The following is a 72089-nucleotide window of genomic DNA, read 5'->3' as shown; positions in this document are numbered from 1 at the left end:
GTGCTGCTGGATCACATCGAGAGGGATGGAAGGGCAATTTTCACACCATCATTTTCTGAATTGTGTCTTTCTGTGCCTCTTTTTCTTTGCCGAGTTATAAGAAATAATGAAACTCGATTGGTCTAGTCTGCTTTTTTGACACCATATAGTGTTCACTGAGGCAAATGGAAGGGAAAATCTCAGGAGTGGTGAATTTTCAAAAATACAATGTGGGAGGCTCTCGGCCTATCTTTGCTTTACTTAGAGATCCTCCACCTTTTAAAACTCAGCCTTGTGTCACTCATACTAAAGCTTAAAAAGACATTCTGCATATTCACCATTGAAACCTACATTATTGTTAAAACAATTATTAGTCACAACATGTTAGTGACTCAATATCGGAGCTGTAGCTACATTAGCTTCTGATGAATTTTTTAAAAGGCTAATACCAATATTAAGTTTATTTTATTTAAACATTTTTTTGTAAATTTCCAGGCCAACAAAATGTAAAGAAAATGTCATTCAAGTCAGCAAATTTTCTCACTTGAATTGATGTGGAAATAAGCTCTCGGTCACCATAACATAATCTCAATCATAGGATTGTTTTTAAATGAAAAATATATATTTAAATGCTAAAGATATGAGTAAAGTTGAATTTCTTGCACAATCAATTGATGCAGGTTCAAATAATTTTTGACCAGTATTGGCATTAAAATGCAAAAACGAGCTGACAGATCCACAGACGCAACTTACAGATTTTGAAGATGTTTTTGCGAGTTGTTAGCAAACTATTTTCTTCTTTTACACTTTGGAGTTGTTTGTGGTCACCGGACAAATGTAACTGACTTTATTTTGGACCAGTTCATGAAGAAAACATCTAGCTTTAACTGCTTTGAGCTGCTGAATGCTTGAGTGTTAGCGGCTAACTTGTGTCTGGTTTGGTGCCGTACGTAGCATAGGAATATAGTTGGTTAATCAGTACTTGTTCCTTGAAAACAGATGTGAGTTGATGAAAGCAGTAAGAATGGATCATAAAGAGAACGTAGACCAATAAACCATAACAACAAGCTAAAAGATCCTGTAGAGTTGATTATTAGCCTAATTTGAACTTTTATTTTCAGCCCAATAATAAGAACCCACTGGCCTATATATGATAAATAACACTGAAGCATCCAGGGTGATGGAAAAGACAAACTATAAAACCAAATTGTTGTAATATGTTTGGCCTTTGACAATCTGAGACCGTCTCTCCCATGTGTTCTTGCTGTCAGTAGTTCTGTTCTCCCTGGAGAACCATCTGTGGCAGGTTGACATTATGTAGTTATTACAATCCTCCTGTTTGACATATTTTGTTCCTTTGTCACCCGTGTTCCAACATACTTTTTATAGTTTTGCCTGCAGCAGTATGACGTACACGAGTATACTTGACAGCACAAGTGTGGTGGCTGAATTATAGGAATGACAAGCTAGATATTTCTTTTTCCCAGCAGGTTTTGATGGATTAGCCTCATTATACTCTTCACATAGACTTCTATTAAAAACCTCCTGACAGACACTCGCATTATAATCTATGATGGTGACATCTTTAGGTACTTTAGAGTATTTCCATCTGGATGGTGACGATATTTCTAAGCTAGAACAACAGCGATTGCCTCTGTGGTTATTATTCCTCTCCTTAGCACCAACATTGTTACCGATGCTATTCTAAGATCTATTTGCATTAATCAGGATTTGAGCAAAGATTGCATGGTGCTCATTACACGCGGGGCATTGCAGACAAACAGCAAGCGCACCCTGAACCAAACCCTGAAATAAACACGATGAAACAGACTGGAAATATGCATAAGTCAAGTGTGTACTTGCACACAGAGAATGAAATACCAAAAGATGTTACAGAAAAAAAACCCTGAAGTGCTGTAATGAAAGCCTGCCCGACCATTTATGCTCGCCCCTCATCATTTTGAACAAAGGTGTCGGAAATGGACCATCACCTGCTTGTATCCATCATTCATAAATTAGATAACCTTTATACCTCCTGCATTTCTATTGCTCAACTGTGTGAAACGCTGCAGCCAAGGAGTGGTTTTTTTAATCAGAATTGTTTCAGCTCAATTAGAAACACTGGAAATCTAATTCAGAATAAGCTCCTAATCTTTTAAATTTCATTTTCTTGCAGTAATGTGTTAATGCCTGCCTTCGTGTTATGGAAACAATGAGTGTGGAAAAGTGATTTTAATGAAAGAAAGTACCCTGCCTTGGTCTGATAAATGAGCTCATTCCTAATCCTAATTGTGTCAAAGGCAGGATTTACCATTTCATTCTCTAAACAAGCACTGGGGCGTCACTCCATGTTGTGGTTCGTTATCAATCTGTCGTGAATATCTCCAGTTTGGGCTAATTTTGCACTGTGTACTATAGCGGGGGGGGGGGGGGGGGGGGCATGTACCTTTCTCTTCAGGAAATAATTGGCTTTAGCTGTCAGTAAATACGTGGTTTAAATCATAACCCGCCTAATCAGCTGCTCGCCAGTCCTGCCTCGTGTGAGGGAGGGGGGGGAGCATGTAAACACTAAAGGTTTCTTCCACATTCACAATTCTCATGTTTCATATTAAACTAAACCAGTTTAAGAAATTAATCTTGGCAATAATAAGCCCATTTTCCAGACAGTGCTTTCTCCTTTTTCAACCTTCTTAAATTGTGTTTTTTTTTTGTTCATATAATTCAAATTGCCTTGTGCTTTCAGCTCCCATAATGAGAGCAGATTTCTCAGGTGGCAAACAAAGCACAGTAATACCGGGTGGAGATGTTTCCATCCAGCCACTCATGCATTATTGTGTTGATTTCATAATCCTGTATTACAGGCAAAGGCAAAACCGACACGAAGATTATATTCGGTCTTTGCACAGCACACTGCATTGTCGTTTTTCTTTCGACACTAAACATTATAATAGTGTACAACAACTTCACTCAGTGAAATAATGTTTCAAACTAATATGTTCCTGTTATGTTAAAGTAGTATTTATCTGTATTCTCCCAATGCTTTCTAAGCACACAACACATCTCTAAGTTCCATGTTGATGGAAACAATATGAAGAGCAAGTGTGCATTATGCTTGAAGTTACAAATTAAATCGATCTTATTAAAAAATGAAGCACAACAGTAATGTGTATATTCTAATGTTCTTGGTATGTACCCTCGGGGTTGAATGCACTTATTGTAAGTCGCTTTGGATAAAAGCGTCAGCTAAATGAAATGTAATATAATGACGTTTACTCTTCTGTTGGAAGAAGCAGTTGATGGCCCATCTATAGCTGATGTTCTGGAGCTTTCTGTCATATATGGTCCCAAATTTTCCTTTTCAGGGACTTTATGGACATCTCACGCATTTAGGCTTGACGATTGAAAATTGAAAGCTAATTCTTGACCATGAAAACATAGAATATTGAAAAAGCATTTTAAAGGCAAATAATGAAATGTGACATTTTGAGCTGGGTTGCCATAACTCAACATGTGATCAACTTCAAATCAGTTCTGAACAAAGTTAGCTTCTTTTATACATTAGGCATATATAAGATTAGGAAATGTATAAGGTAAGGTTGCTCTTTATTTGTCCCACTAAGGGAAAATTCACTGTTGTAAACAGACATATATAGAATATATTGTACATATATGAAATAACATGGAATAAAATTAGCTGATTATGTATATGTGCATATACCCACAAACTGCGTGTCTTTATCTTCCTTATTACGTAAGTAAGTACACAAGACATTTAAAATATTGCAAACTATCTTAAATTTGTATCTACAATTGTTGAATGCATACAATTCCAAAAATATGTTAAAAATCACAGTAGACATTATAGATATGAGTTGGACACATAGTACCATGGATACAGTCTGCAGTGCTGGGAAAAAATGAATGGGCAACCGTGAAATCCCGTGCGACTTGTGAGGGACCTGCGGGTGCGCGCTGAAGGTGCACACTGCAAAAAATATCCAACCCCGCGAGTCATTCAGTCAAATACCCAGAGTGCAAATGTCTTTATCTTTCAGATGAGAAGAAACCATCGACTACTGGTTGAGATAACACATTTTTTTCCTCTTGCAAAGCAGGTTTTTCTTTCTTTTATATCCTGCAATAATTCTCATTTATCCAAACATGCGATTTGCCTTTATTGCAGCCCTGTTGCGCGCACGCTCTCTTCAACAGGCATTCCTTTAATAAAGACTCCCCGGTGAAACAAAGCAAGTGAGACCATGTCGCAGCATCGATAGGGGGAGGTGGGGGGGACTGATCTGAACATCGAGACTCAACAGCTTGTCGAGAGGGAGAGGGGCGCATTTTTTGCAGCGTGGCTCCTGCTGAAGTCTCCGTCTCATACAACAGCAGCCAAGGACAAGAGAGCATCACAGAGAGAGAGAGAGGGAGAGGGAGAGGGAGGGAGAGAGAGAGAGCATATCAGAGAGAGAGAGAGAGAGAGTGAGTGAGAGAGAGAGAGAGAGAGAGAGAGAGAGAGAGAGAGAGAGAGAGAGAGAGAGAGAGAGAGAGAGAGAGAGAGAGAGAGAGAGAGGAAGGTGCACCTCCTCTCACTCGCCATTGCCATAATTGTCTCGGCGCGTTGGATCGATGTCGGTGTAAACGCAGCCTGATCGGAGGCAGCCCGGAGGATTTAACTTCACACTCTCACACACACAAGCGGAAAAAAAACAACCTATGCTCGGATTTCGGCTCTTCTCCCCTTCGCCAATGCAAACGGAAATATGCAGCGAAGCCTCACCATCCTCTACACCAGTTTACTGGGGGTGTGCTTGGGTTCAAGCTCAAGTTTCCCAAGTAACATCAATATAGGTGAGAATTACGCACACGCAGCGCATCGCCCATTGTCTCCTTCTACTTCTTCTCTACCTCGTCTTTGTCTTGTTTGCAATGTGCGTGTTATTTTTGTGTCTTCTTCTCCTGACTTATCCTCTGCTGCTCAACAGGAGGATTGTTCCCCATCGAATCGCACGAATATGAGGTGTTCCGCTTCGCCCTCTCGCACCACCAGGACATCCCCAAACTGGTGCCGCAGGTGGACATGGTCCGGATGGGGAATAGCTTCTCCATGACATATGCCTGTAAGTGTCCTCTCACTGGAAACGCGTGATTTTGGTCTGTCTCATTCAGTCTGTTTCAGCCTGTGTCTCCCCACTGGTCTCATGTCTTTGTGGATCGACTTGTTCCGGAGTGCGTGCAACTCCACGAGTGTAATCCTGTGCAGGTGTAATCGCGTATAGACATCATAGGCCTGCGAGTGCAAAGACGTGCGTGTGTTATTGTGTTGGTTTAATAACTGTTGCGTGGGACTTATGTTCTCTGCCGTCCTCTGCGTGAGTGCTGCGTTGTTTTTTTGTTGCGCTCCGGGCACAGGGATGAAGATCCAGCCTCAGCAGCATCGTCAGACAGTCATGTAACATCTTCTTTTTTTTTCAAAACATCTGTAAGAATTGTAAGGAAAAAAAAACAACTGCTGCCACTGATCCACAGTGCGTCTTTGCTTCTTTTAAAACCGAGGTGTGAAAACAGAGGAGGAAGAGCAGCGCAGGAGCATGGCACCGCGAACAAAGAAGGAGGAAACGACTCTAAATGCATTTCTAATTAGTCCACGGATCACAATCCGATTAATCTTTTCCTGCAAGAACACGCGCTATTAAACCCTCCCACTATGATCATCTTTGCAGAGGCACGCGCACACGCACGCACATTGTATATTTCAACTTTCAGGACGCGCAGGGTTATCCTCCCTGTATGTTTGAGTTAGTAATAATCCGAGTTAGGAGGTAAGCAAGGGGCCAGTGGGATGTGGGATTTATGGTGAAGAAGTTTTAAGATTAAGAGTCACTGGTCTGAGCTGTGGTGACGCCATTCTCCTGTGGGTGATAATGTGTGCCATTATGCCAGCCACACAATCACTCTGAGCTTTAGATGACAGTGTAACTTGTTCCTGCCACCTTACCCTGCACTTATCCCCGACGATATTTGGATGCCCTCGAGGTTGTCCAGGCGTGTGTTCTCCCCCGTTCCATCCTCCTATCCTCTCACCATGTCCGTGGTTGCACTCACACTGGAAATTTACCCTCTGAGAGCGTGGCCTTCCTGTCTGTCTGTCTCCCATAATGTGTGACATTGCCTCAGTGACGGGCATTTGGTTACTTCCCTCAGCCGCCGATTGTTGTGCTTTCCACTTTCAAACCTGCCTGGAATTCAAAAACTGGCTCCCATACATTCACAGATTTCATTCGTGGCTCAGGGATTAAACAAAGAAATGGGAAAAATACGACGCAGTTTTATTGAGACATAGCGTACGGGCGTAATGACATTTTGCCTCCGAGGTTTAATGTAATTTGGTACTCAGTAGGTGCCACCGAAGGTTGAACACCATCACTAGAAGGGAATTTACTCTCATCTGTCACTGATTTCCCTGCGCTTTTCTATTATGTACCACCATCTTCCTACTTGTTCATAAAACCAGGCTTAATGAACTCCATCCTGTCCAGATTTGGCTTTGTAGTGTGCGTTATCCTACAGAGAGGCGGCTTTAGGAACATAAGAGCTTTGTAAATTATTTACAAACCTGGACATCTATACTAACCACCACCCCCCTCAGCTATTTAGGCGAGGAGCCAGGCAGGAGCGGTGTAATGAAATGTAAACACACCCGAGATACCCTCGTTAATGAGATGGTCCTCCGCTCAGAAGGGAATATGACGTGCAAGCGAGGGTCCAGCTGCTGTCGAGCTTTTTCCAGGGACTTCGCCAGTTGTCCAAATGTGAGACCACAGTGGGGGGGTTGCAGGGAGGTGGGGGCACTAATGTCTTTGTCACACTGTGCAACCAGTGGAGAGACAGCAGTACGAACAGTGGGCTGTTAAAGAACAATATGGATGCGATGGCTGACCTTCTGTTCACTGCTTTTTTCTTAAATTTTGATTTGATTGGTGTTATCAGTTTAAATCTCCGTTAAAATATCAGGTGAAAATGTGAAAGCAGGTGTTTTTTAAATGGGATACACTAAATATCTACAAAGAGCCATTATCCCAAACGGACAGAGTTCGGGGGTTGCTGCCTGAAAACGGATGATTTGACCAAGTAGAACCGCCGGTATTGAGGTTTTACTAGATCCAGTCGCTGCCATCTCTCTGGTGCAACTTTGTCAGAAGGATTCACAGTGTAGGAGAAGATGACACCTCATTCCGCCATGTGTCACTTGTTCCGAAAGAGTATTTAGTCGTAAAGCCTATAGAGACGTATTTGTGAAGGCTCCAGGGCTTGTTTATAATGAGTCAGACGAGAAAAGCTGCCTTGGCTTCCTCCTTCTCGGCTTTTTTTTGAATTTAGTAAGCCTATATGGAGGAGTGATGTGCGCGTGCGTGTGTGTGTGTATCTGCATCTGTGTAGGATGTCTTGAGTGAGTGACAGTTCACCTCTGTAAGTGCGCGTGAGTGTGGCCCTCGGGGTACACGAGTGTGAAAAAAGCGGGGGGTGAATGGCCCCTTGTGCACAGGGATGAATGGAGCTCCGGATGAGGGTGATACTCATCAGCTGGCTCTTATGACTAGCCACTTCCTCTCAGAAGCAAGTCCTTCCAACGCACACACAGACACACACACACACAAACACACGTACACACACACACACACACGTAACACATACATGCTCACACACTTACTGGCACCTGCCTAAGGAGTAGGAGTGTAAGGGCTGAGGGTGGGGAGGCCAGGGTGAGTAGGGCAAGATGAAAGAAGACACAAAGAGGAAAAGATAAAAAAAAAGAAAAATCACTAAATAGTTAATGGTGAAGTGATTCCTTTTACTTCCCGCATGTGGAGTCAACGGGGTTGTAATGACGATGGCAACGCCGCCGGCATGCTGTGAGACAGGGTGGAGGAAATCATTTGCATATCTGTCTTCTTTCCTTCCTCTCAACGTATACAAACCAAGTCATAACGTGATATTTTTAACGGATGATGCCTTTTTTTATATATATATATATATATGTGCCTGTTTTGTCACATCTTCAGAGGAAGCACTTTGTGGACTGGCTCATTTCACGTTTCCAGTGGTTAAAAATAACCGTCAGGGATGCTGTGTGTACATGGAGGATATTAGTCACTGTTCCCCTCAGTTAGATATCACATTACCATAATCTGCTATTGACTTGGTTTATAATAAGGACGTCAGTGAATCGCTAGCGTTGTGTCAAATCCCCTGCAGGCTCCCGCCTACAATATCTTCTTCTCTCTTTGATATCCTACACATGTGTGATGAGATTAAGTCTAAACTTTGGCTCTTCTCTGTGCAGGATATTGCACCTGGAAACACAACCGAGCAACATAATTTAACATCTGACTTTCACTTGGGAATTTGACGTCGGATTGAAGTTTAACTCTTTTTTTTTTCGAGTCACTAACTCACTTATTTGATTTTGTGTCCAGTTCAGCCGTTGTGATAATAAACCTTTCATTGGGACTAATTAGTGTTCATGGAAAAGACGATTTGTGCTGTCGGCGTGATGCAGGCTGCAGTATTTCCTCGGGTCTCTGAGGGTCAGTTAAACAGGACTGGAGGAGGATCTATGAGGCAGCCATGATCAATGAACTGAGCACCGCATGGAGGCCTGCCCAGCCCGATCAATGCGGCACAGATGAGAGGAGGACGGGGGCTGGGGGGGGGGGGGGGGGGACACTTCCCACTGTGCTGGCCTGGAGGAAAGATATGAATTATTGCCGGATGTTGGGACGTACGTTGGTCTATGTGACAGAGGGAGTGAACAGGTAGAGGTCAAGTCCAGGGGTGGTCCAATGTCGATCGTAAATCAAATCCTGCATTGTTGGATACAAGTTGTAGCATCAATGGTGCCAATGGGATTCCCCAAAAATAACATGTCAAACAATATGTATATATTTGTCAGGTATTGGATGTATTTATTAATTTTCACATCAAATTGAAAGGCTGCAACCAGAATTTTCTTGAGAGCACAAAACTGATCCACTTTTAAATTAGGATTTGATACAACAGATGGATAATTAGAAAATATTGAGCACAGACACACTGATATTCTAGTAACTTACCGTTGTGACAGTTGTCACTAGAGTCATAAAGAATGAGGGTAAACGGAAAGTTTGGTTGTAAGACAGTAAGGTGTGTGGATGCTTTGACTTGTCTCTCATACATTTTTCTTGATGCTTGGACTTTGTGTATCAACCGATACCGAGTACAAACGGATACCAGAATAAAAAATACAAAAATTGAACTACTAGAACATATTTTAACAGCTTTATGTTACTAACTCTGTATGTCAGTGATGATTTCTATCCCTGTTGTTTGGTCTGTCTCAGGTTTAACCCTTTGAAAAACAAACACATATAGAAAAGGAATGCTATTTAACTACTTATCTAGTTTTGACAGTCATAACTGAAAAAGAACGTAAATAAATTATCGCGGTTACGACAATTACTTCCTAAATATAGTTCGAAACTGAAGTCTTGGCTGATACACATCTCTGTTTTTATGACTTGTCGGACTTTCCAGCGTGAAGAAGTGCCAAATTACTAACATTTTAGCTAGTTGTGGCTAACGCTACACAACTGGAAATCGCTTCTTCACTGCTAAAAATACAATACTGGCCAGTGGCCATATAACACAACTGCTATTTTGGAGCAGTAAAGAAGATCTCTGGGAAAATAGAATTGCAGTTTTATCTGGGTGGTGCACGGATTCATGTACAGATCTGGCATTTCCGATGCTGGTATCTTTAATAGAACATCTTTACCATGTACCAAGTCCTATACATCTTTGAATTCTTCACTAACAGCAGCTTCCATGGTGAATGAGAGGCACATTGCTGAATTGTTTCAGAGAGTGGTATGACTCAACATGGAAATGTTACTTTCGGTTGTTACAGCTTATTACCTCTATCAAAGAGTCTATGTTTTCCTCTGTGTGTTTGTTTGTTTACTTGATTATGCAAAAAAAAGTACTGAACCAATAAACACCAAATTCAGTGCAGGGATAGGTCATGGGCTAAGACCCCTTGTCCAGATTCTGTAAAAACTCTGGCAATTATGGTGCAGAGATCTGTGAGTTTGCACATTTTGGTGCAGATTCAGATAATAATCCAGATCTGAGAGACATGTGAGATTGCTAAACCCTGGCATATGTAGCTGCTTCACTTCTTGGCATCGTAGTTTTATTCAGTAATAACATTGTAGTCATGAAGATTGTTGTTGAGATTTGGGGTTGCTGTGATCCACCTCAAGAGAACTGACAGTTCAAGAGACACGGCGGTCAGGCCGGTTTTAAACATTTCACCAGGTTAACCAAAGCTATATTTGAAAGAGAAAATGGAGAAAAATGGAAAAGTTATAACTCAATCAGGTTTCGTCACTTTCAGTTGGGCACCAAAATAAGTCCAGACCAGTGGTTCCCAGACTTTTTGGCTTATGACCCCTCACAAAACAATGAATGTGTTCTAATGTGAATCATCACTGCTTATGTGTGACAGACATTTATTGCCTCATCAACCAAACATGGCAATTTGTTCCTTAATTTAAAAAACAGTAATGGACATATGAAAAGCTTTGAATATCAGTGCATTGACATAAATAAATTCATTCTGTATATAAGTGTATATTATTCTATTTTCCTATCTCCTCTTTGGTCGTCACCCTCGGGTTTGGAACCACTGTTTACAAATTCCAGGAGACTCTGCAGTCTTGTTCTGATGCTACCTTATAGTCAACCCTTTGCTGTCATGTTCCCACAGCTCAGCAATTACTTTAATGAGTTCATTTAACATGCATGAAAAATCTGTTGTTTTCTGCATCTGTACTCTGGAACCCCCCCTTCCCTCATCAGCTCAGCATCATGCCGTCACTACACACGACTAAATGTACTAAATGTACGAAAGATGTCTCCATGAGATTCAGTGGTCGCACCATTGCACACACACACACACAGCAGTAACATGAGACAGAGTTGGAGCAGATGCATTTAATGTATTATTCAATGCAAAGCATCCCAAGCGATCACTCTATTCACTTATAGGCATAAATATGTAATAATAATCCGGCAGGGGGAAAAGGGAGGATCGAGTAATGCTTCAAAGTTTTCAGCTCACTGTAGGACCTTCCTGGAGAAACCCAAAAAAATAAATGTCTCTCTGCCTGTTTGTTTATCCCTTTCTTTCTATACACCTCTTTTGCTCCACTCTCAACCCCGACAACACCCCGGAAAGTAGAGTCTCTGCTGGGGTTCAGGTGTTAAGAGGAAGAGGAAGGGGGTGGTGATGGCGGGAGGCGGAGGTGGTTAAGCTCCAATATCAAGACCCGGTGGCTGGTGTCGGTGATGCTCTGGGGTGTTGTGTTTTATTGTGTAGCCGCTGTGTCACCCCGGCTGCACCTCGGTGACTGACTTCCACAATGCGTGTTCAGAGGGATTACTGTGTGTTCAGCGTGTTATTGAAAAAGGCGGCCGGATAGCAGATCACCACTCCCTCCTGACTGGTTGGGACATGACAGTTATTTGTCAAGGAGAAAAACAAAGAGCCTGGTGTAAGATATAGGAAAAAAAGAAAGAGAAGAAAACGCGCGGCAGTTCTCTTGGGCTACTGTCTGGCAGGTGCTGGTTTGATGAATGAGCGAGAGCACTGAATTGTTTTATTTTCTTCCCTGTGCCAGTGATAGAGAATGGCCCATAGCAATCAATGCAGATCAGCCGGAGCCGCTCCCCCGGCAGCAGGGTGACAGAGTGTGGCGATTGTCTCTGTGTGTTGCAAAAGAAAGGCAGAGGTGACCGATTCACACGGAGCAAGGTCAACACAAGAGACAAAAGAAAGACATGGAAGGAGAAAATAGGCAACCTGTCATTTAATCTCCTCACCCTCTGATCGGCTTTTTCTCTATGACGCACTTCAATGGAACCCTGTAGCCATCCAGCACCTGATGTTTGAGAAATCAGACCCTGTTCACACTAATGTGAATATTTTGTGAAACTAAGTTTTTCCTCTACGTTTGAGCCTCCGGTCACTATTACAAAGATTTTTTAAAACTCAGTTTCTGTGTATTTGTATGAGCAAGTAAAATGGAGCATTTACAAAACAATGACAAGGCAGTTTACCTGCACTTGCCCACAGTTGCTTTGTCTAATGGGCGTTTGGCACAAACAATGGCGACTATTTACCTGTTTCTCTACGTTTGGGTAGAACTGCTAAGTCTAGTCACAGCTAAATGTAGCTTTACTACACCTCATTGCAGATATTTACAGGCGTCTGCCTTTCCCAGTTTATAAGCAAATCTGTGAGGAAAAATAACGAGCAACTACAGGGCTTAACAGCGTGGTTCCAGAAGTAAAAATCTCATTATTTTCTGAATAGAGATTTTGATAATCAGCCATAATACTTCTATTACTTAGCATAGAAATTAGAAAACACATGATTTCCATTTCTAACATGCTGCAGTTATTCAAAGAGGAGGAAAAGAAAGTCTAAGGTGGAGAAATTCATTGCAACAATGTTTAATCTTCTTCATCCTTAAAGAAGAAGTGCACTGGAAGGGATCATTTGCAATAGTTATAGGATGTGCAGGTCCTTCACTCTTATATTAATAACATACATGGTCTCGTATCTTTGCCTTCTTTTCCAATTTCTAATATTTTTTTGGTCTGAATCCAATGTTTTATGGGCCCTATTCATCTGGTAGCTGCTTGCCTTCATTCCAGGCTTAAAACTCTTCTGATAAGGATTTTCTGAATGGCGAAAAAGGACTGGAGAAATTCTAAAAGTGGGCATCACTGTTTAAGCCCTTATGTTGTTGTTTTGAAGTTTGTCCCGCAAAAGGAGATTTGAGCATTTTTGTGTTCTCATCTAGACGGAGATATTTTTTTAAAACAGAGGTGCAAGTATCCATTTAAAATGATATCCACAATAGTGGACACAAAACCTTTATCACACACGCACCTGCAGTTCTCCAAATAATGTCCACTCCATTTCCATTTCTTCTCCTCCTATTTTTTTCAAAATCTGCTCCGAATCCATCTCTGTATTCATACAAGCTCACAAAGTATTTAAACCAAATCTGTCATCTCTGGAGGTCTGAGTTGAGACGTGTGGGGCAGGCAATTAGAAAACAATGTGTTTGGCGCTGAGGACCAGGCTTCATGCTGCGGGTGGGGGGTGGGGGGTGAGGGAGGCACGAGCGCCGGATGATGGCAGCTGTCATGTTTTCGTGGCGAAGACAGAAGCGGAGTCCCTCTTTTGTCATACAGAACATCTCAGGAGCTTCGTGTACTTTAATGAGGGACACAGCCTACAAGCATATTAAACAATGTGACATAGTGCAGTTGCTTTTACAGTGACAACAAAGACTGCTGTTGTCATCCACGCAGCCGCACAGATGTTCACAGCACTAAAAGCTTCGCCATGACAATAGGCCTGCAACAGAAAGTCGGAGACGCAAATAAGACGAAGCAAACAAATTGAAATAGACGGCAAAAGACAAACACGTAAATTTGTGTGGTATACGTTAATTGGTTACTTCAAGTGCTAACCTCGTCGTCATGCCAAATACACCACTTGTGGTATTACATATATTCCTTATTCTTTACATGTTATTTGGCAGACGCTTTTATCCAAAGCGATTTACATTTAGTGCTCTAAATTAGCTGAAGTTATTGTATTAGGGCAAGTATTTATTTTGTAACTGCTAGTGATGCTGCTTTTGTATGTGTAGTATTTATGTGTTTAAACAACACCTGTACAACTTTTTCCAATATGTATATAGAAAGACCAAAGAAAAAGTGTTAGGCCGGATCAGCATATTAACCATTTAAATCAAACGTACGTTAATCACATACATCTGAATTAACTACAAAATATAGTGTTAGGTGTTTTTGGGCGATGGACATAGTTTGCAAGTGACAGAGTTTAACATTTGACAAGTTCAAATTAAAAGCTGCTATTAAGAGCTTATTATTTTTATTTCCAGTGATGATCCATGAGAGTATATTAATGTACTGCTTCAAATAGATTTCACTTGTAGGGTTTTTTTAAGAAGATGGAAGTTTTGCAGGTTCCAGCTCCTCAAATGAGACGATTTTCTGCTTTACCATTTTTTTAATTGAGTATCTTTGACTTTTGGACACTTTTTTTTACAAAAACATTGTATGTAAGGACATCATTGGGCTCTTTGTAATTTTGATGGTCATATTCCTCTTTCTCTTAATAGCCTTTTTGCATTTACTCTTCTGGTCTATTAAGAATACTTTATTTACCAGCGGCTTGGCTGGAATTTGTTGAAGACAGTTGTTACTTTCTACAGTGGGGCCTAATGAATTGGCATGCAGGCTGTGCGTCCGCCTCTTCTTGCTCCGCATATCAACCTCCATCACTTCCCCTGTCAGAGAAATTAAAGTGAGCGAGTGGAACCGTCCCTCTGCACCTGTCCACGCTGGGACGCAGATGGGGAGATAATTGGGAAGGGATGATTGTTAAGGAGATAATTGAAGTTTCCGTGCCCCCCCGAAAGGAGCTGGTCTTGGCTAGGTTTCTGACCCTCTGCCCAGGTAAGCATTTATCCAGCATGCTCCGCGGCAAACCAGATTGGAAGTGTGGCGAAGAAACAGCGAGGGGGGGAGACAATGGCCTGGCATGGGAGGGTTAGAGAGTGAGACACAGGACGAGGGAGCAAGAGAGATGTTCCGGGCCGAGGGGAGCACTCTCACACCCTCGATTACCCATTTAATGAGGCGATGCAGTGCCATTGTTTTATTACTTAGAGGAAATAGGAGAAATCTAGATTTCACCGTGTGGCCCTGTTTCCCACTGCTCGGCTGGCATCTGTTCCCTTTGTTCTCAGCAGTCTCCCTATCATCTCCTCTCCCTGACACTAATGCCTCTGTTTCTGCTCCTCTCCGGCAAACAGCCTCGCCTTCTGTCTGCCCTCTTCTACATTTTCAAGACACGCTTGCTTTTTTGGCTCATCCCTATTAACCTTCCATTACCCCCCCGTTTCAGCTAATGTAATCTCTCATGAGTATCCGTCGCTCTCCAACATTAATCTAGGAACTGTTTGGCTGGTCATCTGCTCGGATCACTGCTGTTCCCAGCGGTGCGAAGCTTAAGAGTTTAGTGTCTTCCCTGTCGGCCTCCTTCCTCTGTTTTCTCATTTGTTATCACTTTTCCATCTTTTGTCTCAACTCTTACTTTTTTATCTGTCTTTTCCTCCACTTTCTCTATTATTGTCTCTCGGTTTTATTTGCCGCACACACTGGTAGCAGCAGTGACATAAACACAGTTTTATTGCTCTTCCACAGGCTCTAAATCTCCCTGGAGCTCGAGGAGCTAAAGCTGTTTGTGCTGGGGAACAGCGAGTGCACCTCTCTGGAGCGTAGCACTCCACGGGGCATATGGGTCCTCCAGAGAGATGGGAACCCAGTGAAGCGAAGCCCGCTAACTTCTAAAAGCCTGTTTCGTATTCCTTATAGAATCCATACGGTTGAAATAACCTCTTTGCTGTATGCTGACCTGCTATCACTGAGCGGGTTGGTTGGATCATTTCAAGTAGTTGTGGCAGATGCCAGTAAAAAAAAAAACTCTCTCGGTATACAGAGTCCTCCTACCCGGTCATGTGTGGAGACACTCATGCAGATCCACGTAGGTGCTGCGTCTCGGTCCCCCGGGCCCCCGGCCCCCCTGTCCCTGGCACGGGAGATTGATTGCACTGTGTGAGTCATGCTGTGTTGGAGGGCTCACAGCGAAAGGCCTCCCCCACCCGTCACCTGAGGGAATCTTCACAAGCACAAGCTGTGTGTGAGACTCGCTCTTGTCAAAATCAGTGAGACTTTTTTTTTTTCCAGTGGGTTGTCGGGGGAGGGTGTGAGTGCGAGAGTCGGGCATCAACTTCTTCTTCTGGTCCTCTCATTAACATTGCTGATTAGCCCTCTGGAAGATGGATGGCACCAGTGGGGCCACAACATGCTCTCTGTTTTTATTACACACATCATCTGACAGTTATTAGCCATGGGTGGCTGAGTGGAGGATGATTGTGTGTGTCTGCAGTGTCTGGTGTCAGATGTTGTATTTCTCCCCTCAAAGTGCGCTGCGGCTGATTGAGTGACCCCTCCCCCTTACGGAGGTGCTGTATATTACGGCCTGATGTGACAGCGGCGGCGCTGCTCCTGTCATCCCTCTCGTCTTAAACTAAACATGCAGGTGATACACGGCATTGTGATGTATTGTCAATTTGTAACAAGGATTTGAATGCCGGCCAAAATGAACCGGCTTTCATATCGAATGAGGGGCGGGTCAGAAGGAGGATGGCGTTAAACAGTTCCTGGTCAGATGTTCTTGGGATGTTCTTCTTCATGAGCTGATGCCCGTGACTGCAACAATTGATTTAATCACCCACACAGGTTTGGATGGAAACCGACAAGTGGGTTTTATGGTGAAATCCTATCACACTGTAAGATTTTGGACAATAGATGATGGAATGGTTAATGGACTCTTTTTATATAGTGAAAAAAATGAATGATTTATGAAAACTTAATTAAAAATTATAAAATGCTTTTCAGTCAGACTTTACTCAGAGAGAAAAAACATTTGACAGATTTGTCTGGCATCAGTGGGGAAGCTGTGGTCTTGTGTTGGAAGGGGGACAGTGGATTGACGTGATAAGCACTGAGGCTCAGTGCATGAAAGTGGTTGTTTTACTCTTGAAACATATTTGTCGGTGTTATGAAGAAGAGCTCGGCTGGATTTAATATCTTACTGCTCCTTTGCTAAAGGGATAGTTCGCCTAAAGATAACAATTCACTCATTATCTACTCTCTTGTGAAGTGTTTGAGTCCACAACACACTTTGAGAGTTTGAGGGGTAAACAGTGAAGCAGCCAAATCCAATGCAATTGAAGTAGCTGGGGACAACTTCTTTAAACGTAAAGAAACAACAGAAAAAAAACACAACACCCCTCCATACTGCTCGTGTGGTGTCATCCAAGTGTCCGTAGGCCCTGATGTTCAAATTTAACTCAAAACTGCATAATTTACACCATGTTTTTACACTAAAAACATGGTGTAAACACCCTCCATCGGCATAGTGGTGAGTACATAAAATGAGTGAATTAAAATTTCTGGGTGAACTTCATCCAGAAATGTCTAAAACAAAAACAGATCTATTTGGAGCTTGAGGGTAAAAAATACAGAGGATTGTATATAATATATCAGTGGGTAAAATACTCTCTGTTTTGTGGAGTCAGTGGACATGTCAGTCCACAGTAGTGGGGCACAATTTTAAAAAAGACCTTTATGGATGGCTGAGCAAGACCCCTCCAATCAGTGCGCTCCCTCCAGCTGAAGCCAGCTTCCTGCTGCTCTGAAATTCCCTGTGTACGGCTGACCTTAATGTTGCTCAGGATAATAGCATGCAAGTCCCAGGGGAGAGGAATAGTAGAAAAACTCGGTTCCCTGTGTGTGTGTGTGGGAGGTGGGGGGGTTATATTTTCTGTATAATGTCCTTGTCAGAATATGTGGTTTTCATGCTGCCACAGTAAACCCATGAGTCTGGACTGCATGTGTTTACTGAGCCACTGTGCTCAGAAGACCTTCCTCATATTGATTCTTGCAAACCTGGTTGTGTGTTCCCCCAAATGTACATTGAAACAATTGTTTTGCGATTGCTCTCCGTACAATTCAGGCCAACTCAATCGATTTCTTCTCTTTATCTTTGTTTTTGACACATCAAGCAACGAAGAGCAATTGAATAAAAAAAAAACACATTCACATAAAGGAGCTGCTCTGTAATATTCAGTCCCACACACAGGTTAGCGAGCGGCTCCAGGGGAGCAGCAGGGAGGCACCAGGCTCAAGGGCACCTTGAAGCCTCTGACTTACACATCCATATATATCTGGCTAATATTGACATTTCATTTATCATGACCAGTCACATAGTCTCACTTTGAAAGGAGGATATCTCCTACCTGTCCACAAGTAAATAAAATCTATCGCTATATCTTTTACTTCTTGCATCAGATTTTACAGCTTCATTGTAAATGCATATGATCAAGTCACACTCAGACTTTTTTGGAGGAGTGAACCGGTGATGTTTCAGAGGCAGTGAGTGTGATTTAGTGCTGGGCTTTTTAAACATTCATAGCTTGTATGAAGGATGCAGTGTTGCCTTACGCCCTCCCATCATCCTCAACTTCAGATTCGGGAGCAACTGTCATAAACACGCCCTCTTTGCAGCCGGCACAGACACGTCTGTCGTTTGATATTTGGCTCATGCTAAGCAGAGGAACAGCTGCAGGGCACAGGAAACAGAGCACAGGGAAGACAGTAACTGCGTGAGTTGTTTCTGACAGCTCCTCCTGTCGTGCTACTATCTGTCCCTTCAGGCCTTGAGTTTCCTTCCTCTCTTTTCCTGCTGACCAAAAACTCTTCAGCCACACCGAATGCAAATCGACTCATTGTTCATTCATAGGAAAAGTTTACAGCAAGTGAACACTTCGACTCAGGGGACCGTACCACTGGAGCGCCCGCACATCTGTACGCATATGCTGAAGGTTTTTGTTGACTCTTGGAAATTGGTATGGGTTGTTGGGAGTGTAAATAAGAATGCCGTGCTGAGAAACCCAGCTGCAAATCTCCCCATTATTTCAGATATTATCTAAGGATTTTGCAAAGTAGAGTGAGTTTTGCAAATTTGCCAATTCCTCAAGGGGCAAGGCTAATTATGACAAAATGTCCAAACACTCAGAATTATTCCCACTCCATCTTTCAAAAGTCCTTTAGCTGCTCTGAGCTACTGTAATCCCTTGCTGTTGCCCCGGCAACCTCAGCCCTGCCGCCATGGCAGCTGTGGCTTGTGGACGAGGAGACACGGAGTGCCATGGTGGACAGGTGTTGCCGGGGTCTTCAAGATAATTTTCGGTGCCTCTACCCTGCTTCAAATGTCATTACCCAGGTGGAGCTTCGGTTATAAGCCGGTGTACAACGCAAACACAACGCCCGCCACGCTGCTCCGGTTATTCTGCTATCTGAAGTGAGGCCGCTGAGTTACACTAATGGTCTGTGTCTCGTCGTGTCGAATCGGACGAGCACATGGTTCTCTTGCCAACTCGGAGCAGGAGGTCCGTGCCACATGGCTGCATGTTGGTTTTTTCCTGTTTTCGTCAGACATACTGTAGGTATGAGAAATGACTCATATTCACTGAAACGTGGTAACCTGCTGCAGGGCAGAGTAATGGGACACTGCACAAAAAGTCAAACAAGCTCTCATTACCTTTTATCCAAGCAGAACATGGGATCACCTCCGAAATTGGTCCTAGAAAATGGTGAGGGGAAATATGATGTGTGCTGGTGGAAGGCAATAGCTGAGAGAGGGTCCATTTACCAGCAGCAGGGTGTGCAGACCATGGAGGAGAGATAGGTCTGTTACTGAGTCAGTGTGGCGAGGCGCAAAATGTCTATTTCAGGTCCTTTTTTTAAGCAGGGTGAGTCACCAGGCTTTTGGAGCACTAGTGTCTGCATATGTGTGTGTGCACATGTATTTTTATGTGATACCGCTCTCCCTCTGTCTCCGTCACCCGTGCCTGCATGCAGGTCTGTGACAGGTTAGGCGTTTTGGGTGCGGGCCATCTTCTCTCCGTTTTTCCCCTGGCGCCTAGCAGCGAGCTGGCCCTCGCACGAGGGACAGGCAGAGACTTCAATCTGTTTGGTAAATACTGAGTCGAGTAAGGCCCACCCATCACCACAGCACAGGAACTAGCCCAGGGCAGACCTACGCGTGAATAGGTAGGATGCTGCTTTGAAACCACGTAGAGGATACACCTCTGTCAATGTAAATGAGCTATTTTGAGATATTAGAGGGTGAGAGGGAAGTGTGAGTGTGAGCACTGACAGGCAGACAATGAGAGAAAGAGAAATGGACAGAACGAGGGAGAAAAGCAAATGAGAGACGGGAGCCGCCTCCTGCTGCCAGTAAAATGTCAATGGAACCCTGGGGATGCATTGATTAACCTCTCTACGCCTAATCTACCTTCGCCTCCACCACCTCTCACTGAAGGCAACCAAACAGACTGGTGGTACACAGCTGGACCCATGGGCCAACTTTGCATAAACATGTCACAGAGCGGCAAAAGCTAAGGAAAGTTCAGCTGAAGATTGTTGAAAATGTCTGTACTTCTTTTAGTTAAATTAAAGCTACATCCATACAGGTGAATTTTTGATCTCTGTTAAGTATTTTGGGTTCTGTATCACTTTTAATCACCGTCCATGCAAACACACCTTAAAACGCTGTTTGTCTCATACACACGTAAGCAGTTGTATCATTGTGAAATGCAGATTTTAACTCCACAACATCCGTTAGATTGTTGTGAGAGATCCATGTTGTGTTCTACACTGGAAGCTGAGGCTAATGCCAGTGGTTTTCTTCTGGGATAGGATCATGGGATTGGAGCCTGAAGAATCAGCAAAGGCTACATCTTGACAGAAAGAACCAGTCAGCAAGTGGTTATGAGCATCTTTGTTCCCATACATCTGTTTCTGTCCATCCAGACTAAAATGCAGCGTTTGTATTTTTCAAACTACAATGGGTTCGGCAGCTTTTTCTATATTCTCCATTTTAGCAGCTCTAAAACTCTGTAGCCGAGATGAAGAGGTAGTGTGGATGTAGCCTCAGTTCATTCAATTCAATATAAGTTGTGACTTACACTTACGCGATTCATTTGTCACTTATTTTCCCCTTTAATCGCTTTGTCTGTAAAACAATCATCATAATTTTTAAAGCCAAAGTTTTTATACTAATATTTTTTTTAAAACTTTTTGTTGATATTATATTATCAATATTATAACCCCAAAAACATTTAATATGAGGCAGAAACAAATATACACATTGATGTAGGTGGAATTAACCAACTACCAGATTTAGCTCTGACTCATTTCAGCTTAAATTTGATACCAATTGACAATCAGATAAAAAAATGTATGACACAGTGTGATATGTCTCTATTTACTCAACTAAAATTACCATTATCAGTACCAAACAATGTTGTGTTTTATGGTTGTGTCTTACTAGCAGAAACGGTGTGGGTGTGCAATGCTGCAAATGCCTACTTGAAGGAAAGAGGTTCTTTTCATTTTGCTGTGTCTCACTATAATTGCCTCGGCGTTCACTTTCGGTTTAACCAGCGTATTTCTCAGTTCAATGCAAATATTCCATAATCCTCCACTCTGGAACGTCTTGAGTATAACCGACCTCTTGTTTCCTCTCCCCTCTTTTCTCTCCTCTCGCTACAGTTTGCTCTCAGTTTTCCAAAGGTGTGTATGCCATCATCGGCCTGTATGACAGGAAGACAGTCAACATGCTCATGTCCTTCTGCGGAGCGCTGCACGTCTGCTTCGTCACGCCGTCCTTCCCCATCGAGACGGCCAACCAGTTCGTCATCCAGCTGAGGCCCGAGCTGCAGGACGCTCTGGTGGGTGTAATCGACCACTACGGCTGGACCAAGTTTGTCTACATGTACAGCTCGGATTCAGGTAAGATTATATTTATCCAGGACTTATTTCTAATTCATGAATCTTTTTTTTTTTATAACTTAATTTTTATTTAGTTTTCAACAAAACAATATACATTTTCAGACAGTTACTTTCTTTGTCCATTTTTCAACTGTATACAATATTACAGTGTGCAATGCATAGAAAGAACAACAAACAGTGCTCACTCCAAGAGAAAAAGAGGGGGGGATAAGAATAAGAATAAATGGTTGACTACATACATAATTTATTAAATAAAAAGAAGAAATAAAAAATAAAAAACAAGTAAAATGAAAATAAAACCAGGGATACAGAAATAGTAATTGTCCACTCCAGAATGTAGTATCATAGGTGCTATATGCTTTTCAGAGAGTATGGTGTATAATGTATGTGAATATGGAGAGTTGACAGATAACTGATGAATCACTTTTTTGAAGTGGATGTTTTTACTTTTACAATTTTATTAAAGTCATATCCTTGTTTGTCTTTCAACATCAAAATTCCATGTGTTAGAATTTATTCGATTTAAGTCAAATGTGCAGTTGTACTCCACGCACACAAAGAGAGTCAGAGCCTGCACCAGCCTGTAAACCAACCCCCATTAGTCGTCTTCAGATTGCCATGGCGACAGCAATGGGGTCAATCGTAGCCATTGTGCAGACACGCGCAGCCATCGGAACATTTCTTTTCGACCATCAGCCTTGTACAGATAACAAACACATAAAAGAAGTATTGACCCGCAGTGATAATCTTACAATGGAACAAAAGATGAGCAGCCCTCCGTAGTGACCAGTGCCGCAGCAGTCAGTAATGTCAGAAAAAAGAGAAACACAAAAAGTGCTGCAGACTGTTAATAACACTTCTGCAGAGGAAGGCAGAAATAAAGTAGCACACCTGTCAGCCCCCGGCATCTTCCTTGTTCGCTCCTCTCTAACCAATCAGCTGTACCCTTCCCATAATGCCATGCCATCTGCACCAGGTGTTGTGAGTTTTGGAGCTTGACCGCGCTGGGTTTGTGTGCACCCAAAAGCATGCCCACTTTCAATATGTGTGTACTTCTTCCAGACGCATATTTGCATGCTGCAGCTCGAGGGCTTTGTGGAACTTTTATCCACTGATGTGTTTGACTTGAGTGAGATAAATAAAGCAAGCTTAAGTCAGCTTTAAAAGACAGATGCCATCATGTCACTCCTCACAGCGCACAGTGTTGACGAGGGAGATTTCACAGTGGCCTCCAGCCCTATTGATGTGTGACGGCTGTGGCGTCACACACGTCCCACAGATATTTTTAATCTTCTGTGATCCCTTCATTATCCACTCACAAACTGTTTGGGTGTTGTTTATCTGTATATATGTGTGTGTGTGTGTGTGTGTGTGTGTGTGTGTGTGTGTGTGTAGGGTCACCCCTGTGTGATTGAGTGGTGGGATGAAGCCAGTGGAATCCATATAAGTAGTCTTCTGTTGCCTGGATACTACGCTGCAGTCACCTTTCCTACAGGGTTATTTTAAGCCTTTAAAGAAAAATCATATTGACTTGTGATGAATTTGTCGTGTGTGTCTGTGTGTGTGTGTGTGTGTGTGTGTGTGTGTGTGGCTGTCTGTTCTACCTAGTAAGAGTTCCTATGAACAGGCCGCAATGTTCTTTGATTTCTGCTCTTACATATTTCTATTAGATACATATTCATATTCTTAATGTTCTCTGTGTTTTTGTCAATTATCTGATGTAGACAAGGACGTGCACATACCGCTTTACTGCCATCTCCAGAGCTTTAGCATCTTCCTATTTCCTTCTTTTCTTCTTCTAACATCTGTCTTGCTGTCTTACCGTGCAGCATCAGTTAATAAAAGTGCCTCTTGTTTTTATTTTCAAAAGCCAACAACAGGAAAGCAAATTTGATAGGCCATTAAACCTATCATAAACAATATTCAGGTTATGGTTTGCGAAAGTGTTATTTTCTCCCCCCTCGACTGCCCGGTTCCCAGGTCTCTGTGTAGTGCTTCCGGCCAAAAGGGTGCTTATGACAGCCAGATTCCATTATGATATAATTCTCTTCCAGGATGCCTTTGGAGGACCATTTTCTCCATGGCTTGTCCTACGAGCCTTTCTGTCAACCGGGCTCTGATTTATAGGGGAGCGTCAGCACATAGCTACATTTAAAGAGAAGAGAGAATGTTCAATGCAAACACAGCCGGCAGGAAAGGGGGAAGGAGGGAAAGGAGGAATAAATAAATAAATAACCAGATGGAAGATTTGGAGAGAAATTAATTGTTTCAGTTCAGCCACAGTGGTAACATTGAAGGAAAGTGGACTCCAGCTCTGTCTGTAATACATTTCAGCACAGAACATGTTCAGCACAAAGCGTTAATGAGATTCAAACACTAATTTTAGCTCATCTTGACTGCTGCCTAGCTGTATGCTCAGGTGCTGGGACATAATTTACATAGTGAAGAACCAGTTTCACAAACAAATGAAAGTGTAAAGATGAGAGGAGAGATTGAAGATGATTAAAATGGAGGCAACAAAGGGATAAAAGAATAGAATGAAGTGAACCGCTTTAGACACGGCCTCCTTTTGGAAACGGAGCTGTCCATGGTGCTGAAACCTCCTACTAAATGCCGGCAGCACTGAAGAGGATTATTTAAATTTTTAAAACACAGACATAAAAGATGCAACAATCTCAATTTTGACAATGCACCCACGAGATGACTCAGTCGCGTTGCAGAACAAATCATTTGGCGTCCAAACCACCGATTTTGAAGTGACAGAAACATGCGTGATCACACGTGACTTCAGAATAAAGACAAACATGGAGGCAGACTGCCGGCGTCATCAGCAGGTTGTGCGTTAGTTTGTCTAATGTTTTGCACAGACAGCAGAACACGTTGAATAAGCAGCTAACTCTCATTTGTTTTAATTTACTTTAGTTTGGTGTTTTCTTTCTTTTTCCTTATTGTTTTGCGAAACATCCTCTGTGTTTCTAGAGTTGCTCCTCATGGCTGTCTTTGTTTAAAAAAACAAATTCAATGTTAAACATAAAAAAACAAGCAAATATTTGCCACATTCCAATCACTGCTCCTTTCATACTACATTGGTCTACGATTTCAGATAATAAATATGAAACATCTTTGATATTTATGATTCAAAATCAGGTAGGCTCGGATTCAATCGATGACATTAAGATTATGTCTGTAAACTTATCACAATATGTGATAATTTGACCAAATTAGCGTTTCACATTAGCGTTTAATCCAGGTCGTCAGGAGAGCTCTATCGGACCCCAAATCAGCCCAATGATCCTCCAGTGTGCATCCGACATTAAATCAGGACTCGGCTCCATTCAAAGACATTTGTCCATTCTCCTCAGCGCCAAATGACCTTATTCACGGCAATGATTAACTGCCTCCTATTTTCCCACGTCCATCATCGGTTTCACAGCTACTATTAAACCTGTCAGCACCAAGGGTCACAACTATTTACTCATGAGCAACAGTGAATGGAAAGAAACACTGACAGGTGCCATATGTCGCGATGCACCTTTCCACTTAGGCTTTACAACACCGCCGCATATTTTTTAGTTTTCTCCAATTTATTTACATATTCTGGTCATATGTGGAGGTGAAACACCATCCATCTTTCTATGTCTTAATGACCTGGTTTCAAACAGGCAGCATGGATTGCCTGGAGAGCAGCTGGTGTGCATTCTAATAAAGCCCGGCAATCATCTTTCAGAGGTGGTGACTGCATCTCTCATTCTTCTTCTGACAGCCTCTATGCTGTGTTTGTTGTTGTGGATGAGCCATTTTTACATTTGCTCAATATGCATAAAAAGCCTGTATGAATGTGAACAAACAAGCATGGAGGATATGCAAAACACACCGCGTATAGGCCCACAGTGGCTCCAGCAGTGTTTGCCAGCTTAGTGTAAATAAAAAACAAATGTGGCTACATCGTGTATTAGTTTACATTTCTAAATTGTGTAATTGCTATAATTCATTTGGGTAATGGCTGCCAGTCTGCTGCGGGTGAAATATTTTATTTATTTATTTATCTGTGGAAGAACAGCGGCTGCCAGCTCGGGAAGAATCTGATTGGTCTGCTGCCAAAACCAAAGGAGTACAACAGTGAGTCAGATTGTAAATCAGAGCTCAAGATCAATGTGTTCTCTAATCGCCTTTTATTTCCTGACTTAGCATGAGCCCCTAGCTCATTGGCTGCTCTTCCTCGTTCTCCGCCATGTTTGGCGGTCTCAGCAGCGTATCAGTGACAGTGTAATTGAGTAGCAGCACCTGTAATGGTGCTTGGAGGGCGTAATGCGTGCTGTGAGTGTGTAGCCTGCGATGATGCGCTGGCTGAATAGTTGTTAGTGTGAAAGTGGTGATTATTTAGCCCGGCGCTGTATGAGTTGGAAAAGCACACCTGTACATGTCGGGGTGTTTAATGGACTGTCGTACACGTAAGATTATATCACTGAAGCTACAGGGAAGATGCTGATGGATAAGCAAGCCACAAACGCTTAGCTTTTCTGCACAGCTTCTGTTTCATCCTGCACTTAATCTAATTTATCTTTTGGCTCACATTATAACGACATAGAGTATTACATTAACCCGATCTATTTGTTTCACGCTCAGTTTCGCTTTTAGGGTTGGATGTTATTTGCGTTTTTTCTGATACCGATGCAAATTGATACTTGACAAAAAAACTGTCACTTCGAGTGAAATACAGCCACATTTGGATCGTTTCGCTTTAGAGATATTGTCATTGTGTTGACTTGAGTTTGAGGTAGCTACTGGCTAACTGCAGCCTAACGCTGCATGCTGCCAGAGCCATAGAGAGATTGTGTTTCCACCAGAGTTGAGTGTTTAATGAAAAAAAGCCCAGAGCAGTGATGTTTGTTGCCAATAAGCAAATATTTCACTGCTGAGGGCAGGTACCGGAATCTGCATTATGATTCGGTCCATGCTGGATTCGGCCATGTTGGAACCCAGCCCTTATTGCTTTAAGTGAGTTAATGAGTCATTCATCACTTCATCATCTTTGCAGAACTTTCCGTGCAAATACCCTGACATGTGGCTCCTTAAGTTCCTCTTCAGTGCAATTTTAGATCCGTTTAAATGTTTGCCATTGAGTTACAGCTCTTCTCATTCTTCTCACCAGGCCTGTCGGTGCTGCAGAAGGTTCTGGACACAGCAGCGGAGAGGAACTGGCTGGTGACCTCGGTGAACGTGGAGACCATGACGGAGGCGTCCTTCTTGAAAGTGTTTCAGGATCTGGACAAGAGGAAGGAGGGCCAGATCATCATCGACTGTGAGACGGAGAGGCTCACTGGCATCCTCAGGAAGGTAAAGAGCATTTCTCTGCACTGTTTCTGCAATGATACGGAAAAAATGCAATCATGACTATAATGACATTTTATTCATTTTCAGCCTGCACATTAAGCCTAAGAGACTTCCTCAGAAATAATATTTTGAAGACAAATAAAAAGCTCACAGTTAAAAAGCGAGGTTTGCGCATGTTTGAATCTGATGGAAAAAGGAGAGAGATGCAGTTGGGAAAGAAAGACAGGGGGTAAATGGGAAGTGGGGGCTGGTTGGCGGTCTGCTCTTGTGTTTGGTCTCCTGGAGAATTAAGGACAGGAGCGATAAATAACACAGCATTGGCATTTGGAGTCGGCAGTTCTTCTTTGATAGCATCATCACTCACTCACCACTGTACTATTGAAAGGAAAAAGGATCTTGGTGTCCTCCCATGAATAGAGATCCAATCATAGCTTAGCAACCGTAACTAGGCATGGCAGGTCTGGCTTTGGATTTCACAGCATGTGGAAGAGGTAGACTCAGCAGCGGATTGTATTTGTAACTTGAAGCATCACTTCTGTATGTAAACAAGCTAACCAAGGAGTTCTGAAAGCTTACGGGTACAGGCAAGACGGTCAAGCTAATCTTATTTGATCAAAAGCCAATTTGTACAGACTTGCAATTTGTTGAGGGTTAAGGACAGAGGATGTCTCACAATGTTAAAGCCCTATGAGACAACTTCTGATTTGTGAATATGAGCTTTACAAATAAAATTTGATTGATTGATTGATTGAATTTGGTAAGAAACTAAATCTTTGTAATGACAAACAGCCGCCTCTATCTAGTACATTATCATAGCCTCCGACAGCCATGTTTGTAGCTTTCAGAAACACTTGCCTCTGTGCTGCCCTTTAGTGGATGTATCGCTTAACAACCATGCCAATGTAAAGAATGCATCTGTCAGCGGTCACATTTATTTTTGCAGGAAAAGGAAAAATAAATGATGTGCATGACACACACACTGACTTTCAACCATAGCCTTACCTTCTTCCCCCGTAAGAGAGACAAGACCCCAAAATGTGACTGTTTAAACCGATTTAGGCCACACAGACACAAACACACAAACACACACACACACACACACACACACACACACACACACACACAGTCCCCATCTGTATGTGTAGGCTACGTCTGCTCTCCGTGAGCGTTATTGATGGCCCAGTGTCTACAGTTAAGATTATTGCATGAGTTCTCACCAGTTTACAGGAGCGGCGCCTGAGACGCTCTCCGTTCAGACGGCCGCCATCAATCACCCACGTCTGCCTCACTCTCACTTCTGCCTCTTTTGCCCTTTAGACTCACTCCTGTGCTCATCTCATACCGTACACAGATCCTCACACGATAGAGTCGCCGACAGTATCCTGAGGGTGACCTCTCATGTAACCCGAATGTTGATGTCGTCTCCTCGGAGAGCATCGATTGTGACAGAAGAGCCACCTCAGAGTGGGTTTTTCTGAAGAGAGTCAGAAAGAAAATGACCCGTTCTCTCGGGGGCTGAACTCTGAATGACTCCTTAAATCTTTATGAATAATTAAAATGCTACTCCCTTCCAAAACATTTCCATTTGACAGTCCACTGTGGCAGTAATGTGTGCATATCCCCACGGTGTCGGGTGTATGTCTCTTTCCCACAATGTTCCTGGCCCGGGGCTCAGCCGCGAGGCCCGCCTTGTGCTAGGGTCACCATTAATAACAAATGCCACCTTCTGTCATGACCTGCAGCATCATTTGACACACACACACACAAAAGACTACACTCGACAAAGTAATCACCCGGGCGAAACACTAACGGAGAGAAGAGGAGACGCTCGAATTCTTTATCCTCCGTGATAATTGGATAGTGCATGGCTTTACATCAGTGCTGCCCACTCGGCCTTATTTCATGTGACGGCCCAGTATGCTGTGGTGACACATATACAGCGGGCTCAGACTCAGCCGAGAGTGCCACCAGCTCCCCCCCCCCCCCCCCCCCTTCTGTATCTACATGTAAATGTCAGTCAGAGTGAATAAATCAGCCCTGGCACCACACACCTCAGTGTGTTGTTTTAACTGCCCTGACCTGTAGGTGGTCAGCTGACCTGCGTCGCCCGCAGTTGGAGAGTGACAGCGGTTGCAGGCGGCGGAGAGATGGAGTGTACAGTAGGTGGGAGGCGGGGGCTTGTGTACAGTTCAGCCCTGACAGACTGAATTATTCGATGATATTGTTAGACCACGAGCCGTTCCAGGGAAGTAGAGTATTGTGTGTTTTTTAAACATTAGATCAGAGATCAAACCAGAGCTCTCAGGGGAACCACAGTGAACACAGAGTGGGAGGGGGAGGGAAGCAAATACAGTGTGAACAGTTTGCTGTTTACAAATAAGATCACTAATTGCACATTTTCTGACAGGTTTACTTGTATTAACGGTTAATTTATTCATTAATTTCCAAGTACTTTTCTTGAGTCCATTGATGCTACTGCTATTTTTGTTCCCTTTCAAGCCTGGGTCTTTAAAGGGCCTGACTAAACGTTATATGTTGACACATTGTAGTTCAAATATTTAAGGGATATAATTAATTTAGTGGCTATTTTAATATATGAATAAGTGATCTGGCCAAAGGCAACACAGTTGTAAGAAATTACTCCTCACAGTAATACCTTTCATCACTGAGGAGAGAGAAGGAACGGCAGAGGAGATGAGAGGAGGAACGGGAGAGGAGAGAAAACGAGAGAGACAGGAGGAAACAGCAGAGGTGACGGAGGATAGGAAAGGTTTCTAACTGACTCCAGAGCTGTCATTCTCTTTAAGCTACTTTGTCTGTATGGAGCTGGTAATCTGTTAATATGCCACCGCACAGATTTACACTGACATTTGTGAAGTTCCTCGCCCTTTTATACAGCAGATTGTTCCATTTTCCCTCTCTCTGCTCCGATTTCTTTCTGTCTGTTTTGCACAAGGTCAAATTCTGTACACTGTAGCAGGCTGGTTGCTGAGACACTGTCAAACACCTCCCCTGGCTCTCTTACTTACACTTATTCTTTATTTCTCTTCCACCTTTATCTTCCAGATTGTCGAGCAGGGCAAGAATGCCAAGAGCTATCACTACATCCTGGCTAACCTGGTAAGGAAATATCATATCACTGCATTTTATCTTTTTCTTTAGATTTCTTTGGATATTCTCTATACTTACCTTCAGATGGATTTCTGTTAAATGTGGCTTTTACCAGGATTCCAGATTTTCTATTGCTACCTGTTCAAACGAGTTGCACGTACCTAATGTTTCATGCTTAAAGTGAATGGTCTCAAGTCTTTTATGCTACTTTATTCCATTTTCCTCTTCAGCTCCACTGTATATTCTTTCCCCTGCGCTGTCAAACCTGCATACATAACACTAGTAGACTTCCAGTGAAGCACAAGTGGGAACACTGTGACAGCCAGGCACAGAAATCTATGCAGACTCACCGTGACAGAAAAAGGTCTGGGAGCCAATCTGTGCAAGTTTATAAACATTAGCCCCCTTTGTCTGCTGCCATTTTCTCAGTGCACGTGTTACGCAGACCCCTGCAGCAATGTTCACTCTCACTAAATGCAACCAAATGAAGAGAAAATTGACATCAACAGAAGCTTTAGTAATAACAGCATTAATATGCAGCTGCTGGCCTGAACAATTTCTCACTGCTGGGCTTTTAGATTAGCTCAATCTCTCTTGTCTGGCCAGTTTGCCAGATTTAATTTGAAATGATAAGACTTGCAGGGTAATAACAGCTGATAGGCAAAGTGGCTACCGTCATTTATAATGGGCCCATTAAAAGGTTTGTGCAAAATAAGGTCCTTTATTTTTTTATGTCCCTGCACCTTTTCATAATTTTTCTAATTTACTTACTGGTGCGTCTATCTGCAGCTTGGAGTGTGTGTATGAAAAACAGAGCATAGTGTGATAGGGAAAACACGATGTCATTTAAGGTTGTATACAAAAGTCTCTAATGTGGAACCAGCACCAGCATCTCAGAACCAAAAGGACTCCTCGGGGGCCATACATCAACCCGCTCTCTGTGTTGTAGATCAGCTGTTGGCTCTTCTCTCTAAGTTCTGTGAAGCCCAGAGAAACCAGCTGTAAACACACCTAAATATCCACTTTACTTGTAGCTTTGATCGTCTCTGCTTCCTGGGCAAAACTTGTATAGCAAATTGAAAACACGCCACCATGTCACAAGCGACTACTAGATCAGAAAAGGATGCTATGACTGCACTATTTCTTTACATAGAACATACGCGTAGGCTGGTGTTTTAAAGGTTAAAACTGTATATATATAATCTTTAAATGTGGCTGCAATAGCTGTATGAAAAGCTGTGCTCCATGTCCAGTGTGGGAAAGCCTAGTTTCTATAGTAACCTCTCCCGCTGACTGCACTACATCAGCTCATACATGGAGCAGGAAAAAAGACGACTCTGTGTGTTCAGCTGAGAAATATGGACACCTTGCAACAGACAGGTACATTAGGGAGACAGCGGTGGGAGGGGGATGGGGGGTACTAAGGCTCAATCCAGTTTCACCCCTTCTCCCTACCCGTTGTTTTCAAAGGTTATCTTGCACCTTTGAATTGAATTGAATTATGTCAAAATACGGGATTATTGTGCATAAATCAGCAATAACGATGTATCGTTAGCATGCTATCTACCGAGAAATCGGCAGGTGTAACGGTAGCAATTTAAAAAAAATGTTGTTTTCGATAAAGATATCCATAATACATTGAAACAATATTAAAAAAAGATATTACAATTCTAATCATCATTTTTAGATCCCTTTTAATGGACAAATGTTACATTTCAGGGTCTCTCGAGTTGTTTTTTTGCAGCCATCTTGCCCATGATTCGCAGGGCATTCTTTTAAATTTTCATAGCCCACACTTTGAAGTGCTGGTCTGAAAAATCTCTGTTTCGAGGGATGTGAAGCCCTAACACAGTTGCCCCTAACCCTTCATCCCAAAAAGAATTGGGACACCTTCTTCTTCTTTTCCATTTGCACACTCGTGAGGAGCATGGACCAATTTTGTACCCGTTAACAGGCGACCACCTCCACTTGACTTCTTTTCCCTTTCTGTGAGGAGTTCAGAGGAAGTAAACAAGTAAGGCTTTGCAAAAAGTAGCATTTTCAAGAGAGAGCCGCAGCTTCGACTGACATGAAACAAATATCCTCAGAAAAGAGAGGGAAGGAGAGGATGGAGGTTTGTGCTGTCAGACAGATGCCAGTCGAGCGGGAGACGATCCTGTGAGGCACCTTCTCTTCCCGTCTGTCAAAACTTTCTCTTAAATCTTGACAAATCTTCTCTCCCTCTGCTCCCGCCCGTCCCCACTTGTCTGCCTCTTCTTCCCCCCCATGCTAACAGGCAGCCCGCTGAGACATCGAAACCACCTCTCCCACTCCGCTGCCGCTCTAAAAAAACTGTCTCCTCCACGCAATAGTCAGAGGGAAAAACAGAAGATCCCATTACAGCGAATCGCTCTTTTTTCCATTCCACTTTGCCTGAGGTGTCCCTTATATTGTTCACAGTGCCCCATAAGGGTTTGATCCCGCCATTGATAACAGTGGCCAATGAGGACTCGGAGTCTATCATAGATTGGCGGTGGACTGCTCCCGCCATTAAATTAGGTTTCCTATTTTCTTTTCTCACTACTCTCGTCCCTCAGGAAAAGACAGGGATGGAATCTGTTCAATGGGATAAACTCTCTGTGTGAAAAAGGGGGATTTGTCATTTTCATTACGCAATCAACCGTCGCACTTTAGATGGAGGAGTATTAAACGTTTACCACAAAGTATACTTTCGAATGACCCACTGGTTTCCAACATTGTCAGCTTGTGAAACCAGAAACAAAGCAATGCCGACTTGTGACCCCTGATCAGCAGCTTTAGTGGTTTAGACTTATTCTACTAAAACACAAAGCTGGGACCCCGAAGTCAAGACAAATAATTGAATAAGAAAGTAAAACAGATTTGCAGGGTCTTTTTGAATCTGTTTATTGATAGGTTTTGTTTAAACATGTGTACAAATCACATGTTGAATATTTCACATAGCAAATCCCCCTTACTCCTCTCACTTCACAGTAAAATAAATGAATACAAAAATGAATACATTGATAGATAAATAAAGAAAAAACTAAAATACTGTTGGTGCCACACCCTAAAAAAAAAGCTTCAACAATGTTCATCATATATACATATTGAAACAGTCATTCTACAGCTGATACAGTCAGACTCTAATAAAAAGATAAATAGTGGTTAGACTATCAAAGTAGATGAGAAAAGGCATCCAGACCTATGTCAACTTACCCTTGCTCCACTTTAAAGGGATTTTTATCCTTTCAATTTCAGATGAAACGTAATAAACATAATGATCCACCTGACATGGGATGGAGATTTTTAGCTCTTCCAATTTAAATGTATATTAAATGTTGATTGCCAATCACAGTTTTCAGCCCTGACTCCAAATATAGAAATTAAAGGATCTGGGTCAGTAGTTGTAGTGAAAATTTTACTCAAAGCTTTCATAAGATGGCCATGGTGAAGCACGTTAAATCGTATGAGCCCGTATCTGTTGCTGATATGCAGGTTTCTTTTTGGGCTGAAGTACTGGATACTTTGAGAAAATCCCAATCAAAAAAATGAACGAGGAAATGATCTCTCTTTGGACTTTGGAACTGCTCACATTTAAAGTCCACTTCACAACCTGTGCTCAGTGGTAGCAAATGAACATTGATTTATTTTCAGGGGTCACAAGCCATTTAGCACGATGGTCACTCCAGATAAAACGCAATTAGCAGTCGTGAATCTGCTTGAATGGTCTGTCTCTTGTTTTTCTCTTTGTTGTAAGCATGGTTAATTGCCCTCTGCCAGGCATTTTGAAGAAGAACACGCTTTATTCATTGTAATCATGCACTGTGCACATTAATTAACATTGTCCTTGCCTGTCCTCCTCGGTGTCTTCAGGGCTTCCTGGACATCGACCTGACAGATCTGAGGAAAGGTGGAGCGAACATCACCGGCTTCCAGCTCGTCAACAACTCTGAGCCCGGCGTCAGCCGCGTTGTCCAGCAGTGGCTGGACTTTGACAATAAAGACTCCAAAGTGCTCAAGAGTGGACTCAAGGTGTTTGCCCTTCATTCACTCAACTGTGGAGATGTGATCACTGATTATTTGTTCGAGGTCACGGTTACCTTGATCGAGAGAGTTGCTTTTTTTCCCTGTTCAGTGGATTTGAGTGGCATATTGGGAAAAGTTATGAAAGGGTTTTCATTTAATTTAGTTGGCAGATAACCCTTCAACCTTTCAGAGTTTGTTGGTTCAGATGAGGGATTTTTGCTGTTAAATGATTATTGATTTTTATCCCTAACAACCGGCCACCCAGCTGAGATAGAGGATTAATTCCAAATCCAAACATTTGTGTTTAGAAAGTCAAAAAACCAGCTCAAATCCCCCCTGTTCAGCTTAGACCTTTATCGGTTGTTAATAGTGTCGCTGTTGTTTGAACTGACTGCTCTCTCTTTGCAGTACACTGGTGCTCTAACATACGACGGGGTGAAAGTCATGTCCACGGCCTTCCAGAACTTAAGGAAACAGAGGATAGACATTTCTCGCAGGGGCAACGCTGGCGAGTGTCTCGCCAACCCACCAGCCCCCTGGGGACAGGGCATAGACATCCAGAGAGCCTTGCAGCAGGTCTGCAGCCATGCATGGAAACACACTCATATATGGACACACATACACACACACAACACATGCACATACATGGGCGGAGGCTCACATTTGCACAAATTCTTGAGTGACACATCGGCTAACGGCTCCTGAGTCGGGGCTAGCTGAACAAATTAGGTCTCATTCTGTCGTGTAAAGTTCACATTAAGTCGTTGGAGAGCTCTCCAGTATCAAATGTGACATCATGGCTAGTAAACAAAACCTGCGGGCAGTAACACTCTGCTGTGATCATCATGGAATATGACATCAGCAATTGAGTTTAGAGACGTAATATTTGGGAATGAAAATGCAGGACCGGCTACGAGACTCCTTGATCTCATGCACACACACACATACACACAGACACACACACACACACACACACACACACACACACACACACACACACACGCACACACACACGCAGACACACACACGCACACACACACACACACACACACACACACACACATACACACACACACACGCACACGCACACACACACACACACGCACAAATCTAAGGAGTAAGCACCATTATTATATTTTTTTCAACTCTATCATTGCAAAGGCACAGTCCTGAGTAAACAGCCAAATCTCATATCATATATTTTTATTCTGGAACCTTATGTACTTTGACTATGAATAGTGTATAATAAATGCAATATGTTTTCAAGGGTGTGTGTTTGTTTGCGTGTGTGCACTGTGCACGCGCACAGCCTGAGGCCCTGTCTGCACAGTGGCTGTGCAGAGTCCTCTTCATAGTCATCTCACCATCTGCCTGCAGATAGACTCAAGATTGAAGCCGTGTTCGCTCAATTAACCCCATCGCACAGCCAAGACAAACACACCGCACTGTACACATACACGCACGCCATCTGTCATTCACCTCAGCAGGGACCTGGGCACTGGAATTTTCACAAATGAATACACAAACGTACAACAAAACTATGCTAGACATGCATCGCATGTGAGCGTGACATGCAAACGCTTGTTGCGAGTGCAGACATTCAGAAAATGGCGTGTATGAAAATGCTTGGCGGTAGCCACTATCTACCCATCTGCCTAGGTGAGTCCAAGCCTGCATGTTGGTAATTCTATATCTGTGACTCCATTACAGGTGCGTATAGACGGATTGACGGGTCACATTCAGTTCAATGAGAAAGGACGAAGAACAAACTTCACTGTCAGCGTCATGGAACTGGCCCCATCCGGCCCCAAGAAGGTAAGTCTGGATCCCGGGGTGTTAAAAACCAACATTTATTACTGCCGTATACAACACTGTGGCTGCATGCTCATTATCATTATTGTTATTTGCTTGTTAAACAGGAATTAAAATTTTCAAGAAATACCTGGGCCTGTATTATCAGATTTATAAGAATTACAATAATAATGCTGTGAAAACGACATTAACGAGAGATTTTCTGCTACTTAGAGTGAAGTGTTAAATGAACCTTTTATCACAGCTCTCAAGTGTTTTCATGATTATTTAGGTGCAGACAAGGAAATTGACACAGTGGTTTATTCTTAGAAAAATATTAACTCAATTAAATTGTTTTCTCCTTATTATTAATATTTTATTTTCTGTATGAAATCCTCCAGTCGTAATGAAGAAGTATAATTCCATATCAGTGCATAAACTGGGATTAGATGATTGAAACCATGAAATCAGAAGGACAAAAATCCTGCTGCAGTGAATTTAGTACCACATTGAAAAGTACAAACATTTTAAAGTGATAAATAAATGTGTGTCAGCTTCATTTGTGTTCTTTGCTCAGCTGATAAATAAAGAAAGTGAAATATTTAATGTGGCTTAATTACCCTTTTCTGATTTGATTGTATATACACCAATGATAAGATTATCATCATGACTCATGATATTTTGTAAAAGCGATGTACACAGGGTGCATCCTTACTTCTGTTTCTTAAGAGGCAGTAGCGGTGACAGTTTAATAAAATACAGGTCCTTGATTGTGACTTGTTCTTCTTGACTTATAGGTCGGCTACTGGAACGAAGATGAGAAGTACGTGACCACGGCGAGCTTCATGCGAGGCAGCAACGAGACGTACGGCCTGCAGAACAGAACCTACATCGTCACCACTATCTTGGTGAGTCAAACAGAGACGGATATCTAGGAGGCAGGTGAGATGAGGGAGAGAAAGGCAGGGATAATATTTATTTATTTTCTTTTTATGATAGAGTTCCCTAAGTTCAGGGCCCCTGAACGAATTCAGCAGACACATGTGATTGTATCTCCATCCCCTTCTTCCACTCTTAACTCTGTTCTGCTAACTTCTCTCCGTCCTGTCGGGAGCCTGCTCGGAATGAGAACGCCTTTATTTGGCAGGTACGGGGCAGAGGTGCAGAAATGTGTGCGGGGTTTCACTTGCTTACTGGCATAGTAATACTGTACATTTAAAAGACAACACAAGGGCAATACAACCTTGAAATTCAATGTCAAGAAAACACAGGTAGAGTTGAAGGCTCCGGGGGTCGTACAGTCCTAAACAGCACTGTTATAAAATACATTCTGAGCGGACTCCTGAGGCTGTGAAGTGTCAATGTGTCCTTCATCCCTCTCCGCTGCCATGTTCTCTATTCAGTTCCCATGTCGCCAGGCTGTTGAACGCGACGTGGCCAGGTTATGTGAAGTGTTCTGGCCTATATTTCGGAAGGGAAGTTAGAAGGGACTGGGATTTGGGAACAGGGATGAAAAAAAATTCAATCTGACCAACTCTCATGACGGATAGCTTATCCTGACATTTTCTGAAAAAGAGAGGACATATAGTGGCAGGCAATACGTGGCTGATACACATCCGAGGATAACACAGATGGTATTGTGCACGTCTCTGCAGGGACAGGATGTTCTCAGTGTCTGCGTCTTGTTGAAAATTTAATATCAGGGATTGATCCATGCCTGCGGACCCCTAGAGCCCAGCGTTGGCTCTTCAGGTGTTTGTTTTTTTCTTCAAATGGGAATGTCTTTTATCTCTGGGTATTACTTCCGCCGTATTATTTCATTGGTATAAGAAAAGGCGCAGCTATTCGAGGTGTGGATGAAATGTGTGTCAAAGAATAAAGCAATGCACTTGCTGATTTTTAGTTATTCTGTCAGAGGCTTCAGGTCTGGCAGGGCAGCGCATGAGTAGCTGATCTCCGCTGTGAGAGGTTAATTGGGCAAAGGGGTTTCACTTAAGAGAAATCCACTGCGCGCCAGATAAAAGCTTGACAGACAACACAGAATAACAGGAAGACGCAGCGACACACTCCAACCTGTGCCATCTTATTTTATAGATGCAAGGCTTTTAGCCGGAGATCTTGCTGCATCAGCAGGAAAAAGGCGAACATAACAATGTAGAGCATCATTACCAATGAGAATCATCTGGTTATGGTGGTTTCCTATTGAAGATATACAGGCACCTGAATGGGAAAACCGCTCACGTCAGCCTCTTAGTTTGAATTAAGATATGAGGAAACTCTGGCTATAACTGTATCCCCAGCATGGAGGAAAGGTTTGGTGTCAACAAAACAAAACTTTTACCAAAATTGTTGTAAGTTGAATCTAAATGAATCTCAGCACTAACATTATGACAATCAATTTAACTCAGTAAAGAATAAGCTGTGCAGAGTTTTTTTATACCTGATTTAACTTATTAATAGGAGGATAGAAATATGTGAGACAAAACAGCATTTGTAAAAATCTCAGCTTGAGTAAAATGACCTAAATCACCATTTGCCTGTGGGAGAGAGGCCCAGACGCAGAGGGAACGGTTTGTTTTGCAAAATATGAGCATTTGTGTGGACAAGGTATTTGGCTACTTTTAGATTAACTGGTGTCTACGTGCATAGCAACTGCCTAATTACAAAGACATTTTCGCACTATTCCAATTTTGACATTGTGCATATATCCTGTGCAGTTGGAAAATACACCAAGGGGAAGACTGAGTAGCTCAATTAATTAAAAATAATTAAACTATAATTTCATATATAAGTCAAGCCTGCTGTAATAAGTGAAAATGTTGCAACTGAGGTTGTGTGCAAACTAGTTGGTAGAGAAACTCGTTATAAGTCATGGACAAACAGACCTCCACTCCCAGTGGTAGTAGAACGATTTTATCTAAGCAACATAAAGAGACTCTGGAATAACATTTGACAAATAAACTGTCGTGAGCTTAGGCATAGTGTCATCTATTGGCTACTAATTAAAAAACCTGAAAATCCTCATTTAAACCCAAAGGTTGCAGTGTCCCAAGAGAACGGATCTAAAAAAAGTCTCTCTGACATAATCTCCTATCAGTGTCCCCTTTTCTAGGAAGATAAATTGGTTTTCTGTCTTGGAACCTAAGAGTGGAGATAAGGTGTGAACAGTTATTGGGCTGCAGGGGAGCAGTGGAGTGGAGTTTTCTTCATGCACCTTATAACTTTTGTCCCCACTGATTCGTCGCCTGAGGGAACATGTTGTTTTGCCAGTGTGTCGGTATCACTTCACCTCCATACGCGCGTACACACACACACACACACGCACACACATACACACACACACTGACACACACACACACACACACTATCCCTGTTGTCCCTTCCTGTGCACACAGTCCAAGCCTTGGTTCACCCAAACTCTGGAGGAGTGAAGCGGAACATATTTAATTGAGCGCTTGAGGTTTGGGTCTCCACCATCGTGGCTTTACAGTAAAACCAGGCTATGACTGGGATTGTTGGGTTTAGTTTTGCTTGATGGGAGTTGGTTATTAATGGCATTCACTGTTTATGAGGCTTTCAGCGAGAAACTGTGGCTTTTTTAAATCAAATTGTGTTTTACGCTGCAGAGGTCTAATTAAAAAAACTGGTTATGGAACGTACTGAATACCTCAGTCATGTTGATGGTCAGAGTGTGTGCAGATCGAAATAAAAATCTCAATATAGTTAATTTAACTGTGGTTTCATAAAGGGAATCCATGGCAGAAGTGTAAGCTAGTGCCCGTCTTGTTTCCATGCATTCTGTTTCATTCAGTTTACTTTTAATGTGTTTGTTTACATTTGTACACATTATGTGTGTTTAAAACGTGTTCTCGTGTGTATGTGTGTGTCTGAGGCATATTTATCATGGCTGAGTAACGGCGGATCTCAGTGGAACAGTTTGAGGTCAATGAGACTGAGTCCTGGAGGACCCTTTGTATGTCATACCATATCTCTATGTGTGTATGTGTGCGTGTGTGTGTGTCTGTGTATGTGTGCGTAAGGGCAGACTTGCATGCTCATATATGTGTGTGTGTATGTGTATGTGTGTCTGTCTGTCTTTTTGTGTTGTGGCTCTAAGTGCAAGTGCATAGCCTGTGGAAGCGCTGCCTACCAGCCCCCACTCTCTCTCTCTCTTTCTCTCACTCCGTCTCTCGACCGTCTCCCTGGGGTGCTGTATCTCCACCAGCGGGCCTCGGGCTTCCATGTGTAACAATGATTACCTTCACCTCAGCCATAAAGAGCAGGAGAACCCAGATAACCGTAACACACGGAGGAAACCCCCAGCACCCCCGCCTCGTCTCCAGACCCGGATGAAATACGGTGGCAGGATTTGCCCAGCTCAGCACGGCCTTAGCTTAAAGCAGCCACATAACATCTTGTGGGATTTGAGGCTTTGCTGTAGCAAAGGTGGACAATGCAATGGAATTCTGTATGAAATGCATTTTTCTGAAAGTGGAAGTGAGGCCCCAGAAGTCATGTCTGCTGTAATTCCTCAAGACACCCAATCAGTGTGGCATGTACAAATGCCAGTGTGATACAACAAGAACAGAGTGGCCCCGGTGCAGAGGTCAGCAGTGTCTGCTCCCCCGTCGACATGGCTTTAACATGCACACGCGTGCACACACACACACGCACACACGCACGCTCCTTCCTCTCTAAGTGTCTTCTCAGCTTTAAAAACCCTCCTCCTATTCCTCCGTTTCCTCGCAGCCCGTTCTAATGTGACAACGCTGCTGTAATGATCATACTTAGACACCTTTTGTAGTTGAATTACACACCATATACCTTCAAGGAATAAATCCAAAATAATACCTTGTAATTTCATAGAATTATCTTTTCTTCCGAACCTTTCACACCAACAATTATATTTTGGGCCGAGTAAGATTTTTTTTTAAGTCTGTCGCTTTGATCAGGGTCGGTGGGTTTGCACTGAGGAACTAACTGTATCCATGTCTTCCAAAATGTTCACATAGTATTATTAAACTTAACTGCATACTTAAATTTTATCATCAGCCATAATGCTGTCTTTGACTTAATTATCTTTACAAATTGTTGCTGTAAATGTTATGTGTCTTACAGTCACATCAGCTTGTGTCCAATGTGTCCAGTGAAATTCTACATTTATTTTCCTGTGTGTGATTTTGGACGCCTGATGTAGAATCGATGAGTGCGGACAGAAACAGCTGTTGTTTACTCATGGTTACCCCCCCCCACCTGACAGGAGTCACCGTATGTGATGCTGAAGAAGAACCACGAGCAGCTTGCGGGAAACGATAAGTACGAGGGCTACATCGTGGAGCTGGCTGCAGAGATAGCCAAACATGTGGGCTACCAGTACAAACTCAAGGTTGTCTCAGATGGCAAGTATGGAGCCAGAGACCCAGATACCAAGATGTGGAACGGCATGGTGGGAGAACTGGTGTATGGGGTGAGTAGACGCAGACTTGTGATCATTCTCCTCTTAAAGCTGGAAGACAAAACCTTCAAAAAGTCTAATGCCTTAACAATGATACACTAAACAATCACAAAGCCCATTTTTACTGCTTAAAATGACATAATCCAGCTTAGAGATACATCAAATTAAATTGTACTTAGACTCTGTCTTAGTTTGGTCCATGTCCCAACCACTTACATGAATGAGATGGGCTTCATAAACTTCACTGCAGCCAGCCACTGCACTATAGTGCAAGGCTCGATCTCACTGATTTGGCATCACCTCTAGGGAGCTGTTTATTCAGTTCAGTCTGCAACTATAAACTTGCACCATGAGAATCATTTAAAGGTTATTTAAAGGTCATAAAACAGGACTAAGGGTCTACAGCCGCAATTCTAGCAGCTCCATGAGGCACAAGTGAGGCACATTGTTGATTTGAGCTGAACTCAAATGTCAGCGTGCTAACAATGCTGATAAAATACCACTTAGCAGCTATAACGTTCACCATGGTCACCATCTTATTGTAGCATGGTGAGATAATTCGCTAATTAGTAGCAATTCAAAGCCTAGCTTAGGCAAACCAATCCGAAAAATAGTATAAAGGTATATAAAGTAAATAAGTAAGTATGATTCTGCTGAAGATCCTTTTGCCCTGAGGTGCTTGATAGGTGACTGTGGTTTACGCAAACATTATGAAAGACACTATAGAACATAAATAACCGAAATTAATGGCACACTGTACTTCTGTTTATGTCTATATATGTCTTTGGTTTCTTCCATCAGAAAGCTGATGTGGCTGTGGCTCCTCTGACCATCACCCTGGTCCGTGAAGAAGTCATCGACTTCTCCAAGCCCTTCATGTCCCTCGGAATCTCCATCATGATTAAGAAACCCACCAAATCCAAACCCGGTGTGTTTTCCTTCCTCGACCCGCTGGCTTACGAGATCTGGATGTGCATAGTGTTTGCCTACATCGGCGTCAGCGTGGTCCTCTTCCTCGTCAGCCGGTTCAGCCCGTACGAGTGGCACGCCGAGGACTATGAGGAAGGAGAGCCACAGTCGCCCACGCAAGCTTCCGCCTCCAACGGGGGGCAGCAGGGCCAGGCACAGACGCAGCAGAACATAAACCAACAGAATCTTGACCAGACCAATGAGTTTGGCATCTTCAACTCCCTTTGGTTTTCACTGGGCGCCTTCATGCAGCAGGGATGTGATATCTCCCCACGGTAAGAAACCAAGTCCGTAGATTTACACAAACTTTGATGCATTCCATCTTTTGCCTGCTGGCCCACACAGACACACTCAGCACCACATGTGTACAGTATCCTTCTGTCTGCCACACAAACACTTTGAACATGACAGGTTGGATTTGTGTTCGACTCAGTTTATTGAGATTTTGTTTTTGCCAGTCACTTGTCATACGGAGCGATGATAAAAGTGGCACGAGGAGAAGCGGAGGGAGTTCATGATGTGGTCATGTTGCAGAGTGTTGGGTTTTCAATCTCAGTGTCCTCTCCACACGCTTGCTGTAGTGGTATAAATGTGGCATGAACCTTTGGGACTAGAAAAACTAACAGGTAGCTCCCTCCAATGTTTAAAATTAAATCTATCTATATACCCACCCATCATCCATCCACCTGCCCGCCCACCTTCCTACCTGCCTCTGTCTGTTTATTTGTCCATATATCTTTCCATGTGTGGGTAAAGGTAAATATTCGACTGAGAGGTTGTTATGAAGGATCCTGGTGTGAGTTTTGCGTGGTGTGGGTTTGCTCCCCCTCAAGTGCTCTCATGAGCTGTGGAATGAAACAGTCCTCAAAAGGTCACCAATTAAAAATCTCATTAAGTGTCTGAAATTGGAGAGACTGAGGTCGACTATCTGAGCTTTCCAGAGGGACCTGCAGGATGAGATGAGAAGATAATGTGAGTGTGATCACTGCAAGCTCTGAACCAGTACAGACAGGTTAGGGCATGGACAGACACAGAGCTTTGTGTCTCTTGAAACATTAAGCTGCATTATGCATTATGTATTTGTGCAGTGTGGTGGTGCACCTCTACATAATGTATCTACACTGAAGCGTACCATACTGTGAGGATGGAGAGGCTGCTGCTGTGGTTTGGATTCAAAGCTGAAAAGTTCTTAATATCATCGATAGCTGGATAAATAATGACTTGTACTCAGCCATAACATTTAAAGTACATGAAAGAAATGTTCCTGGTGCAGCGTTTTGACAGATATCGAACTTCCGGGCGCTAAAGGTTTGTGTGCTTATTGATTTTTACATCTTGGGAATAATGTGCAACAGGTTTTTCTTTTTTGCTTTGTATCGTGTAATTTGCAACACTGCCAAGAAGCCAAGGTTTCAGAAGCATTGGTTTCCCATTTGTGATGTTGTGTTGTAGAACACGGCTCACTGCAGGTGTTCAAAGATCAGATAGACAAACTCCTCCTCTGGTGATGGGAAAGGAGTGTATCTATTTTTGCGAGTTTTATCCCCATGTTCTGTGATATGAACCCTGAGGCATAGGTTGGTTAGGTTAGCTCAAGGCCTAGAATAGAAATAAATCTACCCAAAAGCACCTCTAAAGCCAAACTGGTTAATGTGCATATAAATTGAATTGTGATTATAATATAATATTTCAGCTATTGTATAGATTAGACTCAACAGTTAAACGTTGCAATCCAAACCATGTCCTGGCAATAGGTGCATATTGGATTGACAGATAAGGGAGAGGTATCAGTTTCTACCTCTGTGTATGAAACCTGCTCTACAAATGAAATTGCCTTTCCGTAAAAATATAATGCAGACATATCCATTTCTAATATCCTTCCAGATTTCACAATAACATCTGTTGTAATTCATATTTAATCCACCTTGCATTTTAGTGAGGAAACTTAAACAAATATGCATTGGTCAATACCACTGGTCCTTTTTTTTGTGTGTGGCTATTTCGGATGAACTGACTACCGAGGCTGATTCATGATCAACTATAGGATAAATGTTCGCAAGGCTGCCAGGTCTGAATGTATTTATTAGTTTTGTAGCATTTTGCTGATAAATATCAGTGGTTCCCAGTCTACCCTCCCCTGATTGAGTGACTGAAGGTCAAAGAAATTATATCAACGTGCGACATTCGATTTGTATCTCGACTTCCATCGTGTGACATTTACAGAATGTATTTCCACTTTGCTTCTACCTTGCACAAATATCAGAAGGGAGAAAATCTCTCTGCACCCACAGGCCTGCATGCGGCTCACAGGTGCTCAACAGTACAAGGTGTAGGAGGTGAAACCCCACTCCCACAGGCCTTCACTTGATATTTACATTTTCTGCCTGGAGACTCAGCCGCGCCTCATGCAGGGTGATGGCTATTGTCGCAGTTTTCTTCTCTTAGAAGCTGAAAATACATCTCCAATATCTAATGATTTCCTTGTACATCTTACAGAGGCAGGGAGAATGTCACTGTGCTCCAGCGAATGATCTGGTCCCTGTGGTTTTGCTTCTTATACACACACACGTTTTTTTCTTTTTTTTGTATTGCATGAATGTTACTATATGCGAGCTTGAGCTTGGATTTGCTCTTATTTGTACGGTATCTGCGTTTGTTTTGCTCGGGGGGAAGCAATCCCTCCTGATGCAAGACCTTTCCCTGAATGTTTATCTGGACAAAACAGATAAATCCTGTTGATGCTTCCTCTGACTGCAGCAATAACCAGTTGTGAGAAATATTTCATCATCCCTCAATAACTGTTCCAAGACTGTTGGCCCATTTACCTACTGTTATAATGAGATGTGACACACTCTACAGATTATACTGAGTTTTGTCTGCCCAGTAACAGCAACACTTTTTAGTATTTTGGGAGACTGGCACTTGGTAAGTTGTAGCTTACAAATAAGTCAGGTAGAACGGAAAAATGTCCTTTGTGTCATCAGTGAGGGTGGTATCCTCATATAGGCCTCCAGTGAGATAACTTCCTTTACTTACAGTGTCCTTCCAAGGTTATTCTCATTGGAACTCGGTAAGGAAGCTTTTGAAAATAGCAAAGAACAGGTCTATCGTGTGCAGCAGTCCGCGGTGCAGCGATCACCATGGCGGAGTCTGCCTGATGTCTTGAAAAACCAACACAGCGAATGTTTCACCCCACTAATTTCTGCCCTGAAGGAAACATCTTCCGCTTGGAAATTTGGGTGACCTAGATGCTCCAGTTAGCACAGCGCGTATTCACACACCGAGCTGCAGGTTGATGCGAGTCCTGAAGCGAGCTCTCCGCTGCTCTGCTGGATTTAAAGGGACATGTAATGTTTTTACTCGTGTTCTGTCAGACGAAAACAGTAGGGGACTCGTGACCTCACATATTTTGTTGTCAGAGTTTTCGCATTAATGCAGTGTGCAGTTTCACTTGGCTAATGGGACTTGAGAGAATGAGGCTTTTTAGTCCTTGTACGCCTGCAATTATTTGTTCATTTCTTTATACTTGTAGGTTCTGAGCTTATTTACAACCTGGATAGAAGTTTTTCCTTTTAACCCATTTAAAAGTTACCCTAACTTGTGTAGAAATAGTCTAATAGACCAATGACGAAACATTTATAAAATCGGTGTCTACAAACAGAAGCATGTTCTCTGTGTTGATAATCCTGATATATGATGCTGTGAGGAGACATTTCCAATGCACAGAGCTCACAGAGCATCACATTGGTTGGTCTCTGTCTTGAATACGCCCAGAGTTTAGAGGATCAGGGGTGAGTGGCTTTTAGCTACAGTGTGTTCTCCAGAAGATCGTGGTTGGACTCTTCATGTAGTGTTTTGGATCAGATGGTCGTAATTGATCAGAGTCCCTGCTACAGAGTGCTGATTTTGTGTTTATTAAAAATGTATCAATATTTCACATCATGGGCCCATATTGCAACAAATTTGCTACTGCACTCCCTTGGGCTCCTAAAATCATATATACAACATAGTTACAGTGGTGGAATAAGCATTCAGTTTAAGTATAAAAATACAGAGTTACATCACAAGTTCAAATCCTGCATGTAGCATTTTACCCAAGACAGAATTACCAGAAGAAATTAGAAATTTGTGAACATCTTGTGCCTTTATCTCTGACAGACCTATTTTCAAGGAGGACATTTTGACATGTCACAGTAGGAGAAGTTCAGGTCTTCATTTTAATTCAACCGTCATTCATTTTATATTTTACACCTGTGCTTTTCCTTTTGTGGCAAGTCAAAATGTCCGCTGTGAACAGGGCCTGTCGGTGACAGAGACAGTGTTGTAAGAGGTGCGTTCAGCTCGGAGGTAGGCAGCGTGACGAGCTTCGTGCTTTACGATCCTCCATTAATTAAGAGACAAAAGGCCAAGGAACAACACTGACGATCCACTCTGTCCTGGATTAATCAGTGGGCGTATTTAATTTCCCTGTCTGCCTGTATGAGCTGGTGCGTGTGTGCGTGCGCGTGTGTAAGTGTATGTATTAGCTGTTTCTATTAAAAGAAACACTTACTGCCATTTTGCTGTTTCTGCAACAACACAATCGGAACGGACCGTCCTAAAGGTATCGTGTGTGTGTGTGTGTGTGTGTGTGTGTGTGTGTGTGTGTGTGTGTGTGAGTGTGTGTGCTTATCATGCATTCACACACAGATGTGATGCATTAATGTACAGTGCGTAAACATGTGTGTCTCCCCCTGCTATTCTTCCTCTGCAGGACCTTGTTTACTGTGCTCTTTCTAAATGTCAGCGCTGTCAGTCAGGCCCTCCCATAAGCCCCAGTCCGTGCAGCCGGACCCTCCCCGTGTTTATCTCTGCAGACAGGTGCACTCTGAGAGTAACACCCCCCCACCACCGCCACCAACACCTCCTCCCATCCACACGTTTACTTCCTCTCCGTTCTCCTCTCTTCGGTCTTCTCTCTTCGCTCTCCGTCCTTCATCTCCCTTCAAAAGATTTGTGTTCATGCGTTCCTTGTCTCATGGCTTCAGTAATATTTAGGTTTCATATGATATCACATAAGTGCCAAACAACTGCACATATAGAAAAAAAAAACGCAGTCAGAAACCAGCGGTCTCAAGAGTGTGATTTTTGTCTTTTCATGATAATGACATAATTCGTGTGATTTTGTTAGTTGTCAGAATCAGAATTGCTAATTACATCCTCCCAGATTATTGCACCTCAGGCTCAGATTTTGTGTTTGTATGTTCCTAATTTCAATGCTTCCATTGCTCGGGCAAATACTCATACTGTGAAGCAGTTTTGCCAAAAAAAAGGTGGTGAGAGTCTGGATTTCTTAACGTCACACAGAAACTGACTCTTTATATTATTATAGCACCAACCTGTGTCGAGCATGACCTTGTGGATTTTTACTGGCCTTTCAATTTCCGTATGAAGCTTGCCGGGTTTCGATCGGCAGGAAGGGAAATTGCGTAAAAAGGGCGTGGGTTCACGATGTTCCTCCAGAGCATGTATTCTCAGATGCTTATGTCTGTGTCTGATATCTGTGTGTGTGTGTGTGTGTGTGTGTGTGTGTGTGTGTGTGTGTGTGTGTGTGTGTGTGTGTGTGTGTGTGTGTGTGTGTGTGTGTGTGTGTGTGTGTGTGTGTGTGTGTGTGTGTGTGTGTGTGTGTGTGTGTGTGTGTGTGTGTGTGTGTGTGTGTGTGTGTGTGTGTGTGTGTGTGTGTGTGTGTGTGTGTGTGTGTGTGTGTGTGCTTTTGAACTGCATGGCCCCATGGAGCTGCCTCTCCTCCGTGCCTGTGTTGCTGATGTTACATGATTGTAGACAGAAATAAATCAGCTCTGTCACTCACACCCTGCTGCCACAACAGCAATTTCTGTTGCTGATGTGGCACACATCAGCAACTGGCGGTCAGAATCATTCAATAATGGATCGTGTGTCTCTGTTGTGTTATGGTAACCTGGGAAGGGACAGTGTTTCTCAAACTGAGTTTTCTGTCATACAGCGATACGTGTTTCCCTCTTTGAAGCATTAAACAGGACAGGGCTAAGACAAAGGAGCCTAATAGACATCTCTTTTATATCTGTTGAAGAAATGATTTGATTACTTTTGGGCAACATGTGATACATATTAGGCATGGAGTGTTTATAAATATGGACAGCACTATTCTACCGTCCCACTAATCAGAAATCTGAAGACAAAATACCCTGATACAAGGGCGTTGTGCATTTGGAGCCTGTGTAGTAGCAGTCAGGGGACAGAGCCACAGTAGCGATCAGTTTGATGAGAGCGGCCTATATTGACAGGGACAATCTTTGAGAAAAACTTGATTGACGTGTACTTTAAATTACCTATACTGCAGCCAGCCACCAGGTGGCGATCAAGATGCTTTGGCCTCACTTTTGTTGGGCAGTTATGTCCAACTTAAGGTATATGGAAACAATTTTGTGTACTTCTTCTGAAGGCTGATAGATAAAGACGAAACCGACAAAATGGAGCAGAACCATTGGAAATTGTAGCCAATAGCTCAAAAGTAAGACGATCACAGGGCAGAAGGAAGAAATGTGCGACTCTGCGAGTTGATAGAACACTACAGGCATCTATTTGGTGTTATTTTGAAGCGGCACTTAGACCCTTTTTAAGTGGTCCATCATCCCAACCTCCTCCAGAGTCTACATGTTTTTTGTTTGTCAGCCACTCTTGAGTACTCGCTGTCCTCTAGTGGATGAAATCAACCATGCAAATGTATGAAAGTAAGTGGGCAGTAACGATTATATAGTTTAAAGCAGACTTAAAAATCAAAAGCAAACTGTAATTTTTTAAGTTTCCTATCTCATCGTCTTCATTTTAGTTTAAGTATTGGCTATTAGTTCTGCACAGATGACGAAAACAAAACTGTGATATTTTTCGATGTCAGAGTGTCCTTGAACACCCCACCACGGAGAGCATTCACAATGGTCCCTGCGTGCAACTTCATTAGCGCTGGGTGCTAATGGATAAATAAGGACAACAAAATGTTCTCTGTGGGAAAGAATTTAACTCGATAATGCTTTCAGCTTTTTTCAGCTTAATGTTCATGACATACTCAGAGGGAATAAAAACCACCGGCTCCATATTTTCAAATGTGGACTTATAATGGTCAATTTAATATGACATGAAGTTAAAGAACTAAAATATGCAAAATCCGTGTTTTCTTTTGTAAGGCTTGCCACTGCTACTGCAGGTGGTATTAATATAAAAACATTTCTGATTCCTTTCTTGTTGCTGTTATGTGTCACCATGTTGATTATACCACAAAGCTCTGTGAACCTTACATATCTCTGGAAAATACTATCATCTGAGCTGTCAAACATAGCAGCACCATAAGGTTCATGATGCAGGAGATGTGATGTTGTTCGGAGTGTTGTAAGATCAGATGCAAGCGGCTTTTGCTAATCGAGCCCCCTGGGGCGAAGCCAGCAGATTCTTGTAATCGTTATTGATCTTGCACAGGAATCCATCAGATACAACATTGCTGTTATTTATCTTAACCACAAGAAATTAGATTGTGTTACACACCACTGAGTTACATAATTCTGAAGTTAGTAAGTTGCTGTCAAAGCAGTTGGGGAAGACTTGGTAGGAAAGAATGTTTTATTCATAAAGCGACGGTTCATTTTAGTTCACAGGAACACTTATGTTTTATTTATCTGGAAATCGCATGAAGGCAACTTTTGATCATACATGCAAAGGCACGCACACACACCCACATGCACACACACACACACACACCCCCTGAGGATTTCTCTGGGGTATCACACTTTGTACACAGTCAGACACACCATCTCCTCAGAGGAGCACACTCTGTCAAATCTGCATTTAAAACACAGTCACAAAGAGCTGCACATATGTTTCCAGAGCAGCAAGGGTATCTGCAGTAATCCAGCTGTGACGGTATATGAACATCTTTTCAGCAGCCATGAATCATACAGCAGGCCAGAGGCCGTATGGGAAATCTACCCGGATCGCAGGAAATGCCAATAGTTTGACTCGAAAGATAAGTAAGTCGAAAGGGAACGTAATGAGAGCGCTCCGCAGGTAATGGCAAATCTATCTTACCATAGGGGTGCTCGCCCTTATAGATGCAAACACAGAGAGGGAGATGAGTGGGATGACTGAAAGTGTCTCAGCTCAGCTGTACTGTTTGGAGTGCAGAGTGTGCTGCCATGGCAACCATAAAGAGACAGATTTTTCTCTCAGAGCAGAGGAGCTTCACATCAAGTGTCTCTGGTCTGTTGAAAACTGCACTTGAGCACACATGCATGTCTCCTCGGCGTTACTATGCAGCCCGATCTAATGCGCCATCAGTCATTTGTGTGTCTGCTGATGGTTATTGATTTCCCCCCGTGAAAAGCTGTGATGTATCTGTTAGGATCCCTGTTTTCTTGCCGGAGTGACTAAAAGGCTGTGCGTATGTGTGTGGGCGCGTCGCAAGCGCTCTCACAGCTCGCCAACACCGACTTCTCTCAGGTTGCATGAGGTTACAAGAGAGCGCCCATGATATCCTCCGGTGAACACGTGTACAGCCACAGAGCCGAAGGTTAGAGTCGTCACATCGCAAACATATCGATTCCTTTTCGCCAATGGGAGACTCATTGTTCTGCGTTCGCAACTCAACCCAGCTGCTTATTAATGAAATAAACATTTCATTTTAAATCATAATGCCTTTTGTCGGATCCTCCATAGCGCACTTGAATGAATGTATTAACCCACTCTTAGTGTGTTTGTGGGAGGCTGGCAACAGCATTATCATGATATTCCCTTTCAACTCAGTGGTGTTGACCTTCAGAGGCAGAAAGAGGAGGAGGAGAAAGAGAGATGCTTCAAGAAATCATCTGTTTCTTTCCCCTTGCTTTAAGCTCGACTCAGTTTGGCCTTGAAGATGATAGTGCACTAAAAATATACAACCTAACAATCGTGAGACCCACAAAACAAAAGCGCAAGCAAACTAAATCTGTAAGTAAACTCCCCACCTTGAAACAACATTGACATCAGCACATTTTCCTCCCTCTGAGCCTCATTCAGCAATTTCGAGACAGTGGGAAGTCAAAACATCTCAATCCCCACCTGATGGCTGGCTGCAGTATAGGTCATTAATCCCACCTCCTCGTGTGAGTGTGTGGTACATGGACCAAACTAAAGTCTAAGTACAAAAATCCAGATGTTGTGAATGTGGTTTCATAATGGGGGTGTTGGGCCTTGGTGGAGGTTTGCACCCTACTGATCGCCACTCTTGTTCCATAAAAATGACTTTCAATTGAAACCATTAACTTTTAGCTAGATTTTGAATTATTTGTATTCTTGATCAATTATTAGAGTGGCTCTTTTTATACATAAAACCCCATTCTAGGTCATATAATGTAATTTACAAACTTAATTTATATATACTGGTTTCTTTCCAGTCTGTACCAAGACCACAGGCTGTATCTAAAGTTGGACGACATGACTGATCTGCAAAAATGAAGCCAATGGGTCTCGATCGCCACCTGCTGGCTTTGGTGTTTTTTCCCCAGTTTTTTTTTGTTTTTTTTGTCATTTAATGTGGCCAAGGACGGGAATGTCAGCATTGGTTTGCCTCAGCTAATCTTTTTCTGCTAGTTTTGAGCAAAAAAAAGGCAAGAAAAAGTGAAGTCAACTCATCTGTATCGGCCCCTGGTGGCAGGCTGCAGTATAGTTTTTTTTTAAAGTACAGCCTTCATTTATTGGATTTGATCTGGACCAAACTAAAAATAAAAGTTAACCCGAAATAATGGTTTCTGTCATTTTAGTTCTTATTTCAGTGATGTTTGTTTACTTTTTTCTCACGATTGACTCATAATTGGTCAAGTGCATCTGCTGAACCTCACTGTCGCTGCTCCTGTGCAGACTCTATAGAGATATAGATATTTTGACTTCATTTCTAGATAGTGGAAGGAACTGGAGACATCCGTCTTTATATAGAGTCCATGGGCCAAGCATGCACCAGAAGCATCATGTGTTGCATACAAAACCCATAATGCACGTCTCCACCGAGCCTGGTTGCCCCCTTGCGTGTAGCTTCAGGAACCACAGTGACCTATATGGAATTCCATAAAAAGGTAATCACATTTATAAATACTTTATCCTGGTTAATTACCCTGACACTAGCACATTATTATGCATGCTCTTCACACACTGTTTTCTGATGAGGAGGCTGTGGGGAGCTCGAGAGGCTTCATAAAATTTGTATCATTCCCTAACATTTGCAAGCAGCTGAAGCATAATCGAGGGTTCGCTAATTAGCAAAAGCCTTGTGATATAAGTCGGCAAATACAGACACGGTGCACACACAGTTTGGAAACATGACTATGGAGCTGCACTGCTGCTTTTGTTTTAGAGAAGTGTCGGCTGAAAGCAGCAGGACGAGGTGTATTTATTCACTTAGACAGTCGTGTTGAACCTGAGGTCTTTGTGTCACATCCCCTCCTCTGTGGTCCTGTGATGTTAAGTGAAAGCTCTCCGATGTGCTGTTGATATAAATGATGCCGGGGTGTTAAATTTGAATTTTTTTTTTTTTTTTTCTCCTCTTCTCAACTCTGTCATAATTTTCACATCTAGGGAGCTGTGGTTGCTAAGGATGTTTCCTGCGCTTCGCCACAGCAGTGGCCAATTAGTCAGCACACACTCACTGACACTTCATAATCTGTTGCTACACTGACGTATACGTATATGTTCACTGTAGCCATTTTCATGAGCTCGGGGCACCAGGCGGATGCAGCAGAATAGGCAGGTTGTGACGTATTTACTCGGCTGGGAGATCACAAGACTTTGTTTACACCACATGACCCCGTCGTCAGCCTCGTCGGTATCATCTTTGTGTCGGGGGGGATCCTCCGCTAGATTCACACATCGAGTCCCCCTGGACTTTATACTAGGAGGCCAGGCAGATAAAGTCGGCAGAAACTGCAGAGAGTCTCACTCTAGCCATCCGCGTTCAAGCATGCACCTTCTCGGGAGAAAATACGAAAGAACTGCAGAGTCCAGTGCAGCTCTGAAGGCATCTTATGTCTGTAGCCTATGTTCTCTCTCTGTGAGCTGTCTCTACAGATCTTTCCTGCCTCTGTGCTTTCCTCTTGCCAGCCACTGTCGCTCTCATTTTATCTTCTCGATTGATAGGCGTGAAAAATAAGTCTTGTCAGAACAGATATAATGGGAGGGGCTGTGCCCGATCAATGAGAACATACAGCTGTCTCGCTAATTTCCCCCGAAGCGATAAAAAAAAGGCAGTGTAGCAGAAAACTCCTTTTCCATCCCTGATTTGTCTTAGAATCACACCACAATTAGAGACCATTTTCATTCTCATTTAAACCTCTGTAATTCCTAATCCATTGTAATGTGGCCATTACTGGCTCATTTTTTACACTTGCTAAAGTCATTAGTCATTGCTAATTACCATATTGAATAGAGCAGGCCAGCCGGGGGAATTCTAATGAGAGTTTAGTGTTCGGGCAGAATCTGAGGGAACTGTGGGTGGAGATCATATAACAAAGGATAAGGATCTGGATCTGACATAGACAGACGATTCATTTCGATCTCCATCTTAACAAATCATGCACACCTGGAAACGTGCCTGATTACATTAGCATGTGCTACTCACAAGGGTAGAATACATTGGAAATTCACAATACATTACTTACATCTTGCAGCATGCATTGGATTTGCATTTCTCAGATGATGATGCTCAGAGTCTTTTGCCGTCTATCAGCTCCCTGTCTCATTTTGATGAATCCCTGTCGGGATCTACCCCAAATAGTGAAACTTAAGTTGTTCAGCAAAAAACAAACGCTAAAGGTTAGAGACATGTTGCGGAACATCGTTGAGCTCTAAGCAGTTAGACAGCCACATATTTCCCTCAGGTGTTAGAGGAGAGGGAGAGTCGGACATGTACAGGTGTTGCTCTGTTAACTGGATGTGTAAACAACAACTGTTTACTCACACTTTCACTTTATCAGCTTTATGAGGTGATACAGTCATGTCACTTTTGTGTTTCCCCCCTGGAAGCCCAAAAATAAATTAGAGCAGCTTTCAAGGTTTTGGGGCCAAAAGTGTGGTTTCCTAATCACATGTTCACTATCCCCCACTTTTAAAAACACTGCTTGGATTGGCCGTATTGAGTTATACTTCTTAAATATTTAGTGATTTCTAATTTGCATGACCTAAAAACAGTTCAACCTAAATTATTTCAAACAGGGATTTGTTTGGTACTGGATTCAAATTTGAGAAACACTGTTATCACCTCCACCAAGGAGTTTATGTTTGTATGTCTGTTAGTTAGTAGGTTTACACAAAGCTTCTTGACCGATTAAAACTTGGTGAAAGGAAGCAGTATGGTTTTTGAAGAAATGTCATTATGAGTAGTATAAAAATGGTTGTGGTTCAAAATGAAACCGTGTAAGGACAAATTAGAATATGGTGGGCCGCCACAGTCTAGATAGTTAATGAGAAACACGGCTTTGACATGGTGACATAGGGCATTAGAAGTATACCCTCCCAGAGTGGCCTCCTAGTTCATAGTCTTGTGTTCTAGTCACTGGTAAATCTTTGGTATATCTATGTCTTAGATGATTTCAACAAGACAATAATGAAAAAATAAATTCAGCGCTAATGATATGGATGCACAGCTGTATTCCTGTGCACAGCGCTGCTACTGAGCTTGTGCTTCTCGCCGCTCCCATTACTTTTCAAGTTAATGCAATAACACAGGCAGAGTGAATAAATGATTTATCATCGCCTTAACAACACTAGGGAATTACACTGCTACTTGGAGGATGTCTCTTACTGTAAGGAGACGGCTGAGTTAACGTCTCACCAAAGCACCGAGTTTGGCTCCTTGTGCAATAATGTAGGAGGAGCGGGAAGGTGGCGAGACGGAAACCAGTTCAAAAGGAAACAACCGGAGACAAACAGATCTGTGTTTGTCAGTCGCTCTGCTCGACCAGGGAGGAGGAGTGCTGCATGAGAACCAACACACACCCACACACCCACCCACACACACACACACACAAACACACTCTCACACAGCCGCCTTAGTTCCCCTAAGCACTGTCACACTGCAACTGGTGACCCGCTTTTACATACACACACACACACACACACACACATATATAGCTAACACGCTTTTCTGAGGAGTTTGTGTAAGTGTTTGTTTGTGTGTGTGTGTGTGTGTTTTGGGTGCATCAGTGTCTGTGCCAAGGTGTAGGCCATTGTTGTCTTTGCCAAAAACAAACCCCTGTCAGCTGTGGAGCGCAGGAGGAGACAGGCGGGGGAGCACAGCAGGGACGTCAGGGTGGAAGGAGAGAGAAAAGAGAGGAAAGAGAGGGAGAAGGAAGGAGGAATGACCGATTGATTGGAGGAGGATTAGACAGCTGTTTACTGCCATCTCTGGAGGCCAGCAGCAGTCGAAGCTGAGAAGTTTGTCAGCCCCTGGTGGTGCTATCCAATTTTACTTTTTCATCTCTGCTGCCATTTCTCTCTCCCTTCCTCTCTCTTTATCTCGCTCACTTGTAGCTGTGCAGCCGAACATTACACACACTCACACCAAATCGTATGGGGGGGGGCTCTTTGCTTTTGAAATATTCATATTCGATCTAGTTATTTCGACTTCTATCACGCGTCAGCTGAGATGAATAATAGCTTTTTCTTATATTGTTGTAGATGAAAACATCGCCATGTGATAAATGTAATCTTCTTCTAGACAAAGAGTTAATTGGCCACTTTACAGCAGCTGAAACACGAAAACTTCCTGCTGTTCTATGTCATATGTGACTATAAACAGGCTCTTGGTTTGCAAAAACATCAACTTAAGGATGTGGCCGTGTACATATTTTATCAGTGTAGGGATGGTGCTCGATATGAACCTGAATCCAATTCAAAATGTCTAGCATTTCTTCCCCACTTTGTATTACATCCAAACCACAGAGATTGGACTATATATGCTCCAAGTCCGAAGTGCTTTCACCATGTGTTCTTTCACTGCTCTGTGACCTCGGCCTTCATTAAACCTGCCATCAATCCTTTTCCTTTTTGCGGTTGGAAGGTGACATTTACACCCCCACTGTTGTGCTGCAGCTGCAGAAGCTCTATATGCTTAAGTAAAAAACGCTCAGTAGAAACAATATTGATTTGACTTAATCAGACTAAATAAATCCCTTGTTCTGAACACATGTTGGCACAATGCGTAATTGTAGTTACACTGCGACAGGTCACAGAGTTCGATGAGTCACAGACTGTGGAACACTGGGGGGAGACTGAGGACAAGCACTTGTCTCTTTATGATATCACAAGTTCTGTGTATTCGATGGACAATAGTTAATCAAGTAACTTGTCGCTCTCCCCTAATGATGCATTTTAACGTTGACCTTGGTGACATGTATTCATACTACGGAGTGTTCCACTTAAAGCAGTCGACCATGTACCGTTAACAACTTTGTAGGAGTTAGAACATGTGGGTGGACGTGTCCAGGTCTTCATTTCCAGATGCCTTTAGTGTCAGAAAGAGCAGTAAGAGAGATGTGAGGGGGGATTGGACAGATGTGTCCTTAATTCATTAGGTACACCCAGCTATTAATACTGCAGCTCAATACAACACTTGTAATAAATCCTCCTTCATGAAGGTTTCAATGTTCACTTCAAGTTTAAACTGTCTGAAAGATCATTTTAGACGATGTGAGCTGTGTAGCTGTGGAACTACGTTGCATTATGTTTCGGGTGTTGCTCTTATTTTGTCCACTCCAGTAAAAACAAAGAGAGAAGGCTGAACCACAGACTTACCTCTTTGTTTAATGTGATGCAGAAGAACAGCAACACAAAGTGCAGCCTTAAAATGATCGTACAGTGGAATCGAAATTATTACGATGAAAAACAATTCTTATAATTTGGATGAAACAGGAATGATGGTATGAATCTGGACCAGTTTCAGCAATATATGTAGTTTGGATATTTGGTAATGTGCTATTCTTGCTTACAACCTAAAGAGGGTTTACCACTATAGACCTCATGTATGGATGCTGAGGTTTTCGTTGTTGACATATATATACATGATACCAGTGCTGTCTGTGCGACACGTAAGAGAACCAACCACTTGCTCATGATTTCACTGAGCTCCTTGGAAATACATGTTGTTTTTCTCACTTCACAGTCGAAGCTTAACCTCACCCACACCCATTTGAGCAGTGCTGAGTGAACAAGTCAAAATACACACACACACAAACGCACACACACACACACACACCCTGCAGACAGCTCTGCATTCTCCCGACTGATTTTCAAAGCCTCGGCATCCATTCTGTGTTTGCTTTCCACTTGCTCCCTGGCTGCTCTTTCATCATCCACCCGTCATCTGAAAAGCATCTTAAATGATTATGTTTTAGCTTCTTCCTTTTTTTTTTTTACTCTCCGCACTTAATCTTGCCTTCGTGTTCACGCTCATTCTGGCTTGACGGTACAAAGGTGAATCATGAAAGCCTTTTTTTTTTGTTTCAGATTTGTGTCATTTTCATTGCGTAAGCCGCACCACTCTTGTCAGGGGTCCCGATATGTAAGGCAACATGATTTCTGCTGTTCCTCTTCTCGCCGGCTTCTCTTGAGGTGAAGAGGCGTGCAGAGAGGAAAGACAGGGATTTGACTCAGGGGAGTTTGCGCAAAGAATCTTTTTTTTATTAAGTGCAATTAGGAGCAGTGGCTAAGTGTTCTCCTCTGCCTATTAATCCTCAACAAATAATACGCCTGGTTGCACGAAACATATTGGCAAATTTCTTTAAGTGAGATTAATTTGGCCGGCAAGAAGCTGAGTGGGCCTTTGTGGAACTGGTTATCTTTCCTTAGCACATTGGACTAAGCTCTCCAAGCCCGGTGGTATGAAGGGTGTGTGAGTGCGGAGGGAGTGTGATGCAATGTAGGTCATGTGGATGGTGTGAACATCACACACTTCTTAGATCGATTTTCTTGATTCTGTGCAAAAAACTTGGCCAGGAAGAAAAAGACTGACGCTGTTTATTTACCAGGTCACCACGTTTATCAGGAATAAAAAGACCACGCAGGGAAATTGTATGAATTGAAATATATGATTGTGTGAACATGCTGGGTCTTTTATGTGTCTATTCCTGTCCAAACCAAACATGCTGCCCCTCTGTCGTCAGCTCTCTGTCGGGACGCATCGTCGGAGGCGTGTGGTGGTTCTTCACCCTTATCATCATCTCGTCCTATACTGCCAACTTGGCCGCCTTCCTGACAGTGGAGAGGATGGTGTCTCCTATAGAGAGTGCCGAGGATTTGGCCAAGCAGACGGAGATCGCCTATGGAACGCTGGATGCCGGCTCCACCAAGGAATTCTTCAGGGTGAGAAGCAAAATACAGACTCCAACCTGCCTGTTCAATGCTCAAAATTACAAACTGCAATGTTGGATTACATACGTGCATAATTTCCAGTGATTCCCTAGTAATAGACTGTATTTATATAACAGCTTTTGAGACTTATCAACCACTAAAAGCCCTTCACACATTCATGCTCACATTCAGCGCTACTACATGCAGCGCTACTTTTTGCTTTTGTCGGCACAACCGTCACAGGCAAGTCTGGGTTTAGGACACACTGTACCACTGAGCTTCTGGTTAGTGTCGACTCTTTCTTATATGTCTGGGCAATGAATAACTATCCCAATGTGAATTTAATCAGTAGGAATGTAACAATGGTTTTTGATATATATTGATAGAATTTAAAAACCCTGTGAGGAGCTATAACACATGATGTTCATCAAGTAAAAAAAAAACATAACTTTCCCTCAGGAGCAAAAAAAATCTGTAAATTGTAAATAAATTATGTGACAGTTACTATGATAATTATTAAGATCGACCGATATGAAAATGTTATCGTTGGCCCTTTCATCCAGTGTTATCCTTCTGAGCCGCATCCAGCCCCATGTGTGCGGAATCCAGCTTGGGAAAGTTTCTGCCTTTAACAATGAATTATACAACTGTAAATACACATTACTACAGAAATAAATGTATTCAGTGACCGTAAATACAATCAGTAATGGGGTTTTATTTGATAAAAAGTGTAATTTTTTTTAATACAGTAGTTTACAGTTCTAATGCTGCTTCTTTCGCCATCTTCCTATCTCACTGGTTTCCCCATGTGGTTTTCAGAGGTCTAAGATCGCCGTGTTTGAGAAGATGTGGTCCTACATGAAGGCGGCTGACCCGTCCGTGTTCGTCAAGACCACGGACGAGGGCGTGATGAGGGTCAGGAAGTCCAAGGGCAAGTACGCCTACCTGCTGGAGTCCACCATGAACGAGTACATAGAGCAGAGGAAACCCTGCGACACCATGAAGGTGGGGGGGAACCTGGACTCTAAAGGTTACGGCATCGCCACGCCCAAGGGCTCTCCTCTCAGGTAACTGCGCCCCGGCCCCCGCAGCGTGGCTGGAGGCCATCCAGCTCATGCATGGCAGTCATCTGTCATCCCTTCATTTGTTCACACAGCTTGCTTCTTGTTGCATCTTGGATTGATGAGTTCCTCCTTTGTGTGACATTACATGCATTTTGATTTATTCATGCTTCGTTAATTATCTTGTAACATGTCCATATAACAATTTTAGTTTCTTAGACTGTTACATAATATGGAATGCATGCCCTTACTTTAACAATACTGCATCCAACTTTTTTTCTGCTTTTGTTCATAGTTTGCACTCATCACACAGACATTTACATCGTCTTCTAGTCCATCTGCACCACTGAAGATCATTCATGTTGGTTTCTGCACATGTGTGTACTCACCCAGCCTGTTCAAAGCTGACTTTTGAGCTCTGGCAGACGTGGGAAGTAGGACAGTGAGATGTCCCACTCTTGTTTTATCTTGCCCTTTATTTATACTCTTCTTCATGAGTCTTCTGTAAACCTGTAGTATCAAGTAAAGACACACACGCTAAATGTAAATGTATGTGTCAGAGGCTCTGTTCAGACCTGGTATCAAAATGTGTATCCTGAGAACAGTTGTGATCAGATCTCACTTCCTCGCTCTATATGAAAATAATCCCGTATGTCATTTGTGTTTGAGAAGACAGAATTACGTTGTTTTGCCCAGTCTGAGTTTAAAGATTTATCTTGTGTGACATATATGTAACGGTGTCTGCACAGGCAAGAGAGAGAGAGAGAGAGGTAGAGAGAGGGGTCAGGAGGGGCTGAAAATACAGTAGCAATCGTTATGTGGTTATCACTGTTCAGTGCGATGCCAACAAACAAATAACTGTATGGCCACTGAGAAGAGTAAAAATATGCTTCATAGTGAAATCGTCAACTGAGTAGACTGTCCTTCAAATGTGGCCCAGGATGCATTTGTGTTCACTCAGCGAAATGAATGTGTCCACACCACCAGGTCTGAACCAGGGTCATAGACGAGCAGGGCCCCAGGAGCAGGAATCACAGCCAGAGTGTGTATGGCTACATCTCTTATGGCTACTTTCCCACTTAGGCCAGGGCTCACACCTTGAATGTGAAGTCAGCTGAGTTGAATTAATATTTCCAATGTGATAATTGCTGTAATGAATGATAATTCATAATTGATTCATTTCTTCCGCTGATGTCCAAGAGCAGCAGCTGCCATTTCACATTACATTACAACACCTTAACCAACATACAAAGTTCTCCAGCTCTGACAGAGAGAGGGAGAGAGAGAGTGCACAGACGCTGGTGGCATCTGAAGCTTTTAATCTGTCTCTAATAGGCCTCATTCATTTTAATGAAAGGAGCCATATGGGGAAGTTTCACTCAGATTCGCTGAGGATTCATCCGGGGTTCCACCTTGGTTGACAGCCAAAGGTCAGAACACCAAGAACTAGAAATGTTTCCCATGTTTACGCAGAGGCTCCTTATAAAATTCCTACAAATTGGATTTCATGCAGCGAGTTAAGTGCTGTTTTAGTAATGAGACAAGTTAAATCAATCTGCTCCCAGGTCAGATTGGTCTAAACCTACAATGTACCAATGGGATGCAGTGTTAAATTGCAGAGGATGTCCCTATCACCTCCCTCTATCTGTTACTTAGCATTCATGTGTTTTACCTGGACTGCCACTTGGTCCATTCACAGATGTCTGATACTGAGTTTGATTGACAGATGACAAATACGTCAGATTTTTGTATTTAAAGGATGGAAAAGTGATTAATTCAAATGTTTTTACTGTTGAAGGAGAAGTTGCAATTGTCCTGCTCACCCAGAATCAGACATGAGTGAATGTGCTGTGAACTCAAAGAGTTGGATTCAGTTATGCCAGCAACGCATCGTTAATACATACAAGTGCTGCATATAAGAGAAGCACCACTCTGACTGTTTCTCTCCAGATGCTCATGCATATACCTAAAGCAGTGCAAGTTGACTGTACTTTAACAAAAGCTACACTTATCAAATGAGTTTTTGAAATGTCACGACTCTGCAGCCACATTCAAATCATTCATTTATAATTCACAAGTGCAGAGTAACCAGTGCTAGAAAGTAAATTAACTCAGGTACTGCTCTTAAGTGTAAAATACGAGGTGCTTGTTCTTGAGTATTTTCTTTAATGCTACTTTTCTTCATGACATTCCAGAGGAAAGTACTGTCCTTTTACTAAACAACGATTATCTGACAGCTAACGCTTCTCCAAATTTATACTTGTACACAAAATAAAATATGGAGAGTTTGGTAATATGATGTTTTGTTGAAAATTTAAGCTATTGTGCATGAAATCATAAGTTGATTAATCAATTTGCTGAATGAATTCCTTATTAGATGATAATGTCATTTTCAAATCTAAAAAGTGGTTCCAACTTTAAATTAATTTACTGAATGATTGAGATTGACTATTTTTAGAAAACATAGAGAGATAATAATGAGAATTTGTATTTGATTATTCCATAAGGAGCATAATAGTTTTGCAGCTCTAAATAAATACACTGTAAAAAACAACAGTAGTAAAATGCTGCTTGGACATAAATGATTATCTAATGATAGAATAGTAAACCATTAGAGTTCTTGAGGACTACTGACTTGTGATACTTAATATAAAATAATTGTTTTACTTGCATACTTTTACTTGAGTAACATTTTCAATGCAGTACCTTCAAATCAGTAAAAGATCTGAATACTTTAATGATAATAATTTAACTCATCAAAATTAGTTCACTGCAGCAATAGAATGGAGCAGTATAGAAAATTGCACAGAGTATATATAATGCAGATCTGTCACTTGATACTGAGCCCAAAGATCTGAGCGCTCTACTGAATATATTAATACATTATCTTTTATTTATTCTTTTGCAGTGCTGGTCTAACTGAAATTAGCGCTTTGGAAACAAAGATACTCAAATGACATAACTTTTCATTCTACAGGACTTTCTTCAAAGAGCTATTCATCTTCCACCAGCATACCTGCCTGACTGTTTCCCCCCCATTCCACCTCACATAAAGTGGCCTCTCTGACATCTGACCACACTAACCACCGACCTGCAGGTCTCCAGATCATTCATGTCCACACACTTTGACTTCTTTCTTTCCATCTGAGTCCACTGGCCGAGAAAGAATTCAGAGGTTTTACCAGCTCCGAGGATACTTGTGTTCCCTAAGGCTGTGTTGTGCACTCAAGGTTTAGGGGATAAAGACTCTTCTCCACTTATCTGATGATGAGAAAGGCAGAATGTCACCTAAATAAAATATAGCTGCAAAGATTGACTGATTTGAGGGAAAAGATAAATCTGGCAGAGGCTCTAATCTTTACTTGTTTTATGCAAATTTTTGATTGCAGATTCTGCCTTTCTGTGATTTGCGAATGGAGAGAGTCTTTGTTCCCGGGCAGTCAGCTAAAGGAGATGCACACATGCTCACCAGAAAGAGAGAGAGCAGTGTTTGAGGAGATGCTTTGGATGATGAGGAGGTTCAGGTGGTTTCAGGACGTCACCTGTAGCTGTTGCGTCTCCTTTCAGCCAGATACCAGAGAAATAACTGGTGTGGAAGTGAAACGTTTAAAGCCTCATTCGTCTTCGCTGATGGCTCTAAATTAATCAACAGGGGCTTCCACATGTACAAGGATGCTGTTAGGGGGTGAATATTGATAGGTTAGTTACCATGGAAATCTGTATGCTGGTGCCACTGAAAGGAAATTACCATCTGTGGACAGAATTCAGTATCCAAATCATCTCCATTCATTGTGTCTGCTCTGTCTCCCTCTGAGGCCCTTGCTTGGTAAAACCTGACTCTACGACTGTATGGGTGCTCAGCATTTCAGCCCCAACTAACATATTTACATCTGAAGCCGGTACTCCTGCCTCATATCAGTAGTTACATGCAGGAGGGTCTCGAATAGTCAAGTCAGTGTTACCATAATCACCACCACCATGCGACCAATCTTCTCTTATATCTGTCCCATAGAGTGTCTCCTAATGATTATTGTTTGATATCATTTTCAAGAAACCCAGTAAACTTGGCAGTGTTAAAACTGAACGAGCAGGGCCTCTTGGACAAATTGAAAAACAAGTGGTGGTACGACAAGGGCGAGTGCGGCAGCGGGGGCGGGGACTCCAAGGTCAGAGCCAGTATGATGAACCCTGAGGGGTAACCCGCCACCACTGGGAGTGGAGGCGGGGACTGTGGGGAGACGGGGTAACCGGCAGGCCCACGCTGTGCTTCCACTCTGGCGACGCTGACCTCTGTGGCGTGGGGAAAAAGCAGAGGAGCTGTGGCGAGTGTGGGGATGTAGTGGCTGAATTTGAAATCCACAGAGATGAAACTTTTTGATCATCTCCTTTGCTGAAACAAAAGGAACAACAAGTATTTCAAATTGATCAAAGTCTCAAATTAAACCAGCTGGGTCCCCCATGCTCAACGATATGTAAGACCACACATTACATTTAGTGAAATTATCAATTGTGGCCATTTTCTTCCAACAAAAGATTGTTAAAATAATTGAGACATTCATTATGCAAGGATAAGCAGCGTGCCGGTTACCCAAAGTGATATAGTAATACACATCTACTGCCCTAGGGAGCAAGCCAACAAAGATAGATGGAGTATTAATGCATATCACTTTAACTCTGATGTTTCTAATGATTTTTATGCTTCATGTGTATGTGTGTGCGTGTGTATGTGCTGTGTGTGTGTGCAATGTTTTTTATATATATTTATATATAAGCTCAAAGCATTAACGTGTGTATGTATTTGCTGCTCTATGTTTCTGAATTAATAACATAAAATAACATGGTATAATATGTTATTTATGTTATTTCCTTATGGTTTGAAGAGTCCCAGTAAACCTAGCGGTGTTGAAACTCAATGAGCAAGCCATCTTAGACAAACTGAAAAACAAATGGTGGTACGATAAAGGGGAGTGTGGCAGCAAGGACTCCGCAAGAAAGGTTAGTCTCCAACCCAAACCTGTCACCTCACAGCACCTCCTATAGCACGACCCTGCCCTGGTCCTAGAACAGCCCAAAGTCCTGCCCCCAGCCCCCGTCACACTGAGCAATGATCCACATGTGACTATGAGAGCACCACCATACTGGTTTGAATATAAGACAACCCCAGGTTTTATCAGATAAACTATTTTCAAAATGTTAGATTTTAAGATATAGTATGTTACCTTTAATTGAAAGTGCGGTAAATCACAAAAAAATCTACATAATTGCAAAAAAATTCTCAAGTTATGCTTGAGTGAATAAAATACAGCTTCAGAAGCACAGTACACTTTTTATTTACTGGTACAAATAGTTAAATTAAACTCTTTGGCTTCAGTTAGAAAAGTGAATTCATATTTTAAATTCCAATAATCAACTTGAAACAACCTCAATCCTCAAGCCTCCACTATTACTGCTGGTCTCTTACTACTGCTGATAGCTTTATTGATATTAGCTTCCGTTCCTATCAGTACTGCAACGTATACTCCTGCTGCTGAGAGTGAATGGTGTACACTCATGGTATCAGCATTAAGACCTTTTTATCACAAATGTAAAGTATTGTTAAATTAGTGTTTTATTTTTTATTTTAAGCAGTGTTTTATTTGGCTTTTTTCTATATTAAAAAATGCCTTAGGCCTACTAAAATGTTTAGGGTTAATCCATGCAGATATTACACTGCTCGTTCAGCATTACTTATACATGCAGTTTGAAGTAACATTTCTGTAGTGCACAGTATTAAAAGATAATATTTTCTATTGAATATGTAACATTTTAGTCCTCTTATGCCACGTCTCTAACTGTTACAAATGTATTTCCCAAAACGTCGTCTTATATTCGGGCCAGTACTCTGGTGGTTCTCAGGTGTCTATTTCCTATCACTGATGAGCTTGTGTTGTCAGAGATTTAATGTTCGTTACCAGAGTGTACATTAATATTGTCTGTTGAATTGAACTGTTATTCAAGCTGTTATACGCACAGAGAGTACATTTACAATATAGGTAGAATAAATCCTCCTGGGACAGATTGTCCGACCGCCCCCCAAGACACACAGATGCATACACACAGTGTTATGATGACCTTGAGTTTGTACTGTAGATTAAATATAAATCACTCTGAAAGCAATTTGTTAGAATAAATCTCCCTCACGTGGAGAAGGAAAAAAGACAGGAGGACACAGGGTGAGACGGATGATGAGATGAAGGCGTTGGACTTAACTGAACCTCTGGAACATGTTGAGCAGTGGCTTTTGCTCTCTGGCTCTAAGAGAAATTCTTCCCCCAACTCTCACTGAAGATGGTGCATGTGCCCCCCCCCCAAAGTCACACAGTCTTCTACTGTGCTTGCATGCCTCCGTGGTTGATCCACTGTCTCATGAAGCAATTCCCCCCGACAGAAAAGCTCTTGCTCTTTGGCTCAGCTTCCTCTGTATGTCTTTGTAATGTCGGCTGGCCTCCTGATCTGTCAGCACTTTTCCTTAGCCCTGCTCATATTTCCATATAGTTTTAGTGCAGGACTGTCAAACTGTGTGCTATGATGGGCTTTGTCTCTGGAGAAAATATGACAAATGATCGGAGGATGACTTTTTGAAAATCTTAGCACAGTTTAAGGCTCATATAAAGGCAATCTTTGATAGTAACATTTATCAGAATAGATTTTCTGCGGCGGAGAAAAATACATGTTAATCACAGAAATACAGTCAGTCTTTCATAGCAGCTTCAGAATGAGTTAGATGTTTCACTGTCTTGAAATGGGGAAGATGGAGCTGCTTTCATTCCCACTCCTTACCCTGAACCCCCGTTCTTTCTCTACATGTAACTTTGGTGAGTGGGCAGGATCTCCTCGTATTAGTGCGTTACTGACTGTCGCAGCATAAAAACAAATACATAAATCAGAATCCATCCAGAAAGTAAAGAGTCATGCTGAGCTGTAGATCAGTTAAAAATACTTTGAAGTCATTACAACCCAGCGTTTTTCTCATATACTCAGCAAGGGAACTTTTAAAATGAAGCCAGGGATCCATGAAGAATATCCGCCATCCTATTGTATGTTGGAGTTCACCTAATTACCAAATTTGCAATGGAGGGCGCTGTTACTCAGTTAAATTTACAGTGGTGCTTTAAGGCGGTATACTTCAAAATTTCAAATCCCTGCAAATGCTTGATCACCTTCTTACCAAGAGTCCGAAGAGAATATTGATATGTGTCTATGTGCTAACCAGATACATGATTAGCACATAGAGCTAGTTAGATTAGCTAAATTTGAAACAGGCAAGCAGCTAGGTAGGTCCAGTGGTAACAAAATCAACCTGGCATCACCTTTATAGCTCATGTTTTATCTCATTTGTTATATTTGTGCAAAAAAGTCACAAAATAGTCTCTATGGTATCTATCTTCTCAATTTACTTTTTAAGAAAACTAACCGCGGGGTCAGGACAAGTGTAGTGTATTATCTTTTGTTGGTTTTATTTGTTTTATACATATTTTCGGAGGCTTTGTACAGCTCCAGGTGATAAACATAAATTTAACCTTGGAGGAAGAATAGTCTTTAGAAATCTCTGCAGACTCCCGAGCGATAGCACACAGTTTGACAAGCATACACGCCCTAGTAGAAAACCATTACTCATGTCACATAATCCAACTTCATATAACAGGGTTTATCTAAATACAACTGGACCCAAAGTCTGACTAAATGTACTCCAATGAAAATCTATCTGAGGGAATGGATACAGGAAATCCTGAACTTAAGTGGTAGGTAGGGATCACTGATAACCGGTGTTACCTACAAGCTCAAATCCATATTAAAGCATAATAAAGTGTAACCATCCTAACAAAATAGCTTTTACTGTGCCATTGATCTCAACAATTGACTTAAAGGCATTCCCCAAACAGATTTACAGGAAATAACATTCCCGTTAGCCCCAATTGCTCCATGATGCTAGTTAGGTTGACTGATTTAAATCCTAATCTTAAGGATTCCACTTCATTACTATTCTATAAATAGGTCTGAGCCATGCAGTAGAGAATAATGAGCTATAAAATAAAGAAAAGTCAAACTGAAGACTTGTTTGTGCTGTAGCTGCATGAATGCATGTTGTATTAATATACTTTCCTACCTGTTCCCTCACAAAATGCAATAATTTGACAGCAATTTTGTGTAATTGTTTCGAAATGTATAAGCAAGTTTAAAAAGTCTAGATCAAGGTATTTTTTAAATATCTATAGGGCCTGTCTCACAAAGCAACATCTATTTGAATCAGTGTCTGGTTTTGTGAACCAAATCTTACTCTGGTGATTCTGGAAAATGGTCTCGGAAAGCTGGTGACCACACAGCTACAAACACGTGTACATGAAAACACTAATATGTTTTTTTCCTCTCTTATTGTGAAAATAAATTCCAGGATGAATAATTATGAGGGGGGAAAATAGTGAAAATCTAAATGTTTCCCAGTGTTGTGGCTCACCGCAGGAGTCTGCTCTCTCAGATTAAAATTGACTTGATGATCGTCTGTGACCAAAATTGAACTTGGATAAATCACCAGGAGCTGATTTTCATTTGCATCTTCTCTTTTAATAAAAAAAAAAAAAGCCTGTTTTCTTATCATTAAGGCGCAGTCAGTCGCATGTGAGAGTGTCATCAAGGAAGTCGACTTGTATTCTTGGTTTCTGCTGTGATGGAAAATGAGTCCAACAGTCTACGTTCAATCAGAAAGAACGTAGGTGCAACAACATTGATATGCAGCAGCAGACTCGACTGTATTCGTGGCCTTTCTAACTCCCCACTGTACTTGCTGTTCTGTGAGAAGTTTTTTTTTTTCAGAAAGGTGGATAGCTAGCTGTGCTGCAATTATTAATGAGAGGTTTTTTTTTCCATTCCCATGGTGACATGTATCAGAAGATGAGTGGGTATTCCCAGTATTCATGTTAAATGATGTTTTGACCTATAATTAGGCCCTGCAGTGGGTATCAGGCCGTATCGTCGTACATTTAATGAGCCCTCCGACGGATGACACCATTTTCTATCTCAGCTTTAACATACTGTCAATCTGCCTTTGAGTCTATTTACACCATTCACTATTACCTGCTATTGTGCGGACAACGAAACTTGACAGTTTGAGTCTTTAATTTATGTCTGATATACTAATAACAATTTGTAGAGCACAACTGGAAAACAAATCTTCAAAATACAGAAAGAAGTACATAAATGGTAAATACGGAATTACAAGATTAGAGTACAAAAACAAACTGGGAATCAATATCTGTTATTGCTGTTACTTGTAGCTAATAAACCAGCCTGTAAAATAAATGATCTGAGTAATGAAACAAAGTCTTGTTACCAGTTTATATAAAAAGTTATAAAGGCTGTGACTACCTGTCAGTTAAACATGAGTGTGTTTTTGTCTAGTTAGGCTCCTGTTTGATTGTTGACTCATTTTCTCCTCACAGTCAATACGTTTTCACAATAGGCCTGATAATTTATTTAAAATAAACCTTTCATGTGAGGCGTTTTATTATACAAGTTATCCAGGTAACACATTAAACTGAACTTTGTGAGACAGGCCTCTAACCTGGGCTTTTATTGTTATTGTGTTATTTTGTGTTTTATGTATTTGTCTTGTTTTCTGGTCATATCCTTTATATGTACAGTATGTACTTGGACAGCTGTGTGTGTGTGTGTGTGTGTGTGTGTGTGTGTGTGTGTGTGTGTGTGTGTGTGTGTGTGTGTGTGTGTGAGAGAGAGTGAGAGTGAGTATATAAATACTGTATATGTGTGTGCGAGGCCTTGTACCAGTGATTCCTGTTTGTGAGGTCAATGTTTGTCTGTTAATATGTGTGTGTGTCACGTGTGTGTATCTGTCGAGTCTTTGGTGTCCCTCCACCTCGCTACGGCTTCTCAACACTCCGCTCTCTCCCCCCCCACAGGACAAGACGAGCGCTCTGAGCCTCAGCAACGTGGCGGGAGTCTTCTACATCCTGATCGGCGGCCTGGGCCTGGCCATGCTGGTGGCGCTGGTGGAGTTCTGCTACAAGTCCAGGACCGAGTCGCGCCGAATGAAGGTGTCGTCCGCGCGGGCCGCTGCCGTCTCAGCCGCTCAGGCCTTTCACTGCTCAGCATTAGACAGTGGTGCTAGCGCCCCCTACACTGAGCTGCAGAGCTACGGCCTGTACGCCAACAACACTGTTAAGATATAAGAGCAGAGCACAGCCACGGGGTAGGAAACGCTGTGATCAAGCCATAATGATGATGATGATGATGATGATGACATCCGCCTATTCACAACCCCGCCCATCTAACCTGTTATCACAGTAGGGCCTCTCAAGGCTTCCACCGCAGTGCAAACGCTCTCCTGTACCTCTCTCTCCCTCTGACGCTCCCTCGCTCAGTCTTTATGTCACTGACCTACAGTGTTGTCAAATCACTCAGGTTTAAATTGCCCTTATGCCAGTATTTTCTTCATGTTCTTTTCCTGTTTTAGTATCTCAAGATTGTTAAAATAAACCGTTTCCCTTTAGTAAATCTTTTAATTTACCTTTGGGGGTCATAAAAGAAGAGTTTACTCTATAATGTCTTCTCAAATCATCTCAATATGCAGTTTATTTTGTTGGACAATCATAGGGAAATTATTTCAACTTTGTCTAACACAGCACACATTACACTTTTCTATTTAATTTTACCAAAATGTTCATCCCAGGCCTCTAGTTAAATCATATTTCTAATAATCTTGTGGCTCACATTACAAAGTGAGGAAATGTATCCGTTCATCGTGGGTATAAAGGCAATTTGAATCGCAGTGGTATCATCAATCTACTTCTGTCGCTCTGAGCAAACCTCTCCGCTGCTCCTTCTCCTCTTTTTGCTGACTGTCTCGCAAACGCAGGGCCCATTGTGGTGAACATCCTTTATATGTATATCATAAAGCAGGCCTGCTGCGGCTAACATTTGTCCTATCACTGCTTTATAACCAAGAATAGTCTTAACGCAAAATGTTTGTATGTTCAGAAATCTCAAAATAACCTGTCGCGAAATACTTCTATTTGGAGACGTGAGGTTTCTCTTCCAGCAGCTGCAACATGTGCTGTTAGTCATCTCTGTCTCGTGGATCAATTTACAACAAGTTACCTTTGATTCATTCATCCAACATCAAAGCCACTCGATTATACTGTTCATGTAAACAGCACTAAAAAGCAAGGCAGGGCCAAAACGAGGAGTGATCTCCTACACGGGTATGTTTTAATCAGCCCACGGAGACACACCTGATCAGTATGCTGATGAGATTGGCGAGGAGCTTATTAGACCAGAGGTGCCTTTATGCTGTTTGGCTTGAAAGAAAGACAACAACGTCGTTCCAATTAGAGGGCGGCGTGATTCTCCGATCCGCCTGCAGTGCCCCACTCACCGGTTGCTTCAGGTTGCCCTCGCTTTCCCCAATTTATTCAGCTATTGAGTAAGGGAGGTAGGCAGAAAATGCATCACCACCATTAAGATGGCTTTCGGGCTCAGTGGCTTTTATTGTTGCCAAACTAGAGAACGGACCTATTAAACCAATGAGTGAAGGCTCGGCCGCCCACACGTCGCTCTGCACCTCCTGTTGCAAATTAGTTGCATCGGCCGGCATTTAATTTCTCTCAGGTCCAAATAAAGACGGTGAAAACTAGCACCCTATGACTCCAATCAGACCATCAGGCCTTTATGGAATCTTCTTGCTGTGCCAGCACCACATCGGGATAGGGACTCAACAGCTGCTTGTTAGCATGTATTCATAGAATAAAGAGCAGAGAAATTGCATAATATTCTGCAGACTAATCTTTATTGTTCTATAGCTGCAAAACCTTCTAAAGTATCTCTGTGTGTTGCTAATTCTGTTACATAAGCCGTCTCTGTGGTGATCAAGATTCCTCTAAGTTGAGATACATTGAAATCAGACCTGCAGACTAACTCTTAACTGTCTGTCTCCACAGCAATCCATCAACGACGCCATGCGCTGCTCCACCCTGACCAGGATGAGTGGCAACGGGAGCGGGGGCGAGAACGGGCGAATCCTCACCCACGACTTCCCCAAAACCGTTCAGACTCTGCCCTGCATGAGCCACACCGCCAGCATGGGTCTGGGTGCCTCCGGCATGTGATCATCACATGACTGTGCTGGCGGCGAGGAACGGGCAGGGTGGGGTTAAAGAAGAGCTCAAGACTCTTTAAGGACCTCGAAAAATCATGGCTGTCCACGTTGACCCATCTATTCTCCCGGCTGTCAATGCGCTCTGACTCTCTAAAGACTTAACTTTTACTGCCAAAATGCACTGTCGAACCGCTCCGGACGGACTATGAACAGAACAGAGACTTGTTTTTTTTGTTTTTTTTTTAAGAGTTGAAAAGAGATTCTAAAA

The 72089-nt window shown here is 42.4% G+C and overlaps 1 protein-coding gene across 7 annotated transcripts; it reads left to right on the top strand.

Moving 5' to 3' along the window:
• The first annotated feature begins 21359 nt into the window (after window positions 1-21359).
• gria1a (glutamate receptor, ionotropic, AMPA 1a) lies at window positions 21360-71831 on the top strand. Of its 7 annotated transcripts, none has more exons than XM_061079383.1 (15): window positions 21360-21549; window positions 26702-26886; window positions 29950-30003; window positions 33868-34026; window positions 34429-34596; window positions 35731-35835; window positions 36609-36719; window positions 41072-41278; window positions 42068-42355; window positions 42431-42510; window positions 58426-58624; window positions 59432-59679; window positions 64554-64668; window positions 69627-69761; window positions 71664-71831. In XM_061079383.1, the coding sequence occupies exons 1-15, from the start codon at window positions 21375-21377 to the stop codon at window positions 71829-71831; spliced, it is 2397 nt and encodes a 798-aa protein (XP_060935366.1). In that variant the 5' UTR covers window positions 21360-21374. The 7 variants fall into 7 exon arrangements, with proteins under 7 accessions (XP_060935366.1, XP_060935365.1, XP_060935361.1 ...); XM_061079382.1 differs by lacking the exon at window positions 64554-64668 and adding an exon at window positions 63725-63839; XM_061079378.1 differs by having other exon boundaries at window positions 42419-42510; window positions 69627-69763; window positions 71636-71831.
• The last annotated feature ends 258 nt before the right edge of the window (window positions 71832-72089 follow it).

The sequence above is a fragment of the Limanda limanda genome, chromosome 10 (genome assembly GCF_963576545.1).
Source record: "Limanda limanda chromosome 10, fLimLim1.1, whole genome shotgun sequence".
Taxonomy (NCBI): domain Eukaryota; kingdom Metazoa; phylum Chordata; class Actinopteri; order Pleuronectiformes; family Pleuronectidae; genus Limanda; species Limanda limanda.
Note: the sequence above shows the minus strand (reverse complement) of the source record. Positions and strands in the feature narration are given on the sequence as shown.

Coding starts and splice junctions, on each gene's coding strand:
- gria1a (XM_061079377.1), top strand. CDS start 21,375: ATGCTCATGTCCTTCTGCGGAGCGCTGCACGTCTGCTTCGTCACGCCG. Junction 30,004..33,867: donor ACTACATCCTGGCTAACCTG/GTAAGGAAATAT, acceptor CGGTGTCTTCAG/GGCTTCCTGGACATCGACCT. Junction 36,720..41,071: donor ACATCGTCACCACTATCTTG/GTGAGTCAAACA, acceptor CCCACCTGACAG/GAGTCACCGTATGTGATGCT.